Here is a 72,089-nt window from a genome sequence, read left to right as displayed (position 1 = left end):
TAAGGTAGGTTCTTATCAAACCTTCAATACGACGATATGGTTATTGTGACGCATCCCCCCCCCCCTGGGTGTTTGATTGTTTTTTGCTGTGGTAGCTGTGGTTGTTTGTGGTTTGTTTGTGGTTGGCTGTGGTTGTTTGTGGTTGGGTGTGGTTGTTTGTGGTTTGTTTGTGTATGGCTGTGGTTGTTTGTGGTTGGCTGTGGTTGTTTGTGGTTGGGTGTGGTTGTTTGTGGTTTGTTTGTGTATGGCTGTGATTGTTTGTGGTTTGTTTGTGGTTGGGTGTGGTTGAGTGTATTTGGCTGACGGTCTAGGACTTCAGATGCATAACGTTTGAAATAACATCGATCTGCTATACAACTAGATCAGTGGTTCTCAACTAAGATTCGATCAAACCCCAAGGACAGCAGCAATTACAGTTCAAATACGACAGCGCGACAGCTCGACATGGTAATAAAGTGTTTCAGAACGAGATAACACGTAACTATAACGGGATATTTCTATATGGTGGAACTGATGGCGTCACAACACACATACCTCACGAATTGTGTCAACGTCACCTATCCTTCCCCGTTGATGATGTACGTAGTGCTGTGACGAACATACTCTTTATTTCTTTATCGTCAGAGGCGTAGCGACCCCTTCCAGCGCCCGGGGACAAACTTTCAATTTGCCCCCCCCATAAAGGTTTAATATTTATAATTCAAAATAGCAGCTAAAATGAGCTTATTTGGCGCCCCCAGGGTCGGCGCCCGAGGACATATGTACCCCCCGTCGCTACGCCTCTGTTTATCGTGGCCTAGTAATCGACTTGTGGCTGTCCTTGTCCTATTTACAGGCAACAGCAGAAGTCTCACTGATTTGAAGTAAATATTAATGTTTCAGTTTTAGTGTGAAAATTGTATTTTAATCGTTTTGAATGAACAACACAATGAAGTATATTATGCACGTTTAATTTTGTGCGTCAGTTAAATATAAATACTTGTTTTGAATTCTAAGAAAAATCATATTTTATTTTTTCATGTTAAGAAAGGTTCTGTGAATGCGATTCGGTGCCTCCATAAAGCCCAAAGGTTAAGAACCACTGAACTAGACGATTACTTCGCCAAACTAAGGGAAGTAATTACGTGTAATCTTAATTTGTAAGTGCTCTCCCCTACTCTGCCAACAAATTTCTATCAACATTCTCTGAAGGATGGGCGTTCAACGATTTATTCATACAAAACGATATAATGATGTCACCTCTTAAAGACACAAGACTAGCTGTGTCATGATGGTTAATTTTTATCATTATCTTGATGGAATTAACCTTAACCCCACAGGAATTCCGATGGTTCTAGAAGGTCCCTTGATCTTTCACCCCAAGTTCTTGTGACTCTCAAAGTGAATAAGATAATCAATTGAATCCAATTTCGCCCCACTACAAGATGTTCATATTAGCCTACCGCATTGTGATTAGCATACAATCAAATAGTCGTTTACTGCTTCGTGTTTAAATAAAATATTGTGTTATGTCCCTTGTTAATTCGCTGAAGAGTTATCTACTGTTGGGTATTAGCATCTGTTTATACTGAGAATATTGATTTTGTTTATACTTTTTTTTCGCTGTAAATATTTCAAGCAAAAACGGGGTAATAAACAGAGATGGGTATGTGTAGTTTTTAATTTGTAATGGATCATAATTGCTTGTTGCGATGTGGTGATAAAATAGAAGTAAAGTTTTCCTAATTTCCCTTTTCAAGCCTAACAATCAATAGGGCAGACGAAGTAGAGTTATACGCTTCTTGACCTTGGCATACAAAGGGATCTCGCGGCAAACACGATGCCCAGCCGCCTTTACATTTCCCAATGTGAGTCAAGCGCCAGTTTAAGTTAGCACATCTGCTGTTACGACTCCTCACCGAGATACGAACCCAAGACCATCGGGCAAGCAGTCGAGCGCCCTACCACTCGACCACGCCGCCCCACCAGATGTGGGATGATGGTTGTTTGATAACGTGTAGATGTGTAAAAGATGTTTGCGTGGTGATGGTTGTATGGTTATGTGTGATAATGTGAGTGTTAATGTGTGAATGTGTAATAACGATGTTGTGTATGTGTGTATGGTGAGGTGATGTATGTTTGTGCGATGTTGTATATCATATTCATCGAAAATCTAACCGCGAGATGTTGTTGGCAGACTACCAAACTGGAAAAGACACAATTTATCATGCTTGTTTTTAAGAAGTTAAATTAAACCTACAAACATAAGCACATATAACATTAGCACTACAACTAACATACATTTTTTTATTTAAAGATTAAGTTTACAAATGTATTGAATTAATAATAAAAAAAACGTTCAAGAACGACCATCGAAGTATTTCCATTAAAGCCTCCGGGAGTCAACGCCCCTGTTTCTGACGTCTCGTTTCATTTGAACGTGTCTGGACTAAAGACACACCAATAGCTGTGTACACACTGTGGGAGACTCCTTAACAGCTCACTCCCAAAATAGTCATCGTTGGTTAGTCTCTTAATCAGGCCGTGGGAGAAACTCCCGAACAGAAGCGAAGTTATATATCTTAGGTGGTGGGGGGGGGGGGGAATCTTAAAGGGTCGCTACGCCTCTGCTTTAGCCTATAAATAAAAAAGTACGATCTGGGAAAACGAAAGTAGAATAGGTCCTACAGGCAAAGAGGTATCTATAAAAACGATTGTTGTCACAAAATAACAAAAATAAAAAATACTTTGTTAATTTTTGTATCTCTTTTCAGTACAGCTTCTTAAAACAAGATGCTAAAATGTATATTTTTTCGAACAGGATAAATAATACCATTTACGGGAAATTTACTGCACAAAAATGTTTTCTTATTTACGAGCCAATTAAGATTTTAATTTTAAATAATTTTTTTTTATCATGCGGGTACATCAAATATTAATATTTAAACATTTCTTTTATTCAAATTCTTAGAATATTAAGATTCTAATATCAGTATAGCCATGAAATGTAATAATTTTTTTTTAAAGTGAATGTCTGCTTAAACGACAAAATTAACCAAAACAGATTTTTATTTTCTTTTACATCTTCGATGCTGAAGATTCAACCACGAAAGTGTCATTCGTCTAAAGTAATTTGTACTCTGACACTCATAACCAGCTCTCTATTACCAAGCTGTTGTATCATTCCTTGTTACCCAAACTTTTATATCTATAAAGATTCCAACCTATTTTAGCACAGCTAAAATTATCAATACTAGCACGAGTAGCTAAGGGGAAAAATCAATACATGCGCCATACTAAATTAGATGCAAACTTTAATTGACAACAAACTTTATAAAAGTTGAAATAGGTTTTTAAAGTCTATTTTAATTTTTGACGTTATAATGTAGGTGTTGCTGATCTACATCAATGGCATTTTTTTTGTTAATAGGCTGGTACTTTTATCGACGGGTGGTGTGTGGCGGGGTGGGGGTGGGAATAATCATGATTGGTGGATGAACTGCAATCAAATGTACCACTTACAAAAGTACGTGACGAGAGTTGGTATGGCTTCTGTTTTGACCGAATCTTGGGGCGAGTGTTGAGTGGGCAGGGGGATGGGTGATATGGGGAGATGGGGAGATGGTGGTAGGTGATACTGGGGATGAGTGATATGGGGGGGGGGTGCGGGGTGACGTAAGGTTGGGGGTGGGGGTGAGATGACTGTAATTAGTGTTATATGGCGAAAGGGCTGAGTCATGTAAAGTTGGGGTGGGTAATATGGGGGGATGGTGGCAGGTGATACAGGGGGAGGGGAGGTTTCGTGAGAGTGTGTGTGGGGGTGGGGTGTTTTAAGGTGATATGGGTAACGTACGGATGGAAGTTGGTCGTGATGAGACTGTTATACAGAGAAAGAATTGCATGGCGCAGTGGTGGGTGTGGTATTATGATTGATTCAGGCTGAAATCTTAGTCTTATCTAGCAATAAATTGTTCTCAATATTACCTTAGTGGTAACAGGGTTAGGTGTTTGTAGAGTGGCCCAGTCTATTAGCTTAGATGATGTTTTGTGTTTAATTTCTTTAACTAATAATCAACGTCTTAGATTAACTAATTGTCAATGGCATGTTTTGAACGCTAATCTACCCCCACCCCTGGGTCACAACCTTAATCTTGTCGGTCAGAGATCTTTCACTTGTCTCAAAAAGTTTTTCATCGCTACAGAAAAGTTCTTCATGTTAGAAATTTTGTGAAGCTTTTCAATACAAGCAAAATACTTTTGCTTCCCGTCAATATAGTTTTGAATTTATTTTCTTTTTAGATGAAAATATTTCAGCGGCATAGATTTTTATGACACGTTTGACGCACAAAATAATTCACAACTTAGCTTTTTTCTAGAATTAAAATATGTTTTTTTTTTAAACACAAAAAAAAAAACAACAACTAAACCTCGTTTTGAAATCCCTTATTAAAACGATGCTTAGACAACTCTATGGCTCAAGTCTGTTGGCTTTAAGGCTGGGAAAATTGGACAGACACCAAGGGGCTTGTTATGCTAATGACCTTATTATTGTTCTTTAGCTAATGACCTTATTACTTTTCTCTAGTTAATGACCTTATTATTGTTATCTGGCTAATGACCTTATTATTCTCCTCTGGCTAATGACCTTATTATTCTCCTCTGGTTAATGAACTTATTATTCTCCTCTGGCTAATGACCTTATTATTCTCCTCTGGCTAATGACCTTATTATTCTCCTCTAGCTAATGACCTTATTATTGTTATCTGGCTAATGACCTTATTATTCTCCTCTGGTTAATGACCGTATTATTCTCCTCTAGCTAATGACCTTATTATTCTCCTCTGGCTAATGACCTTATTATTCTCCTCTGGCTAATGACCTTATTATTCTCCTCTAGCTAATGACCTTATTATTGTTATCTGGCTAATGACCTTATTATTCTCCTCTGGTTAATGACCTTATTATTCTCCTCTGGCTAATGACCTTATTATTCTCCTCTACCTAATGACCTTATTAAATTCCTCTGGCTACTATTTTCCTCTGGCTAAAGACATTATTTTCCTTTGGCTAAAGACCTTATTATTTTCCTCCGGCTAATGACCTTATTATTGTCGTCATGCTAATGACCTGCTCAACGTTAAATTAATTTGTATTAAATCATGCACCAACAAATACACACACGATTGGTGTTTTCAAGTTTGGACTAATTGTTTAGTGTCTGTGGGTAGATGAACGTATAACCGTGTGATGGAGAGTGTGATGCGCTTATAAATGTGTGCATAAGTGATGCTGTGTTTATGTGCAATAATGCGTATGTAATGTGTGCTTGCTTGTGTTAGCGTATGTGCTTATGTATGTTTGAAAACACATCGAAGTCACGTTAAAGAGGCAAAAAATGTCTTACATTTCCTCTACTTCCATATGTGAGCGCCCAGTCTTTTATTTTTCGAAGTGACTACTCGGAAGATTTTTTAGGGATAGGGTTAGGGATAGGGTTAGGATTAGGGTTGGTGTTAGGGTTCTGCAGTTGTAAACACACGCATGCGCAGTACCATCGAAAACATCCATTGCGCATGCGTATCTTATTCCGGCTAGCATCGGCCTTTATTTTTAGCTATACTAGCATATATGGTTAGTAAGGTTACACCAAATTCATTTTTTTAAATATTTAATGCATTTTACATTTGTGATTTATTTTCATTTTTTTTTTTTACTTTTTTTGTGATTTGTGAATATGATTAAAGCTTTTTTCCCTAAAAAATAATTTGTATGTAAGCCTTATTTTACATTTTTTTTAGTCATTCATTTGTAATGAAGTGGACACGACCAGTAGATTTGTAAGCACTAAAATTGCGTTTCTACCCAAGCCCTAATTGACGGCCCTCTGATCAAGCGATCGATGGTATTTTTTTTAATCGTGTTATCTCCCCTTTTATTATTGACAGTAGTAATTTTAAAATGACTAATTATCCGTCTAATTAAATTGAAAACTCGATATTCTGGCTTTGTCAGATTTCAGCTCAATCGGACGACCGGGGTTGAATTAAGATTCCAAGATTTGGGGATCTACACACATACTGCGCGAGCTAAATAAAAGCCTTTAAAAACGAAATACAGGGGTGAGAGGTCATTCTCTCTAAAAATATTTTTACACCAAGTAATTTTTTTTTTTACAAAACGGAATTCTTTTTATTTGCGGATTGGATGCGGTTACAGAGATATTGTTCATAAAGTATTATATGATTCGTGGCGCGATATCTTCATTGGAATGCTTTACAACTCGATATTATGGGAAACAACTTACAATTTTTTTCACGAAAGTAGATAACATGAATAATAACATTCAGTAGTAATGAGATTAAGATAAATGATAATTTTGAATTTTATATTTCATATTTAATTAACATTTCTCTATGATAATTTGTTTAAAATTTAAACTTTATGAATATTGGAATATATAAAATGACTCTAATTTTTTTTTCAAAACCCATAGCTGTAATAGATAATGTATTTTTAAAGTAAGGTTATTTCTAAATTGTGCAATTATTGACGTTTGATAAATATTGTTCCAGCTCTTGTTGTATATCAAGACCTTATTAACTCACTCCTCCAAAAAAAAAAAAAGATTTGCCTCTATTATTCAGTTATTTTTAGTACCCTTAAGTCTTAACAGAACATTATAGACGCTATTTAATTACACATTTGCATTTTCAGGTTTAAAATAAAATTGAAATTAAACGTTTTGTATCAAGTATAAGTAAACCATCTTAGGTATATGTCAGAAAAAAAAGAATTACTATTCTAAATCTGTATCAGCCCTCAATAGCCGATGATGAAAACTGTAATACTAAAGCGAACATGGCAAGGTAAACTGTCGCTGTAAATTACATGTCTGAGGCACACAAACAAGAGAATACAAAATAAATTTCCACTTAAATTTAAAAAAAAAAAAACTTTAATTATCGTTATTCTAACATAATCGAGCAACTCGACAAAGCCCATGCGTTTGACAACACAAAGCTCAAAATAGCAAAAATAAAACTCAAATGTAAAGTTCCCTATCAAACCTGACGTGAGTTAGGTTACCCATCAGAGCTGGGTGGACTCAACTTGAATCCGGATTCGAACTCGTGATTCACGTTTTAGTAGTCCAGCTCTCTACCGCTAGGCCACCCCGTCTCATTAAACTCCATTGTATTTGTGATAATGAACAGCTACATGTGGGGACACGTTAAGGTTCAACCCAATTAACTTATCACAAACTGAAATCGTGAAAACGCAGCGTGACCTAAAGTAGAGGACCAGCCAACAATTGAAAAACTAGGAAATGTTGATTAGTGTGCCGTGCTTTACCTCCCTGCTCTGGACACTCTACCCTACTACCTAGATGTTGGTATCGGCGGACGAACCCACTCCTTCAGGTGTAGGAATATTGTGTATTGTTGTGTGGCAGAGTTAATTAAACACGACCCTGTGGTTTGTCTGAGTGGGAAACTACATCACAGAACGAGGAGGGACAGATTGGTTATAGCAACAGATCAATTTATGTTGAGTGAGTTTTTTTTTTCATTTCTGTTTACATTGTCAATAGGGGTTGTTAAAAAATGTGGAAAGTGTTATGAAGTCATAAATATAGTTGGTGCTATGGTTTGATGTCGTTGATGACTGCAGTGAGAGAATAAACAGTTTTGTGGTGAATTAGACACATCAACAGTAGATTGCTTGATTGTTAAAGAAGACACCAGCACAATCCCAACTCAGCAACTTTAATTTAATGGATGGTGAAACTAAACACTATATGATGGTCTTAGTATGGTCTAAAGAAGAGGAGAAACTTGTTCATCAATAGCGGCCAGCTTTAGGGGCCAGCCTTAGGGGTCAGGGTTGGGGCCAGCCTTGCCACACTTTACGAAAACAAAACACGTCTACATCCTCCCAAAACTAACGTTCAGATGTCTTAATTCATTCTCCCGGCCCCAGCTTCACCCTAAGGTAACCAAACCCCTGCCTGACCCCAGCTTCACCCTAAGGTAACCCAACCCCTGCCTGACCCCAGCTTCACCCTAAGGTAACCCACCCCTGGCTGACCCCAGCTTCACCCTAAGGTAATCCACCCCTGCCTGACCCCAGCTTCACCCTAAGGTAACCCAACCCCTGCCTGACCCCAGCTTCCCCCTAAGGTAACCCAACCCCTGCCCGGCATCAGCTTCACCCTAAGGTAACCCAAACCCTGGCTGACCCCAGCTTCACCCTAAGGTAACCCAACCCCTGCCTGACCCCAGCTTCACCCTAAGGTAACCCAATCCCTGCCCGGCCCCAACTTCACCCTAAGGTAACCCAACCCCTGCCTGACCCCAGCTTCACCCTAAGGTAACCCCTGCCTGACCCCAGCTTCACCCTAAGGTAACCCCTGCCTGACCCCAGCTTCACCCTAAGGTAATCCAACCCCTGCCTGACCCCAGCCTCACCCTAAGGTAATCCAACCCCTGCCTGACCCCACCTCACCCTAAGGTAATCCAACCCCTGCCTGACCCCACCTCACCCTAAGGTAATCCAACCCCTGCCTGACCCCAGCTTCACCCTAAGGTAACCAAACCTCTGGCTGACCCCAGCTTCACCCTAAGGTAACCTAACCCCTGCCTGACCCCAGCTTCACCCTAAGGTAACCCAACCCCTGCCTGACCCCAGCTTCCCCTAAGGTAACCCAACCCTGCCTGACCCCAGCTTCCCCTAAGGTAACCCAACCCCTGCCTGACCCCAGCTTCACCCTAAGGTAATCCAACCCCTGCCTGACCCCAGCTTCACCCTAAGGTAACCCAACCCCTGCCTGACCCCAGCTTCACCCTAAGGTAACCCAACCCCTGCCTGACCCCAGCTTCACACTAAGGTAACCCAACCCCTGCCTGACCCCAGCATCACCCTAAGGTAGCCCAACCCTTGCCTGACCCCAGCTTCACCCTAAGGTAACCCAACCCCTGCCTGACCCCAGCTTCACCCTAAGGTAACCCCTGCCTGACCCCAGCTTCACCCTAAGGTAACCCAACCCCTGCCTGACCCCAGCTTCACCCTAAGGTAACCCAAACCCTGGCTGACCCTAGCTTCCCCCTAAGGTAACCCAACCCCTGCCTGACCCCAGCTTCACCCTAAGGTAACCAAACCCCTGCCCGGCCCCAGCTTCACCCTAAGGTAACCCAACCCCTGCCTGACCCCAGCTTCACCCTAAGGTAACCAAACCCCTACCTGACCCCAGCTTCCCCCTAAGGTAACCCAACCCCTGCCTGACCCCAGCTTCACCCTAAGGTAACCAAACCCCTGCCCGGCCCCAGCTTCACCCTAAGGTAACCCAACCCCTGCCTGACCACAGATTCACCCTAAGGTAACCCAACCCCTGCCCGGCTCCAGCTTCACCCTAAGGTAACCCAAACCTTGGCTGACCCCAGCTTCACCCTAAGGTAACCCAACCCCTGCCTGACCACAGATTCACCATAAGGTAACCCAACCCCTGCCTGACCCCAGCTTCACCCTAAGGTAACCCAACCCCTGCCTGAACACAGCTTCACCCTAAGGTAACCAAACCCCTACCTGACCCCAGCTTCACCCTAAGGTAACCCAACCCCTGCCTGACCCCAGCTTCACCCTAAGGTAACCCAAACCCTGGCTGACCCCAGCTTCACCCTAAGGTAACCCAACCCCTGCCTGACCCCAGCTTCACCCTAAGGTAACCCAACCCCTGCCTGACCCCAGCTTCACCCTAAGGTAACCCCTGCCTGACCCCAGCTTCACCCTAAGGTAACCCAACCCCTGCCTGACCCCAGCTTCACCCTAAGGTAACCCAACCCCTGCCTGACCCCAGCTTCACCCTAAGGTAACCCAACCCCTGCCTGACCCCAGCTTCACCCTAAGGTAACCCAACCCCTGCCTGACCCCAGCTTCACCCTAAGGTAACCCCTGCCTGACCCCAGCTTCACCCTAAGGTAACCCAACCCCTGCCTGACCCCAGCTTCACCCTAAGGTAACCCAACCCCTGCCTGACCCCAGCTTCACCCTAAGGTAACCCAACCCCTGCCTGACCCCAGCTTCACCCTAAGGTAATCCAACCCCTGCCTGACCCCAGCTTCACCCTAAGGTAACCCAACCCCTTCCTGACCCCAGCTTCACCCTAAGGTAACCCCTGCCTGACCCCAGCTTCACCCTAAGGTAACCCAAACCCTGGCTGACCCCAGCTTCACCCTAAGGTAACCCAACCCCTGCCTGACCCCAGCTTCACCCTAAGGTAACCCAACCCCTTCCTGACCCCAGCTTCACCCTAAGGTAACCCCTGCCTGACCCCAGCTTCACCCTAAGGTAACCCAAACCCTGGCTGACCCCAGCTTCACCCTAAGGTAACCCAACCCCTGCCTGACCCCAGCTTCACCCTAAGGTAACCCAAACCCTGGCTGACCCCAGCTTCACCCTAAGGTAACCCAACCCCTGCCTGACCCCAGCTTCACCCTAAGGTAACCAAACCCCTGCCCGGCCCCAGCTTCACCCTAAGGTAACCCAACCCCTGCCTGACCCCAGCTTCACCCTAAGGTAACCAAACCCCTACCTGACCCCAGCTTCCCCCTAAGGTAACCCAACCCCTGCCTGACCCCAGCTTCACCCTAAGGAAACCAAACCCCTGCCCGGCCCCAGCTTCACCCTAAGGTAACCCAACCCCTGCCTGACCACAGATTCACCCTAAGGTAACCCAACCCCTGCCCGGCCCCAGCTTCACCCTAAGGTAACCCAAATCCTGGCTGACCCCAGCTTCACCCTAAGGTAACCCAACCCCTGCCTGACCACAGATTCACCCTAAGGTAACCCAACCCCTGCCTGACCCCAGCTTCACCCTAAGGTAACCCAACCCCTGCCTGAACACAGCTTCACCCTAAGGTAACCAAACCCCTACCTGACCCCAGCTTCACCCTAAGGTAACCCAACCCCTGCCTGACCCCAGCTTCACCCTAAGGTAACCCAAACCCTGGCTGACCCCAGCTTCACCCTAAGGTAACCCAACCCCTGCCTGACCCCAGCTTCACCCTAAGGTAACCCAACCCCTGCCTGACCCCAGCTTCACCCTAAGGTAACCCCTGCCTGACCCCAGCTTCACCCTAAGGTAACCCAACCCCTGCCTGACCCCAGCTTCACCCTAAGGTAACCCAACCCCTGCCTGACTCCAGCTTCACCCTAAGGTAACCCAACCCCTGCCTGACCCCAGCTTCACCCTAAGGTAACCCAACCCCTGCCTGACCCCAGCTTCACCCTAAGGTAACCCCTGCCTGACCCCAGCTTCACCCTAAGGTAACCCAACCCCTGCCTGACCCCAGCTTCACCCTAAGGTAACCCAACCCCTGCCTGACCCCAGCTTCACCCTAAGGTAACCCAACCCCTTCCTGACCCCAGCTTCACCCTAAGGTAACCCCTGCCTGACCCCAGCTTCACCCTAAGGTAACCCAAACCCTGGCTGACCCCAGCTTCACCCTAAGGTAACCCAACCCCTGCCTGACCCCAGCTTCACCCTAAGGTAACCAAACCCCTGCCCGGCCCCAGCTTCACCCTAAGGTAACCCAACCCCTGCCTGACCCCAGCTTCACCCTAAGGTAACCAAACCCCTACCTGACCCCAGCTTCCCCCTAAGGTAACCCAACCCCTGCCTGACCCCAGCTTCACCCTAAGGAAACCAAACCCCTGCCCGGCCCCAGCTTCACCCTAAGGTAACCCAACCCCTGCCTGACCACAGATTCACCCTAAGGTAACCCAACCCCTGCCCGGCCCCAGCTTCACCCTAAGGTAACCCAAATCCTGGCTGACCCCAGCTTCACCCTAAGGTAACCCAACCCCTGCCTGACCACAGATTCACCCTAAGGTAACCCAACCCCTGCCTGACCCCAGCTTCACCCTAAGGTAACCCAACCCCTGCCTGAACACAGCTTCACCCTAAGGTAACCAAACCCCTACCTGACCCCAGCTTCACCCTAAGGTAACCCAACCCCTGCCTGACCCCAGCTTCACCCTAAGGTAACCCAAACCCTGGCTGACCCCAGCTTCACCCTAAGGTAACCCAACCCCTGCCTGACCCCAGCTTCACCCTAAGGTAACCCAACCCCTGCCTGACCCCAGCTTCACCCTAAGGTAACCCCTGCCTGACCCCAGCTTCACCCTAAGGTAACCCAACCCCTGCCTGACCCCAGCTTCACCCTAAGGTAACCCAACCCCTGCCTGACCCCAGCTTCACCCTAAGGTAACCCAACCCCTGCCTGACCCCAGCTTCACCCTAAGGTAACCCAACCCCTGCCTGACCCCAGCTTCACCCTAAGGTAACCCCTGCCTGACCCCAGCTTCACCCTAAGGTAACCCAACCCCTGCCTGACCCCAGCTTCACCCTAAGGTAACCCAACCCCTGCCTGACCCCAGCTTCACCCTAAGGTAACCCAACCCCTTCCTGACCCCAGCTTCACCCTAAGGTAACCCCTGCCTGACCCCAGCTTCACCCTAAGGTAACCCAAACCCTGGCTGACCCCAGCTTCACCCTAAGGTAACCCAACCCCTGCCTGACCCCAGCTTCACCCTAAGGTAACCCAACCCCTGCCTGACCCCAGCTTCACCCTAAGGTAACCCAAACCCTGCCTGACCCCAGCAGTCCCGCAAGGGGCGGGGTGCCTAATATGTGCATGCATTAATTAACTCGAACTATTTACGACTGGGACAACTGCAAGCTATTTAGTTTGTACCTAGTGGGGGGACGTACAGTCAAACACACTAAGGACTATTCCTATTGCAGCTATTATGATCTATCTAACCTATACACACTATAACAGCATTCACATACCATTTAATTAAAATTAAAACTATATTTTACCCCAGTTCCGTATCCTATGCTAATCCCAATTATAACAGAAGCAGAATAGTTTTATTACCTGTTAAGCTAGTTCTGTTTTAGTTTATGCTGATAATTTTCCAATCGTATTCCAGCCTCATAATGAAATTTCGAGGAGCTTTAAAGATAATTCGATTTTGATATTTGTTTTGGATATAATCACCTAAACCTTAAGTCGGTTTTTGCAATAAGAAGACTGGTGAGTTGGTTCGTAGCTTTGAGTTTACTAAGAAAGGAAAGGTAATTACATACCTTTGTAAATATTTTTTTATCATTGTTCTTTCCCTTTGAGACATATCTTAGAAGCAGATATTTAGTTTTTTATCAAATTATTTTACTCATCATAGACAGCCTAAAACACACACTTTAGTTGACCTAGCATTAATTTTTAAAAAAAAATGAAATAAGGATATTTTAATTAAATAATGTTAATTAGCTTGATCTACAAGAGTGAAATGTGTTTTTCACGGCTGAGTGATTTTTAGCCCGGCCCCGAATGTCGACCAACTAAAAAGAAAGGGCCCATAATTGTCTTATAGAGATTAGAGAGTACTAATCGTATTTTATCGCAAGTAGTTTTTAGTCGTAGCCTTTTTGGTGTCAGCTTTATTAAAACAAATTACTAAAAAGTAAAAAATACAACAAAAATTAATATTGAAAATATTTCTAATAATAAGCTTTTAAATGCACTGAAAATATAAAAATAAAAATAAAAACTTGCTTTCTTTAATAAATCGTTGGTCATTAGATATATTACTTAATACATAGCAACCAATACTTTTATACAAATATACATTTAACAGGAATCAAAATTTAATTGAAAACGGGACTTAATCCGAAATCAACACTTTTACTGGATCTGAAAATTTAGCCGGAATCAAAATTTAACTGAAACGGAACTTTATTCGGAACCGGCACTTTAACTTAATCTGGACGTGTAACCTAAAATTTAGTTGGAAACGACATGTAACTTGAAACGAAAAAACAAACAAAACGGAAACGTAAATTTATCCTGAAACGGACAATTGAAACAGTAACGAAACCTAGCTTATAACGGGAGGCTGACATTGGTTAAAGTATATTATTCTACATAAATTGAACGGTAGACGTTCTTCGGCGATTTAATTTGGATTAGTAGAGTCAGGGTGTTGTGCTGATAGGGGATGTTGTATTATTAAATATAAATTGACTACTACACTGACCGCTATTGTGTATTTTATCATGGAAAACAATTGTTGTGACTTTCATTCATTGTTTTACTCTCCCTGGCTGGCTTATCGTGAATACAAATAAACCGGGAGTGATCTCCCCTAAACTTTCTCGAATATTCTTATATAAAATAACAGGGGATGGGAACTCGGGCTATAGACATGATTTTTAATCCATTTTAAATACTTAAAGTTTTAAAAATAGAATAAAATCTCGTAGACAAATTAATTGCACACCAAGTGAACGCCAAATAAAAAAGCGCATAATAGTGCGCAATATTATTAGTACTTTTAAAATTTACATTAGTTTTTTGAGAAATCGGAAGTAGCGCAAAGTACTACTTCCAGTCAACGGAAATTACTCAAAATTTAACAGAAGGTAGAGAATTAGATCTTTTACTTACATGTGAAATTTCATTTATCTATCTGAAATAGTACTCAAGATATAGGCTTTTGAAAAATTCAAAGTAGGAAAAGTACCACTTCCGGTTATCGGAAATCGCTCAAAAGTTGATACGGATCTACGATTTTGATAAAATACTTATATATGAAATTTCATCAACCTAGCTGTAACGGTACTCAAGTAATCGTGTTTACACACGGACAGACAGACAGACAGACACACAGACAGACACACAGACATACGGACAAGATTGCAAAATTATGTTTTTCCGTATCAGTGAGGTGTAAAACGTCGAGATTTGTAAAAATCTCGATTTTTTTTTTGCACGATTACAAGACTTTCTCTATACTTCGTATATACGAGAAAGTAAAAATATGAAAATGGGTGTAATTGATACTTCCTTAACGGCTTTAATTTTTAAAAAAATGTAACTATAATTGTATCTCTTGACATACTTTTTTAAAGATAAAAAAAAAATTATTATGATTACATAGACTTTTGAAGCCTACTATCGAGTATTGGTGAGATCATTATTTTGTGGCATTTTGTTTCGTTCTGAAAATGTCATATTTGTTCCATGTACATCACGATCGTGGGAAGTTTTGTTTTTCGTTTGACTGTTAAAGTTTTTACTTTCCTTGTGTTCCGAATTACAGAATAGCTAAACCATTAATTATTAAAAAGATATTAAAACAATTAAGGGAAATAACTATAACTATATTCCTAAAACTGGTTAACAAGCAAAACTAATAAAGTTTAGTTAAAAAGACTGTTTTTATTGTTTTTATGACAGGCTTATTTTTGCTTACAAAAATAGTGTCTAATATAAATATTGTCTAAATTTATACTTAAAATGATCACTATAAAAATGTTTTAAAATAATTAAAATGGAAAAACCGTTACGTATAATAGACAGCTATTTTTAGACAACTGAAATATATCTCCTGTTTGCGTTTTTTTAACTCTATTCTGTGTTCCAGCATTACTTCGATTCTCTTATCTACGGGTGTGCCACATTGGCTCTTTAGTTTGCTTAGTCATGAATGGAAATATTTTAAGTTTCTTAGGGCCTGCAACATTTATATATTTAAAAGACCTAGGCCTAATTACAGATATTTAGAATAAGAATATGTACTAATCTACTATTAATAATCCAAAATCATAAAGACCTAGAATTTTTAGCTGTATCATTATCAATGTCATTATCAAGCCTCATGGAAGGCCAAGAGCATATTATTTATTAGTAATATTAGTCTAGACTCGACAACTCTAGATCTAATTAATAATTAATTAGATCTATACTATCGCTAGATCAAGTATGTGTAGGCTAACTTATTATATTTAATTATTATTAATTCAGCCTTCCACTAGCATAAAATGGCATAAATCATACATAGAATGATAGACAATGTCTGTTTACACTTGGGGACTTGGTAAAAATGGCCAGCTTGGTACTGGAAAAGCTGAGACTTCACATACACCACAGCTCTTAACAAAAGCATTTGCTGAACATCCTCTTCATTTAGTTCATCAAATCAGCTGTGGTGCTCTGTTTACAGCTATTGTAACAAAAAATGGAAATTTATATACTTGTGGATGTGGAAAATTTGGTCGCCTTGGACTTGAAAGTAAAGAAGAGGACACGCTAATGTTTACTGCTGTAAACCTGGCCGGAAAGTTAGGAAAAGTTAATCAGGTAAGCATTGGAAGGTATAGGCTACATAGCATTAGCATGTAGTAGTAATGGAATATACATCACTGTTTGAATTCATATGGAGTAGTCCTATTATTTCATAATTCAGATTCATTTACTTTTAATAGGCAGTAAGGTTTTTATAGCACAAAACTATAAATAGATTTTTTCAGGTGTCCTGTGGATCTTGGCATGCATCAGCTGTGACAGAATCTGGTCAGATTTTCATCTGAGGCCATAAGAAAGCTGCTGGGAATGCTATTGGTACCAGTACATCTGATGGTTCCTTGTCAGGGCTGCCACGCCTCGTGTCATTTACAGCTGAACTTATAATTGCTGGTGTGCCTTGTGGACATAACTATACCTATGCCTGGACTGTGGATGGTCAAGTGTTTTCTTGGGGAAGTGGACATTGTGGAGTGCTAGGTCATGGGTGATAAAGACTTTCTACAACCTACAAAAGTGAATAAGCTGTCAGAAGTGACAGTGAAAAGTGTTGGGGCTGGTCACAGCTGATGGTTTATTGTTTACTGTTGGTAAAGGACGCGACGGTGCTCTAGGTCTTGGGAAATCTCTGCTGAATGATGTTTTCTATCCAACTAAATGTTCAACTGATGAAGATATTATTGGTGTCAGTTGCAGCAAGGGAGATCACCATGGCCACACTTTAGCTCTAACTAAAGAGGGGAAAGTCCTGTCTTGGGGAGATGGATATAAAGGGAAACTAGGACTTGGCCATCATAATGTACTGTACAGCCCGTCAGCCATACCTCAAGAATATTTCAGTGGTGAGAAGGTGGTGTCCATAGCTGCAGGGGGCATCCACTCCTGTGCTGCAAAACTGACTGGTAAAGTGTACACTTGGGGATGTGGAAGCGATGGTCGCCTAGGCCATAAAGATGGAGAAAAGCACAGATATTTATTCCGCTCAGACATTCCAAGATTAGTAGATTTGCCCAAAAATACCAATTATGTTGCAGTAAGCTCATCATATTATCATACAGCTGCACTCATTGATTAGCTACACCAAAGTAAAACTAATGACATTTTTATTGAAAAAAAGTAGATACTCATACAATTATGTTATTGTAACATTATCTACGACTAGGAACAACACAAGGAGTCAGACTAAATCTTCTACAAAGAATTAATATAAAGGGATAACTGCTACCTACCTTTAATTATAAAATACAAGTTTCATATTTCTTTTGTCATTCGTATCAGCACTGTTCAATAAAGATCTAAATATTTTATTGTTTACATATATTAATTTTTTATTTAAATTTAAACATGTTCGATTGATCTCAGTTTTATCTTTTTTGCAGTACATTTTTCACAATTTACTACTTCAACAAGACTATTATTTTCTTTCATGTATGCATATTGCAGCTTTTGACAATAAATTTTATTAAAATCTTAGAAAAAAAAATTAAAAAAAAAAGGTTCGCTTATTTAAATTTGAAAAGGAAGAATGTTTGATTTTATGTGTCTCAATGTACTCAACACATTAATCAGGCTGTTTATAATATGTATAATATTATTTTTCTTTAATCCCAAATTTATCTCAGCTCTAGTTATAAGTTTATACCCCCTCAACCCAATCCACTAAAAAAACTATTTTGTCGTTTTTACTTTCTCGTATATACGAAGTATAGAGAAAGTCTTGTAATCGTGCAAAAAAAAAATCGAGATTTTTGCAAATCTTGACGTTTTAGGGCTCCCTGAGTCGGAAAAACATAGTTTTGCAATCTTGTCCGTATGTCTGTGTGTGTGTTTCTGTGTGTGTGTGTCTGTAAACACGATAACTTGAGTACCGTTACAGCTAGGTTGATGAAATTTCATATAACAGTATTATATCAAAATTGTAGATCTGTATCAACTTTTGAGCGATTTCCGATAACCGGAAGTGGAACTTTTTCTACTTTCAATTTTTCAAAAGCCATAACTTGAGTACTTTTTCAGATAGATAAATGAAATTTCACATATAAGTAAAAAATATAATTCTCTGCCTTCTATCAAATTTTGAGTAATTTCCGTTGACCGGAAGTAGTAATTTACGCTATTTCCGATTTCTCAAAACCCGCATGTGAATTTATAAAGTACTAGTAATATCGCACACTATTATGCACATTTAGTTTGACGTTCACTTGGTGTGCAATTCTTTTTTCTACGAGATTCTATTCTATTATAAAAAGTTTAAGTAATTAAAAATGGATTTAAAATATTGTCTATATCCAGAGTTGCCATCCCCCGTAGTGTTATATAAGAATATTCGAGAAAGTTTAGGGGAAATCACTCCCGGTTTACCGGTTTATTAGGTTTAAAAATCAAATCGAAATTTGACGTTTCATTATGTCTAAGTAAACCATCTTAAATGAATATATATATATATATATATATATATATATATATATATATATATATATATATATATATATATATATATATATATATATATATATATATATATATATATATATATATATATATACACTTTAACCAATGTCTCCCCCTCCTCGGAAGCATTAAGGGCTCCCTCCCCCTTCCCCCCCCCCCCCATGAAATAAATGTTTGAAAGATATCTTGCCTGACATTCTACCATAGATCTGACCCACCCCTAATCCTAACCCTAAAACACAATGCTGTAATTGTAAAACTGTAATTGTAAAAAAGAAAATCTCAACACGAGCGAGCATTGTCTGGTCGACTTTCTATCAAAACTTTAAAGTATATAAGAGTTAAATAATAAAGTTTATAAAGAGAGTTCAATCCCATGTGTCGATGAAATCAGCTCAATTATTGAAAACGAAACGCCGGGACTGATTCTGTTCCCTATTATGTTTTTACCTATTCGACCAGCGGGGCGGGCACGTCGCCAAGGCCTGTGTTCAGTCATGCGTGGAGCCATTAGTCCACCTGTTTTGTACCTGGCCCTTGTGTTGGCGTGAGAAATCCTCCTCGGTGGTCCAGCACCGTCACGCCCGGGTGGACGCCGGCCCCCATGTGCTGGACGTGTCGTAATGTTTGTCGCTACCCGTGGGGTGACGGCTACAGAATGGTTACACACCTCCATTGTCCGATGCTGACCGCTGACCCGTAGATTTCACAAACTGTCCACGCGGTGACAGTGCTTTGGTGGTGGTGGTGGTGGTGTGTGTGTGTGTGTGTGTGTGTGTGTGTGTGTGTGTGTGTGTGTCACCAAAATAAACAGCACCGCGGCAAAGATGTTAATTTATTCAAATGCAGGGAGCAAATGTTATCGATAACTTAACCTTAAACTCACCATACTGAACTTTCACTATTTTAAGTTATTTTAGCTTCAAATATATGTTTAATTACGTAGGCCTATATGTGTTTTGATAAATAATACGAAAATATGTCATTATTGGCTAGCTTCTTATTTGACTCGTTGATGTAGCGGGCAACTTCTCTGTGTTAATAAAAAACATTAGTCAAACTCGCCAGTGGCGTCACTAGGACGGGAGACTACCAATGCGATAACTCAGGAATCAACCCCCTTCCCCTCCGCCATCTGTATGATATATTAAAACTCTAGATCTAGGCCATTTGGTGTCACCCTTTGCTGGAGAATATCATTTTGTAGATAACGATGTATGTAACTTTTAAAAAAAAAAATCTATTAAACAAACTTGGAAAATCTGATTTCTCATAAAAAAAATTATCCATATTTTGTTTTGGTGTCACCCCTTTCGATTATGCGACCAGGTGCGGCCCGCACCTCCATCCCCCCCCCCCCAATTAGTGACGTTATTGATACTCGCTACATAAATAGATTACAATTATAAAAATAAGAAATACATTTCGATCTGCTTCGGTTATCCATACAATATTCCAGTTATGGTTTATCGTCTGTAACGACGCTCAAATCGTCAGGTTAGCTCAGCTGAAACGCTGCAATTAAGTCGTGTTACACCCCCCCCCCCCCTCCCCATCACAAATGTATTAAAAGGTTAATTTAATCTCCACTATATTTGTTTACCAGCCGGTTAAATCCAACCAAAATCTTCGCGGCAAACACACTTTACCAAACTCCACCCCGCGCCTGCCTATGTTTGCATTCCGCCCGTCACTTCACAACAAACGCCGCAGGCGATTGGGCCCGCGGGGGAACTCGTACACGGGCGACCAATCAAATCTCGCGGCACAAAATAAATCTAGGCTAGTCAATGTCATCCTAGCTACACACGTGTGGGAATTGTTGACTGTGTTCGATTTATTTTCGCAAAAAAAATTTCCACGCTGTATTTCCATTGTGATTTTTCTATGACAAATTGTTGTGTATTGATCTAGATACTAGTATAAATCTGTGTGTTTGGGAGGTTAGGTAGAAGAATCTAGAACACGCCGAGCGAGGAAGGCGGTAGTAAAACAAACAGCGCGTCAAGATTGGTAGTGACCTCTCGCTTTGCGGCCTCGACTGACCAAAACAGTGGATCGGATGTGTACGACTACTACTAGTCTTACCTTCGCCGTGTGCTGTTCGCCGACCCGTACGCGGTGGTTAAAACTTAGTCTTGCGGTTGATTCTTAACATCGCATTGAACAGGTGATTGGTAACATCAGATTTAGATATAGTCTAGTGTCCAGTCTAGTCATTGCTTGTTAACTTCAAGGTTAACCGTAACAGTTTATTCATTGGAATATTGTTAACACTGGCCGTGGTAAATCTATTACTATTGTAGATTTGTTTGTTAACATCGTGTGCAGCTGTGGCCGTTGATTAAAAATTTTTACTCCCACCCGGCCTAGCAATTGTTTGTGTCAACACCGGGTCAAACTGTTGTTTTGATTGTCTCTCGTAATGTCTCGAATTACTTGATGGAATCAAATGACTTGATGAGAAAATAAAATCTCCTGTCATGTAGCGGCTCATATGATGATGGATTACTTGCGACTTTTCTGGTGAGTATTTAAGTCTGATCAAAATAAATAAACTATTAAAACTAGACAGCCTATAGAATCTAATTACTAATTAATTTACTAATTATTAACTAATAATTTAATATTTAATATGTACATCGAAGAGTACTACATCTAGATTTATCTAGATCTAGATTCTATTACTAGATCTATATAGATCTATTATATCATAAAACGAGTAGATCTAGTCAAGATTAAAGTTACTGATGTGTATTCATTTTTTACTGTTATTAGATATATTTATTATTTTATCAGTAGTCTAGCTTCTTATTTGTATAGATCTAGTATACAATTAAGAAGCTACACTACTGATATTTTGTTACATTTGACCAATGTATTAGGCTGAGATCTATATTAAATAATTAAAACTATATTTATGACAATATAAAATTTAAAATCTGTAGGGCCTATATTAACAAGCTTTTAATGCGTTGTATATTGGAAAATATAACCGATTTGCTCTATTTAGTAAAAGCTTTGGTCGCTAAAATAATTAGATCTATGTAAAATATCTCAAGAGCGACCTAAAGCTTTTGGTAGAGAGAGAAAATGAGTTCTATGTTCTAAACTTTCAATGCATTTAAAAGCTTGTTATTATGAAGGTCCTAAACTCGACCCTTACTTCAACACCGACAGAAAAATAATCACTGCGATATATTATTTGTCGAATTTCATTATAGGTGCCCTCGGCTTTTTTTTTAAATAAAGCCCTCGATGTTATTTTTATTGTTGGAGGGTTGGCCAACTTGTATAATCGCCGAGTGTTTTCTTCTGGTAGGGCTGTCCTAACCCGGGGCCCATTAGCTCTCAAAGAAATCGGCAGAAAAACAACCGTTTACGTTTATGTATTAATGAATTTACAATTTACGGTTGCATCTAACCTAGTGGTTCGATGGGTTAGTGCGAGATAGTAAGTGTATTAAAATGAAATATGCTAGGTTTAAATGTAATATATTGATATATAGTTAATTGTTTATTGGTGATTAGGATGATTAACTTTCACTTTCAACCAGAAAATTGTTATGAAATTCTAAAATTTTAATAAAAAATGGTGTGTGTTGGGGAGGACGGGGTGGTTATTGGTGGTACACTGATAGCGACCTGTTTCAATTGTCATCAGCTTATTCTTTAAGCTGTCTAATTAGTCGATTTGGTAGATTTTACCTGTTTTTAAAAGGAAAATAGCCTGTTTTTCAAAAGTAGATTGTCTGTTTCTAAAAAGATAAATTGCCTGTTTCTCAGAAGTAGATTGTCTTATCTAAGACTCAAATTGCCCTGCTTAAAGACGTAGATTACATGCTCACAAGAGGTAGATTTCACTGTTTTTAACACCACGTTTACACTTGCGACATGTATACCATACATATCTAAAAAGAAACAAAAACTTGGAACAAGTAAGTACACATGTTTCGCGGGAAATTTTTTTTTTATCATCTTACATCAACTTTGTTGCGATTTTTTTTTCTAGACTTGTATAGTATACATGTCGCAAGTGTAAACACGGTGTAAGATTTAAATAGCTAGTTTATCAGACGTAAATTACCTGTTTGTAAGAGCTAGGTATTACCTGTTTCTAACTGGTCTAATACTGCTAATGTCTGCTTTTCAACAAGAGCATATTTAACTAAATATGTTCTCAATTTAAACCCAACATCCCCTCTTCACAAACTTAACAAAAAAAAGTTACGTTTTTTTCCCCAGCCTATTAATCATATTCTTAATGAAACCCAAAGTAAATTTAAATGCCGGATTACCATCTGATCCTATAATCATAATGGCTAGACCCATATCGTTACAACACATGTTAAAAGAAAGCTGAAGTTTGTTTTAAATTTTAAAATACTTTTTCGATTTCCTGTACATACGCGCAGTTGTCGCATTTTTTCTCTTTTAATTACCACTTCTGCGGGGGTGCTTTACATTTTCTTAATGGAGATATATCGATTCGTAATACCATACTCGATACATCCCAGTAATACTGTAGTCGATACATCCCCCGCGTTAATGCGATTACATCAAACAATAACACCTAAACTCGCCGGGGTGTATCTTGTTTTACTTTTCTTTTAATTAAACTATTAATCAGGTTTAGATATCAAGTTGCCGTTATGGCTTGGTGTAGGGTTTAGATATCAAGTTGTCGTAGAGGCGTAGCGACCCTTCCCGGCGCCCTGGGAAAAAACTTTTCGATTTGCACCCCACCCCCCATATGTCGTCGTCTCCCCCCCCCCCCCCCCCCCTACGCTACTGAATTGCCGTTAAGGCTTGGTTTAGGATAAGGGTTTACTTTACACCGCGTAACGTTGGTGTTTGAAACAGCTGAACCGGGAGGGTCACATACCAAGTTGACTGGAGTATGTGATTGAGTGGTGCATGCAGGGACATTGACCGATCGGCCGGGGGACATTTGTGGTTTTCTGCTTGATTAAAGTACACATTTTTTAAAGGTGGACCCTAACGCCCTTTAGATCTTCCATGTACATCGTTGCTTAAAAGTACTACACTACACGATCTACTCACACACACACATCCACAAACCCACACACACTATACTCATCAGGATTAGAGGTGCAGAAATCTTGTAACTCGGTCGGATTTGTATTATTTTGATCTCATTGCTAGTTTACTTCATTATGTAGGCCTACTTTCGTTATGTGTGTGTTTTTAAATTTTTCATTTTATGGTACATGTAAATTTGGATTGTAAGCTGTTCCTTACCTTATACCGAAAGTTTAGATCAAATATCTTTTCATAACAAGTTACCTTTCAAAATCTCAGTCTCATTGTCATTTGATTTTTTAAAATTTATATGTCTCAAGTTTTGTTTTTGTTTTTATGAGTTGAATTATAACCACCCCGTTTATTAACTTGGGATGTTGTTGGAGAAAATTTTAAAGCACCCAAAACTGTAACGCCACCATTCCATTGGTAGGGGGGGGGTATTGGCATTATAATTGAGTTGTACGTACTGAATATAGGATTTAGGAAATTACTCATTGTTTTGTGAAATTATTTGGCATTTCGTGAAATGATCAAATGTTTTGTTGAATGACTCACTTAAAACCACATTGACTTGATGAATGATTTAGTTTTACGTGAAATGACCAAACTTTCATTAAAGGATGAACACATACCGACATTGACCAAATGTTTTATAAGTTATTGTGTTGCGTAAAGTACTCACTGGTTTATATTGTGACTTAAATTATTAACGAAATGACATGTTTTACACTCGTGTGTCATTTCAACTTTACAACATACACTTGGTTAAATGTCATGTCATACTCGCGCTATATGACATGTCATTATATTTTGCAAGCTGTAAATGACATCTCATTATGCGCAGTAGATGTATACAATAACCCACACACCAGCTACCTACAGGTATCACCTAAGTTACTGCAGGTGTTTACTCCCCCCCCCCGCCACCCCCGTGGATGACGAGATAGACCAATGTTTATCTGACAGCCCACGACTGCCCCAACTCCCCCTCCTCCCCGCCTGATTTATTAAACATATGTCGCCATAATCCCAACACATCGATTCTCGATCTCGCTCCACCGCTTTGTTTTGCAAGCACATCAAGGGCTCTTCACGCCTCACATTGGTATCAAAGGTGCATGTGAAGAGGGCTTTATTGTTTCTTTAAATTAAAACAGAAACGTGCCACTTCATCCGTTTTCTTATTTCTAATAGAACCGCGGAATTTTTTTTTTAAAGCTAGCTTTTACTTCCCTTATCGCGCGATTCATGTTGTTGTTGTTTAAATCGATTATGCGAATGAATAACTATTTGGTACATCCTGCCGTGAAATGTTTTTAAAACGCCTACAGTAAGCAACAGCTGTGTGAAGTAGAAAAAAAAATCAGGTTATATGGTTTTTGTTGTTGAATATTTTTGACGTTGTGATATCCTGGTATGTTTAGGGTCTCATTCATAATTGTCAAAGGACCATGACACGTAATGCTAAAGGGTACGGGTAAATTATGTTGAAATGACCACGATAAGTTATGATAAGGAATCTGTAGGCTTACATATAATGTTACAGGCTTCCACTATAAGTTATGAAGCAGCGGGTTCGAGATTCAGGTGGGTTGGTATTTACACAACAAATAACTTGGTATAGTCCGGAGATTTCCGATGCTAGTGTTTACTGAATAATTTTTAGTCTCCCAGTCTATTTTATTTAAGAGGTCTATGGGATTTAAAAAATGACTGATTGATAACTTCAAATATGACTGATCTTACATACTGAAAAATGTGATTGCACGTGACAGCTGAATATGACTGCCTTATTTGGTTCTTGAAAATCACCGTCTTGCATATTACTGCAGAATACATTTTAACAATATGACAAATATCAATCACATCGTCGGATTTATGTTAGCTGATACAAGTACAATTTATTGACATGGACTGGATGTTGTCGGTATTATTACACATCTGGAATCGGTATGGCTTTGTGTCTAAAAACGTGGCTGATTATCTCTAACACAATGGCTAACTTAGGTACAGAGGGCCACAGTCAGTCATCATCATCTGTTCATACCCAACACACATTGGGCAGATGTATTAGAGTTTATCTGTTTCATTGACCTCTGCTTACTATGGGATAGTGTGGTCAGCACAATGCCCAGCCGCCTGTATTTCACTAACGTGAGCCAGGTACCCATCAGATCTGGTTACCTACAGACTCGACCCTTGTATCTGAACTAGTCTATCGCTCTACCGCTAGGCCACACCAGTCGTTATATTGTTTCATAATGTTGGGTTAAGCCTGGACCGACCTTTTACAATCACTCCCTGCACACTAAACAACATTGGTTTAGCCGTACCGTAAGGTTAGTGTTACCGCTCTCTAGATGCCAAAGATACATGACGTGGTACGGCTAACCGATCATTACCCAAAACAAAGCCAGGTGACCTGATGTCAGATCTGTGGCACCTTGACATATCAACCTGTAAATATTTGATCCAAACATCTCTCCCGATGTATCCGTTAATTTGAGGATTATAATACATTACCGCCCCCACAGCCATGGCCCTAGTGATACAATCTTATCATTTGTTGCCACCCACACACCCCACTCCCACGCAATAATCTAATCATTTGTTGCTACCCGCACACCCCACTCCCACACAATAATCGTATCATTTGTTACCACTCCCACTCCCACGCAATAATCTAATCCTGTGTATCAACAACTCCGTCAACTTTTCCTCTGGTCTCCATCCACAGGTCGATATTATCAGCTATCACGTGGATATTTACCATGATGCAACACTCCGGCGGTAAGTAACTATTCAAAATTAGTACTCTAATTTCTAATTCTAATTTCAGTTATATTTTTCCGCTTCTATCTTAGAATTATGCAAAAGCTATTTCTTTAAAATGCAATTTTTAAGTTGTTTTTTTTCTCCTGAAACTACTATGGAGCTGTAGTTTATAGATCCATTTCTCCTTCCATTCAATAAGTGGTGGGCTAGGCTAAGTGGAGTCTAGAGACCAGATTTGTAATCTGGTGTGGCTAGTTTGTAAGTCTAGAACACGCGCCTAGTGGTAGCAGAAACTACTATTGACATGCTACATATATGCGTTTTTAATGTATTGATTAATGTATTGATTATTGTACTAGTCACACTCTAGCTTTTGACTAGCACTACCTCGACTAGCCTCTGACTATCCCACAAACTCTAGTCTCTGACTAGCACTAGCCACACACTCAAGTCTCTGACTAGCACTAGTCGTTGACTAGTAAGCCTACATCCAGCTGCAATGGCTAAGGTTCCCCCTGTGTGCCCGGCAGCCCTTACAACAAAGAGCTTCACTGTGTGAGCGCCTCAGTAGCGCGTGAATCGTCCCTCATTAACAATCACTTACCCCCGCGAGTGACTAAACTTAAGGTGATTAACTTGATGAGCTAGAATGTAGGTCAGCCCACCCGCAACGAACCCTGGGATACCTACTGTACCATTTTTTATATAATTAAAATAGTTAGAGAGGCCACGAGTTGTCTTTATATCTGAGATTTTGTTCTGAAAAAAAAATTATGAAATTACTATAAAACTTAAAACAAACGAGTAATCACCCTGTAATGTAATCCAGCCCCCCACCCACCGGTCGCCATTTTCTGACCACCCCTCCCCTCATCAAGAAACTATTGTTGTTTACGCTTTGACCCCTTGATAAATATTTCTTTAAACTCAGCCTCACCTGTTTCTCCACCTCTTTCCCCTGTCTTTTGTCTGAACCTTCAGGTATCCCATACACCTTTTGCCACACCTCTCACCCCTCGCAAGCTGCTCTCTATTTTTCACACCTCCCCAGGTAAATAAAACATTGGTTTCTCACATTACAACCCCTCGCTACATTTCTTACATCTCCCAACACAATATTCTTATGACAAGACTTGTCTCTCTTTCAATAGCTTTTACTTGGCATGTCCGTATGACACGCATTTTGTAGCCTGATCAATTTCGCTACACACACAATTTCTCTTGTTAGTACATGCTAAACCCTCCCACCCCCCTCACCCACTCCACACTTCCCCACCACGCCCGTCCCTTAAACCAAATGAAAGCTGATCAAGTTCTCGACTGGCTTAAAATATTCCTAGGGATTATCACGGCCTAGCTTGTCACGCAAGAGGCCCTTATCCTAATCCAGGCACTAAGACCCCCCTCGTTCGGTCACTAACTTTTGATAAGGGCCCTCTATCTACCTTGTGCAGTGGACACTGGTCATGGGTGTACGTTCGTGGTTAACAATACTGGATCCTTTGAAGTGAGTTTTATGAAAGGTCCGTAACGCTAGTGCTCCACTGTGTCCTATGTATTGTGAGAGGGGGGAGGAGGGGGGAGGCTTTGATGTGAAGATTTCACGACCGCCTGTTTATGACCACTTGTACTAGCTAGAAGCCCGGCGTTTTATGGCGACCCTTGCTTACCGTGGCGGTGGTGAGCCTTTGTGCTCGGGTCTTGACGTTCGCCTGACGACTAGATTAAATTTGGCCGTCCGATAAAACAAATGGGCTCCTTGTGCTGTAATGGGCTCCGTCAATGGCAACTTTTCATTCAGAACGTCAAAACCAAAGGTTGTTCAAGTTAGGTACCGGCTCTTACAGACCATTCATACACCAGTAACTAATTATATACCTTATCAATACCATGGGTATTTTGACATTATATTGTTAAACGCCATTTTACTCAAACAGTTGCTATTACTATGTATATATATTCCAGCATAAACCATCCTTTGTTGCCATTGAAATTTGTCATGGGGGGGGGGTCAAATAGTAATATTAAATACATTGTAAAACAAATAATAAACATTAAGCAACACGAGCGCATGATCACCAATAGCTGTAGTTAAAGTTAGAAACATTTCATTGTGTGTGTCCATAGGGTGTTCTAACACCACCCCCACCCCTTCTGCTTACGCCACCAAAAGTTTGAATTATTCCATTGTATGTGTATTAGTGATGCTTTCTCAATACCTCCACATGTTAGCTAAACATTAGAAATGTTACGAGCCAATATATAGGTGAGTTGTACTGACGATTTTTTGAGTCGCACATTATAGAATTGTACCGTGCTGCCACTATATATTAATTCTTTCATGTCGTTATTTTAGCAAGCAGCATTAGTAATATACCAATACCATCATGTACTGGTTCTATACCATCATATACTATTAGGTCTACTCAAATGCCTATATCATATTATTTTGTACTAGTACTGCCGCCATATATGTGTACTATACAATAATGTATTCAAAATTGCGCGTGACACACAACCCCACACTGACATTATTAGACGCCACATACCTGTGATTGTATGACACACCTGTGATTGTATATGACACACAATCCCCACACTACAGGTATTAGACGCCACACACCTGTGATTGTATATGACACACAACCCCCACACTGACATTATTAGGCTCCACACACCTGTGATTGTATATGACACACAACCCCCACACTGACAGTATTAGGCTCCACACACCTGTGATTGTACGACACACAACCCCCACACTGACAGGTACTCGAAGCTACACACCTGCATGCTCGAGTACACACAATGTCACGTGTCTTGGTACGCTGTCCTGCGTCATTGTTTGTGGACGTTGGTCAGTGGTTCGGCCTTGATTTGCGGGCCCCAGGTAGGTCATAAACCTTAGTTGACAGCCCCCCCCCCCAACATGGGCTCGTTACCTGTGTGCCCCTTACACCTGTCAAAAACCTCCACGGTCACTATGACCTGGACGTTACCTAGGCAACAAGTAGCTTCCACATTTGGTTCAGCAAAGTTCGTCATACATTTCAAAGCTCCACATTTTAACCTATAACTACGTTAATATTAAGCCAGTTTGTTCTTGGTTGGACAAAGCAAATCCAAAAAGAAAAGCAGGCTGAAATCGGAGTCAATGGCCTCAATGGCGCATAACCAGTTGACACGTAACGCTTAATTGTGTTGGAAGCGTGGTCGAGTCGGCAAAAAGCTCATGGTTGATAAATTCGAACAAAGTCTCGAGTTCAAACCCACTGGCAGATAAATCTCGATCCCCTTCAACACTAAAAATTAAGAACGAAGAAGAAGAAGAAGAAAGAAGCCTCTTGCTGATAATAAATCGCGTTAATTAGCAAAAAATAAAGGTCCTATATATAAACAGTCAAATGTATAAGGGAGCTGACTCTTTAACCTCAGTATTGTTTAAATATTAAAGTTTGACAAAAATAAAAATTAATAAAAATATTTCGTTTGTTACCCTTATTTCCATAAGAGTTATCCGGTCTGTTTCCACGATTTCCAGCCCAAGAACAGTCACTCCGCCAATGTTTATGCTGACATTAACTCCCCTGCCCGTGCAACCTTATCCACTTGATAAATGGTTAGAGACCATTAGCTAATCCCCAACAAGACATTTAAAGAGCGTACCCACCTGGCTCGTCGGAAACTGGCGCTTGATTGGGGCTCTGATGCACGCCGTCAAAGGTTTGGGCCGTACCGGACCATCAAAGTGGTGATGTACTGGGGACATCAGGTGGTGATATACCAGGGCCATCAAGGTGATGCCATACCAGGGCCATCAAGGTAGTGATCTACTGGGGTCATTTGAGTGCTAATATACCAGATCCATCAAAGTGGTAATCTATCGGGTCTATCAATATGGTGATCTACCTGGGCTCTGAGATGGGACGTTTGCCAGAGCAATCTCTTACTAGTCCGTCCACATCTGGTTTTACAGTCAGTCCTCCACCAGTAGGTCCTACCCCCCGTCCCCCCTCACCTGTCTTAAAGTCCTCCACCTGAAGGTCCTACCCCCCTCCCCCACACCTGTCTTAAAGTCCTCCACTTGTAGGTCCTACCCCCCTCCCCCACCTGTCTTAAAGTCCTCCACCTGTAGGTCCTACCCCCCCCCCCCCCTCCCCCACTTGTCTTAAAGTCCTCCACCCACGAACCCTCAGGCTATCTCTCTCAGGCTATGTCCAGCGTCCAGCTCTGTATATATGGCGATGTTGTCCAGCGCCGCGAATGATTAGATAGCATCACTGACCACACACAGTTTTTCCTCCCTTTACGTCCGCCCCCTCCCTCATCCCTGAAAAATACCCTTCTTTCAGTGGCGACCCGAAATCAACCTCAGCATCAATAGCAAAGGGAAACAACTGTCTTTATGTACAGCACAAAACTGTCATGACATACTGCATATTTTAACGTGTATTACAATTAATAAATTGGATTACAAGTTAAAAAAAACGTAGAAAATATTGATAATTTCTAACTTAGGCAGTATCGTTGTGTGTCATGCATTTGTTTTAATTTGACCACCATTTAGGCTTGATACATAAACTATAGGGATTATATTTAAGGTAATGTTTTATTACAACACATGAATAAGAAAGAATCAATCGCTTAAGCTTTAAGAGTGTCTTCCAGGCATCTCTTACTTTTAACATTGCCCGCCCCCCTCCTGGAAATATTCCCCCCTCTCCCCCCCTCCATCGAAAATTTCAAGTGTACCCCTCCTCCCCCCCCCCCCCCCCCCATCCGGAGATTAAGTCTGGATAACACACTGAGCACCGATAGGTATATTTCAACTGAGACAATAAATTTACTTTAATGCCTTAATCCCCGGCGAAATGCAGTATATTGGGTTTAGTAGTAATACATTAATGCCAATAGGCTAAAAGTTATCAAATAAAAACAAAATCAGGTAATTTAGCGTAGGCAGTTCGATTTTTTTTCCCGGTGTAGATTATCTGATGTTTTGTGGGGGAGGAGATTCCGACAGTGCAATCAAATGTGACTCTATTTTTAGAACTCGGTACATCTCCCATAAAACGGTCTGTCTAATCGCCATTAATCGCCCCCTCATCCCGCGAGCAGCCTTGTGATAGGGGCAGCTAACTGGCTCGCCGTGTCGGGTTTATCGGCATGGGGAAATATCGGGGTTCGAGATTAGCCGAGGGTCGTTAGATGAGTGGTTCTAGAGTTTTTCGCGGAAGGTCTTAAGTAGTTGAGTAGTTCTATAGTTTTTCACAGAATGTCCTAAGTAGTTGAGTAGTTCTATAGTTTTTCACTAAAGGTCTTTGATAGTTGAGTGGTTCTATAGTTTTTCACTGAAGGTTCTAAGTAGTTGAGTAGTTCTAGAATAGTTCACTGAAGGTCATAAGTAGTTGAGTGGTTCTATAGTTTTTCACTGAAGGTCATAAGTAGTTGAGTGGTTCTAGAGTTTTTCACAGAAGGTCCTAAGTAGTTGAGTAGTTCTATAGTTTTTCACTGAAGGTCCTAAGTAGTTGAGTGGTTGTATAGTTTTTCACTGAAGGTCCTAAGTAGTTGAGTGGTTCTAGAGTTTTTCGCTGAAGGTCCTAAGTAGTTGAGTGGTTCTAGAGTTTTTTGCTGAAGGTCCTAAGTAGTTGAGTAGTTCTAGAGTTTTTCGCTGAAGGTCCTAAGTAGTTGAGTGGTTCTATAGTTTTTCACTGAAGGTCCTAAGTAGTTGAGTGGTTCTATAGTTTTTCACTATATGTCTTTGATAGTTCAGGGGTTCTAGAATATTTTTTTGCCGTAGGTCCTAAGTAGAGTGGTTGTACAGTGGGGTTTTTTTTACTGGTATGGCACCACGTTGATAGTTGAGTGGTTCTAGAGTTTTTCGCTGTAGGTTCTTCTGGTTGAGTGGTTCTAGAGTTTTTCACTTTAGATCTTTTTGTTGATAGAGTTTATAGTTTTCACTTAAGCCCATCGGAGTAGTCCTTAATTATATGATCTTATAGCTACTGTGAAAATGTAAAATTATACGCTTCAACTCTTTAGTTGATCGATATTTATATACGAGTTAAAACCCAAAACCTCTTATATAAGAGAATCCCACCCCCCCAAACCCCCTCGATCGGTCCTGAAAGTTTATCCTCTAGACTCTAGACCCTGAGGTGTAAAGATGTAAATGTCAGTTCCCTCCCCCATCAAGTGTTAGTGTGTGTAAACACCTGCCTTGAATCTGCACTTAACTCTTGAAGATGAAGAGCTGACCTGACGATAGCACCGCGGTCAGCTGTGCTTTCTGGCCAGCTGGACGTGTCTGTTCTGTTAACTTCACGGTACCCCCCAGCACTCGAACAATGGACGGTCATCACGTGACCTGCAAACACAAACCGCCCGCGACGTTTGGGGCAATGCAGTCGTGAGCCTGTGGAAGAATAAAAACGTCCGGAGCGACGTTAAAGTAAGGACTTGATTAGGGCGCCGGGGGTGAATTAATTATTCCCGCGCATGCGTGCACTATCTGGGCATCGGGAATTCCTTGGCTGCACGGGCTATCTCCCTTTATTTGCTGCTTGAACCCGATGACCCCTGACCGCTGACCCTAGAAGTTCGTGGGACTTGTTGGCATGAAGGTTTTATTACCTGGTCAGTGTAAGGCCTTAGGTTTGTTAACCTTGAGTGTGGGCGGGGTAGGGTCGTATTTTGTTAAACTTGAATGTGGGAGGTTGTGTTGTTGTATTCTGTAAATCTTAACTGTGGTCAGTGCATGGTCAATGTAGGGTCGTAATCTGTAATACTTTAATGTGGTCAGTGTAGGGCCGTAATATGTAAAATTAAGGGAAGCGTAAAACCAGGGAAGATCTGTTTTTTTTTTTGTAGCCATGTGGTCAGTGTAAAGCTATGGTGTCTGTGTAATATGTAGCATGATTTACCATTTACCTCTTTAAAGGCTCTCATAAAAAAAATCGAAATAATTTAATGTGTTGATTCGTATCGCCACATCCTACCCAACCAAAAATTACAAAATCTGAACTTCATTGACAGATAAACAAAAACACACACTCGCCGGATACCCAATTAACTAATCTCTTTAATTACTCATAAAACTGATGAATGCTCACGCTGGACACTGTCCACTTGTTCCAGCATCTTTCACCCGTCAAGATTTATGGGCCCTTGCACGTGATTATTGGTCAGTTGTGTCCCTTGGTTCTAATCACGTTATCTCGGGCTCGTCACGTGACCTCCAATATCTCCGTGAGCCGTCTGTTTACACGTGTCGTCTTAAAGTCGCTTTATATCTTCATCAGCTGGCACACACCCACACACACACGCACACACACGCACACACACGCACACACACACACTCACGCACACACACACACACATGCACTGTCATACACACACATCCTCGCGCACTCTCACACACAATCTTCAAAATTCAAGCCAATGTTGATTCACAGTGTAACCCATGACTGATATTCAATGAGATTCATGTAACAATTATATGATACCTTGAATGTTAATTCCATTAAATTTACATTATTTTTAGTCTTAAAAGGATTAAAACAAAAACATTCGCGTAATGTCTCAGGCAATAATGCGATGTCATATCTTTATATTACACTCTTTTACCATTTGTATGTTGATGGTTATGTAATTGGATGTGTCATATTGTGGTCACATTATAGTAAAAACGTTCTTCAAATTTGTCAGAGAAATGTATCTCCAATGACTTTTCTAGTCGTAGAGGTAACTTCACTTTTTCCTGTCCCTAATAACTTTGAAAATATAAATTATGGACCCTTTAGTTTAGAGTTTAGATGCCACACGATTAATGTGTATCGTGTGCATAAAGTTACCACTTATCAATGCTAATGACATGCTACACTGAATGACAAGCGTTCACCTCACTTTCCAGCCATGTTTCACTCTAGGTAGCTACAGCTGATGTGCTACATACATTTGTATTTGCGGATCACTTACAACAATACTTATACAAGATTATTACGTTAGAAAATGAAAATGGCAGGTTTCAATTTTTGCGCACCGCGCATCTTAACAATGAAACATCCTATACAGCAAGTTAACCCCACAAACTTGATAATCATCGAGCCACCTATTCAATAATTATATGAAACGACATTGTGTCTTGGCATTAGAAAAGGTGCGCAATTTTAACTCATCGCGCGTAATTTATGTGTCTGCGATTGCCTAGGCGCTGTGGACATTTCGACCTGACCAGTTGCCGTTTTCATTCAATCCTGACACTCTCTAAAACACGAGTCTCGGTTTAGAGAACACTCGAGGGTCGCTTATCCGAAGGTCACGCTGACATCTGGGAGAAACCAACGGTGGACAGGACGTGACTGTGGGCGATCCCAAACCCCCCAAGAGGGACCCCTAAACCCCTGAGGGTATTTAGTCTGGGCTCGTAAATCCTGAGTGTGCAGTCTATTCAAGTTATTAAAATCGTTGTGGGAGGTGAGGTGGAGGGAGGGGGTTGGGGGCATGTTGCCACAGCAACAAGATATGAACAGGTGATAAAGTCGCACGGTAAATCATTCAATACATTAAATACTGCAATTGGTACACCAAACAAAAAACTGCAATTGGCGGGAACACATGTAGAGAGAACACCAGCACATGTGGTGTCCTGGGGAACTGTGGGTGTGGAGGGTCACCACTCCAGAGTGCTCGCACTCTAGGTCAGAGGTCAACGAGTACGAGGGTCATGTTCCACGGACATGGGCCAGACCTACACCGACGTGTTTACCTTTTCACCTCCCCCAGCGTTTGATCTACCTGTCAGACAGGTCCACAGCCCCCCACAGACCAACAGGGTTTTTCTTCGTTTCAATTATTCGCCCCAAGCGCTGTAAGTAACATGGACGCTTGTTTCCCTTTTTTAAACGCTTAAAAAATAGAGGGCTTTTTACTTGTTGGTGCCTACCTAACCTCTTGGTCCAGCGGTTGAGCGCTAGACTGGTAAGTTAATCCGAAAGTTTCTAGTCCAACCAGCTATGTTGGGTACCTAACTCACGTTAGGAAAACTAAAGACTTGTGCTGACCACAATATCCCTTCATATGCCGAGGTCATTGAAAAAAGTGAACTCTACTTCATTTTCCCCATGACCCGTCAGGTTCCAAAAGGAAAGTTCATTTTTATTTAGCTTTGCGTCATTAGCCTTAACAGGGCATTGTGTAATGCTTAATTAAGTGTAGTAAAAAAAAAACACACCTGGTTTCGTATTGGATGTTTACTTAGATCAAGCTGAAGATTTTGACTTTTAGAGTATTGTTAAATTTAGCACCCCGTGCATCTATCATGTGCCTTAAAAAGTTATGTGTACTCCCACTTCCGGTTTAAATCTTTCATCAATAGACAAAGCGACATTTGCCTTAGTTTCACGCCTACCCACGAAGCGATAAAGCTGCCTCCCCCCCCTCCGTGTTTGCTATCACAAGCCACCCCAGCGCGCGCCCCCCATCAAAAACATCCGCGCCCGGCCAGGGGAAACCCTAGCGGCCACTCGCGATGTTTAAAGGTAATAAATTTGACCGTTACTTAGTGTAGCACCGCACAAATGCGTTGAATTAGCCCGGCCATCGTGTTTTAGGGAGGGGGGGGGGGCCACGGGCAATGCAACCTACCCATCCCCCACCCCTCCACCCTGAAAAATCTGGCATCGTGTGGGAATGTGGGCAGGGGGAGATAATGTGATAAATTTTTGTGTTAGTGCCCATGCAGCATCCATTGAGGGTAGGACTACGGGCGGTAGGGCAGGACTACGGGCGGTAGGGCAGGACTACGGGCGGTAGGGCAGATAAGAAAAACGGGAATTCCCACACGCCGACAAAAATCACAGCGTAGAGACTCTTGACCGCTAGTTTATTTTTGTGTTTTTGGGGGGGGGGGGGGGGGTAGGGGCTCATGACTCACCCCCCCCCCCCCTCTATTCTTACCTATGACGTTTAGCAATCAGCTGTTGTTAGGAGAAGTGTAAAAGTGTAAAAAAAAAAAACAACATGTATGTTAATTTTTATGTTGGAACGTTTTTGGTACTAGATTATACTGAACGCCTTATCGACCAGATAAGCATTCTATTAAATCTATCGGGGGTGGGGGGGGGAGGGGGGAAAGAGAAGATAATAGGGGTTAATCCTTTCAATTAAAACCTGGATTAGAGACAATCTGTTGCACTTGTACCGTAATCTGACGGATAGTTTAGTCGTGTCTGGACCTTTAGAGCCCATGAACACATAGGAGATATGGTCAGGAATGAATTCAAACCCGTACCTGATTACTTCCTTGATGATCCTGATAATCGAAGAATGACGAAATCACATTGTGGCTAAAGTACAGGAGTGAGTAGAAAACGTGACACGGGCATTAATCGGACGTGTACAGCAACATTATTCGTGAACTAATAATTTGGTTTGCTAAATTGGATGATACGATTTGATAAAAGAATCATCCATACGATCCAGAGCTCCACAATACACAACACCCGCACCCAATAAAAATTTAACACAGGACAGCCTTACTCTCAAACAACCGCAAGACAACACACCTTTTAAAAATAACAACAAAAAACCTAAGATTCTAAGCCCCCTATTTAAAACAAAGTAACAAGCGAAAATACAAAACTCAGAATACCCAACTAACTGCAGCATGCTGCATAAATACATTACACGCAGTGATTAATTAATCCATTCATCTAAAATAATCTGTTTAATTTTTAGCAGGGCAACTCATCATTTCTGTAAAATAGTAGACCTTCTTTAAGATGTAAAAATCTGAAAACGATTTTCTGGAGAGCAGTACCTAGATTTAGCATTATCCAAAAGTGGATGTATTCGTTTTTTATCAGACTGATCTCTGACTAAAATATCTACCGGAGTTGTATAGTCTTTCAGTACACTCATACTCGTTGTGAAACATTACGCTGTGGTCAATTATCTTGTCCAAAACATGTGAACCCGTATCACGTGACCTGGCGCCATCATGCCACGCCCAGCTGGCTGCTTGTCCAGACAACACCAAACAGAATGTTGACATTAACTGCGATGTCAAATATGTCGTCAAAGTACGATACGATTCCTTACATGTTTACATAACTCACCAAGTATGGTGTATCGATACTTTTTGTGTAAAGCGAGTACTCACTGATTACTTTTGAGTAACCATTTATGTTATTTTTAAAAAATCCCACCTGTACATTGTTATTTATGTATATAGATTTCTATAGCCGACTAAGTTGGTTTAAAGGGAAACAATTCTATGTTGATTAAAGTGGAACGGTGTGACCAGCAATGCGTGAGGGTAGTATCGAGTATCTCCGCCCCAGTCGAGTCCAATAAACCACAGCGAGTATCTCGTGGCGCTAGGCGGTTGCCCAGAGAATAGAAAGTGGCACGAGCTATGCTAGCAACACCAGAATGTGAAGGGAGAGAACCGCTTTGATCTATCAGGGGGGAGAGCAACGAGTCACTTTTTCCTACACCAACACCTGGTACATTGTGAGGTGGGTTTTTTTTTTGGGTGTGTGTGTGGGGATGGGGGGGGGGGGGTTAAGTACCGTCTTTTAGGTAGAAGCAAAAGCTAGTGCAATAAAATTAGCATCCGCACATGTTTACTAACGTTAACCATAAGTGGGGTTATCTCCCCTTATAAACAACCATCTACTACGGCACTTGACTAAAGTTCATTTGAAAAGAAAACATGATTTACCGAGTTATCTCCACACACTGATGACGATACTCCTTGTTTACATTGTAAAAAGTTGAAATGCGTTTTTTCACTCATTGCCAGTATCTTTTATCAGCTTATCTTTATCTTAATTTTTATGCTGACGTAATTTGGTTTCTTTAGATCTTTGGACTATTTAAACTCAGCACATTTTTGTTTGTTAGGATTCAAAACTTTGATTACCCTTCTTATAACATAAATTAATTAATGTGATTTGCGTAAAGTCTTAGTTTAAAGACTTGGGTTGTTGTTTCTTGATTAGGCTTTGTCGTCGTTGTCATCCCACTCCCCAGGCATACATAGGGGGGGGGGGGCAATGCTGTGTGGTAACCTGAAAGTTACGAATTTCTCGAGCTACGCCCCAACTGGTGGTCAATGAGTCGACTCAGCTCTAACTGGTACTAGGCAGCGTCGCACGACATAGTGCGTGCAATTGTTTTCATTTTGACCGTCACGAATGACAATTTTAAGTTATTTTATGTAATTATTTATACAGTATGTGCAAAAATAGACAGTTTGTGTGCGAGCGTGTGTGTGTATTTTGGTGCTCTCCATAACTTAATCTTCTTAATTTTGAATTATAATGTTGGATGGGATTCCAGTCTAACACAATGGAGTATACGTGTCAACCTATTATGCGCCTTATAGGCCGTTGACTCTGATTTCAGCCTGCCTTTTTTTTTTGAGGGGGGGGGGGGTTGCTTCTAACCAAGAACAAATTACAAGGCAGCAGTTGTTTGATTTTGGAATTATCTAGATGGGTGGCTGTAATTTGCCCGAAGGGTTCTAACTCAGGCTTTTTCGGTTTAGAAACCATGAGCTATACCACCCCCCCCCCCCCCATAACAACTTCTTGCACACGCCACCAGATCTGATCAAGCACTCCCTTCGTACTACCTAGCTGTAATTTGACATACACTGTTTTACCTGCCTGGTAGATCATCTGTTTTAAAGGCGTGGTTATTTCACACCCCCGCCAACCGTACTATCTTTCATGTAAATTATAACGTATTAAATAATGACAGTGTCTGGTATCTAGTTATTCTACCCACACATCCACACATAGTGTACAGGAGAGGTTACTATTTGTTCTGTCTTTTGTATTAGATGTCATTAATCATCTTGTCTGTTAGTGACTTGTAGACCACCCGCAGTCTTCAAGTCAACCCTGTACCTTGTGTAGTTCCAACCATATTCTTTTAGCTATAACGTGTCGGCACGTATCACCTACAAGTCAAATCTCGCCGTCGTGGCCGCCATCTTCCGTCTGCTGCTACATCCGGGCTTTGTTCCCGGTCGACCAGCCATCGCTTGGACTACGTACCCTTCCTCCATTGTGGCCAGACTTTTACGACCGGGTCTTCCATATCAGGCGCCAACAGCGGCCAGATTGTGTTTGTCCGACGGAAGATCTTGCCCAGTGGAGAGAGATGGCGCCTTGACGACAGCTCCAAGTGCAATCAATGCTCCTGCCATGGCGCGACATGTTTGGCCAGAGCTACTTAGATGTCGGGCTGGTCAGGACTTTGATTTTGTATGTCGGGTTTACTATAAAGGCTTCTGATAATGTCTGATGTTAAATGTTTTTGCGCCCTAACCAAACAGAAATCGCACCCCACATGCCCACGTAGGAATCGATTATACAATAAACCTTCTAGTAAGGCGATGGTATAGTGCTTGTTTATTAATATCCAGTCTACACACCTAATTGGAGGGTAGGGGGAAACATAAACAAACACTAGTAACACGTTTATGTTCGTAGGTTTTATATTGCTTACTGTTCTAAAGAACAGCGAAATAGATTTTAAAAAATAGTTAGAAGATATATTCTTTCACCCCGGAGAAACAGTGGCTGGAAAAAAAATACCTGTAAGCCAGCATTTAACTTCAAATAAACGAATCCTCCACTTCACAAGACAGACATTGAACCCCAAATTAACAAACCGTCCACTCCACAGGTCAGCGTATACCGCACAAGATGGAGAACGCGACAACACCATCTCTGCTCCTGTCATCCTTGGTACCCGCACGCCAGGGCAGGCTCACGGGCCCAGACACCACCCAACACCGTGGAGACACCCGACCTAAACACCACAGCAAGTCGGAATGTTGCGAGAACGGTGGCATTTGTGTGATGGGTGTCTTTTGCTACTGCCCTGAGTAAGTCAATCATTAAACGTATGTGTGATGGGTGTCTTTTGCTACTGCCCTGAGTAAGTCAATCATTAAACGTATGTGTGATGGGTGTCTTTTGCTACTGCCCTGAGTAAGTCAATCATTAAACGTATGTGTGATGGGTGTCTTTTGCTACTGCCCTGAGTAAGTCAATTATAAAGTGTATGTTTTGCAGATTGTACTTGTAAAACATTTATTTCTTTAATAACCTTTAATTGTTTGGATAATCACTTTTTGTGAGTCAGAAATAAATGGAAATAATCACATACGTAAATATTATACCTTTATCAATTTTTTCATGCAAATTTTTAAAAATATGCCCAAATTTTGAAATGAAAACTGGTTTTTGTTTCAGCAAATTTCAAGGCTTTAGGTGTGAACTAGAGGTCAAGTCATGTGGACCTGTGGAGCATGGCCAGTGGGTCAAGCTAGGCTGTAACCTGTGCCGCTGTTTTTATGGGAAGATTCTCTGTCTGGACAGGGTGTATGGAGGATGTGGTAGGTGCACTGGTTTTTTAAATGGCTGTAACCTGTGCCGATGTTTTTATGGGAAGATTCTCTGTCTGGACAGGGTGTATGGTGGATGTGGTAGGTGCACTGGTTTTTTTAATGGCCCTCCAAAAGGTGTTTCACATAAAAGCTCCCTATTTGTATAATCTAGCACAGATTTCTTTAGCCAGGTACAAGCTGAGCTATGCCAGATTTTCTCTGCAATTTTTACAAGGAAACATTGGCCAGATTGTAAAGAAAATTAAGTTTTAAATTAAATTAAATTTTAAAAAATCAATAAAATATTAATTTTGTAAAGTATCAAAAGAATTTTTTTTCATTTAGCATTTAGGGTAGTAAAATATAGAAAATAAAGGGAACTAGAAATCAATAGAGTGCTTCTGGTCATGTTAGAAAATCATCATCATCCCTTAACCCTTATTGAAGTTGTTGAGACACCACAGTAAACTATCTATCTGCCACTCTGATTAGAATGGGCAGCCTCGTCCAATCCTTGATGTCATTCATCCAGTGACGTCTTTCCCTTCTGATCTATTCCCTCCTGGTACAGGGCCTTGCAATATTTTCTGGGATAGGCTATTCGTTACAAAATGCCTTGATTAAAAAACAATTTCTTCTTTCAGAAAACAAGCCTGTTAAGGAAGAAATCAAGATTGAGGACTACCAAGATGACATGACCATCTTCCCCAATGACGAGACCACCCCAACAGCCGCAGATGGGGAGTACTACGACGACTACTACAGAGGTGATGAGGATCCTGATTATAATAGTAAAGCTAGCACCAATGGGGTTAATAATTCCAGACTTTCATGCAACTCATTGAGGACTTTCTTACATGCGCCAGTTTGGCTTGTTGTGCTGTGGATAAGTTTTATACTGCTGGATCTGTTGTTGTGAGATTTCTTTTCAAGGATATTTTCCATATTTATGGAATCTGTGCTGTTTTGCTGTTGTGAGGATAAAAGTTGTTTTGCTGTGAGCTGTTGGGCTGTTTGGTAAAGTGTTTGGACATGAAAACTAGACCAGTGTGCAGGATCTTAAGGAAAGAGTACAATTGTTTTGGAGTGTGAGAAATGTGTTGAAACTTAATAAGTGCATAGGAATTTGTGGAAATTGTGACAGTTTCATTGAAATGTAAGAATGGTGTTGAAATTGACAATTGCATAGGACCTTCCAAAATTGTCACAATTGCATTGAAACTTAAGAATGTGTGTTGAAATTAACAAGTGTAAAGGACCTTGTAAAATTGTGGCAATAGTATTGTAACTAAAGAAATTGACTTGAAAAGCGTAAAGGACCTTGTAAAATTGTGCTGTGGTGTTGAAACTATTCAGGCTAACCATCTGGAGGCAATAAATAATCTAGTCCTGTAGCTGTTTATATAGGAGCAGAGTTGGAATCAGTTGGATGGTAATTGTTGAACTTTTCTCAAATTATTTTAGCTGATGTTGTATTATATTGTTTCCTATAGGACATTATTCCTGATTGTATTATTTGACAATGAAAGCTCAAATGCTTTATATTGTAAAATAAGTCCTGAGTTTGGATCTGATATATTTAATTATTTGCTGTATGTAGCTGCATAATTTTATGTCATTCAAAGTTATACTATTTTATTCTTTTGAAACTGGAACCAAAATATTTGGTTGTATAAAAAATTGGAGCCAAAATATCAGCCACTTTCTGCTTTGTGTGATACTCGATATGCTGCTTTCATACTGTTTATAAACCTGACACTAATACACAACTAGAGTTTGTGCAGTCAATTTTTATTAAACCACTTTTTTAAAAACTTTTTCTTTGGCGTTTGGACAATGCATAATAATTTTTTTTTTATATTTCTATATTTAATATGATGTTGATTTTACTGATACTAATATTTATTGTTATTCATGCTGCATTATAATATAACTGACTTGAAGCAGAGTATGCACAACAGGCATTATACATATATATTTAGCCAGCATCTGTGCTATAGAATTACTAGTCACTAAATATTATTCACATTCCCTCATGAGTTGTTTGTTTGTTTGAAATCTACTTGTGTTATATTTCATATGGAATAGACTTTTTCATTATAATCAATTTTTTTTTAACTGATTTCCCCCTCTTATTTTGTTTCCATTATTTGACTTAAGGTTGAATCATTTTTAAATGATTGTTTATTTATGTCAGTGTTGGATATAGTTAGTGTTCCATTTCTTTCTTCTTGTTTTTTTTTAATGCTATAATTGCTTTTATTTTTTTTATTTTTTTTAAAATATCAATAAAAAAATTTAAAAGGCTGATAAATAATTGCACTCCAAAACTTAAAAATCGTTTTGCTAATTACCTGCTGAATAAAAAATACTCATAAAATTACATTAGAAGTCTTTATCGCAAAATAACTCAATTTTATTACTTGTAGTTTTTAAATACTGCATAATTTCATTTACTTTTTTTACCTGCTATAAATAATTATAATAAATAATTATGTTATTTTGATGATAGATGTGTGTTAACCTTTAAATAAAAGGTGTATCCTAAAGTTGAAACCAGCCATATAATTTGACATCCTACCTAACATTCAGCATTTCAAACCAAAAAAAGATAGGCCACTGTGTTTGTCAACAGGTCTTTAAGCTCTTTCTTGGCATAATAAGTTCATTTTTGTTTTGTATAGTTTTTTAAAGAGAAAAATATGCAATTTTTACATTTCTTATGTATTAACAATTTTATCAGCTAAAATACAAAGTGCCTTATTGTTTGCAACATGTTAAAGTGTGTTTTAATCATGTGCTAAAGCAGAAAAGACCTTTATTTTTAATGACAATTATGTGAAATTATACTGACAAGGAAATTTCATCTTTGCTAAAGTGGCAAAAGTTGAAATGGGTACATCTTGGACAGTAGTGACAAAATACATGTTTTCTTAGTGACATAGATCTTGGATCATAGTTAGTTATCATCTGACTACCATTTTACTGACCAGCATCACAAGATGAGACAATATAAATTTACATGTCATCGCCTATCTGTCCTTGTAAAATTACTATTTCTGTAAATAAATATGAAATGAATGTCAAAGTATGACATTAAAACTCTGCCTTACATTTGAAATACATAGTCATTTTTTAAATTAAGTATGAATGGCTTATGACAGATTTCTACATGTTACAATTGTAGATAATGCAAAACACTTAGATGCAAGGGCTTGAGATCATTAGAAATAAACATGTAACATCTGTAGATAGGACACTGCACATTGCTGATCAGAGGAAGTTCAGAAATGTAGCCATGTATGTAGCATCAAATCTAAATCTACAAACAGAACTAAAAAAAACAAGACATGAAGAACTTGTGCTATTATTTTATTCCAATCATCCTCAGCTGTTACATTCAAACTCATACATCAGAATAGCATTTGTGAAACTTAAAATATACATTCAAAAAACATTGCCTAAATATTTTTCCCATGTCAGCTTTCAACACAGCATAGGACTAGGATATTCTGCCTAGCTGTGAACACATTTTTTTAAAAATCTTTCAATACAGAAGAGCTTGTTGAAATCATGTGAGACAACTGGTACAAATATAAATACAGGCAGCACAAGTCTTCAGACTTGATGAAATGTGACATTTTGACACTTTAAAAATATAAAAATTTCAAGATAATTTTATAGTTGGCAGGGCTTGTTGGTTGCTATGGTAACAATGACCAGAACTATAAGGTATAAAAGCCAGACTTTTGTGGAGGAGAGCAAACTAGCATCCTTATCATTGTTTAGACAATCACCGCTATAATGGTTTAGTTTATTCACATTGTGTCAATTTTCATCAGCTACAGTTAAGAAATAAGTTCTGGATCCTTCCATAATGCAGATTTAACCCTAGCTACATGCAAACACTACAGACAAGGTTTTTACCAAGCATGTATACATGTTCACACTTTTTTTAAATTTATGAAAAAAAAAAGTTTACATGTAAAAAAAAATCAATGTTATAATCGTGCATAAAAAATTTAAAAAAAAAAACCACATTCAAGATCATTAACAATTATATTGAAAACATGTCAGCCAACACACTTTACACATAACAAATCAATGTGTAATTTATAATTCAAAAAGCTCTCTGGATAAAAATAAATACACAACTTTCTTAATTGGAGTGTTTTTCAACAGAATTGTTTACCTTTAGTAGGAACAATCACACAGATTATATAAATGCATTAATAATCTCCCTTACATATGAGCTGGATACACTGCCACTCCCATTATAGTACTTATATAGTGTAGAATTATGAAATGTGTAATTTATAATTCAAAAAGCTCTCTGGATAAAAATAAATACACAACTTTCTTAATTGGAGTGTTTTTCAACAGAATTGTTTACCTTTAGTAGGAACAATCACACAGATTATATAAATGCATTAATAATCTCCCTTACATATGAGCTGGATACACTGCCACTCCCATTATAGTACTTATATAGTGTAGAATTATGAAATATTTTTAGGCTTAAGCATGCAAGAATACACATTTGTTATTGAAGACAATTATCACAATCCATTGCAACTTTTAAAATTATATTAATTTAAAGAAATATTATGATTTATATATTGCATTACATTTTTATAAACAGTCAATTTCAATAAAATTAAGCTTTAAAAAATTAAATTGTTTTGCTCTACAACAAGTATATAGAACTCAATCAGGCCTCACAAACAAAGAAACAGACATAAGTGACAAGCTCCATGGAATTCAATTTAAAACCCTAAAATTTCAGGACCTAGAAGCAAATTTAACTCTTCTGAATTTTAAAATTCACCATTAATTAACGATCTTCATAAATCTACAAAATAAACAACTTTCAAATTCCCCGAAAGCAAATTTCAAAATGCTATTGTATTCTATTTTAAAACACCATGAAAGTAATAGTAAAAGTCCCCATTTCTAAATATAAATCCTTGAGATTTAAGCAAACAGAAAGCGTTAGATAGCTACACTCAAAATTCATAAAAACTAGTTTAAAACATAACATATATGGCAAGGGATAAATGCTGTTTCTCTAACCAGTTCATTTTTATTTACATTTATTATTCCATTGCACTGCAGCACACAGAATAAATACATTTGAGTAATACTTATAGAAGAAAAAAATGTTTTATGCATATATTAAAATGATACATGAAAAATAATTCTGATAACAAAGTACTTCAGAAAGTAAAAACTTAAAAGGAATATAGTGTATTTAAAAAGCTAAGTACTGAAAACTCCACTTGTGAAAAATGATCCACTTTCTGGGTTAGTGTAATTGGTGAAGGAAAAAAAATTGTATATACAGAATCACATTGTACATTGTAATCTAAAGAGGTGGTAGACACGAAGGCTTTCTGTAGAGGAGGACACCCCTGAGGTAATGGTGCTCATACAACATAGAGGGAAGGGGGGAGGTGTGCCAACACAATGATGTGAAGTGGGGGGGATGGATGTTTTATATGTGCTCATTGTACAGGAGTTAACAACTAACCTCCAGGCATGGGTCCACAAAGATAGCACATTTTAATCTGGTATTATGACAAAAAAATGTCACATTTGTCTGTATGTCACAACAATGGGAAACCAGGGGAATAAGACTTCAATGCAGAAACTAGATATAAATACATTCTCTAAGTCTATATAAATATTATAATCTCAACCTTTTAATTGTTTTTTTTTTTTGCAAATGGAGCAACCCAAATCCACTAGCTACATTAAGTCCATGCTGCTAAAAATTGGAATAAACTAGATAAATATGGTAGGCTTATTCCCTGTTCAAACTGGCATCTTCAGCGTTTCATGCTTTACCAAAGTTGCCAGTTGTTTGAAAAAAGATAACTCATTTTTTTTTTAGAAATAGCATTTCTAATAACGTTACTATACAAAACTGCAATCTTTATAACTGTAGACATGTCTTATCAAAACAGAATGCATGCTGAAAAAATGTTTCATATTTCTAATTTCAATATTGTTTTTAAACTGAAATTTTTTTAAAAATTTGATCCAAAAAGAAAGTCTAAAAATCCAACAAGTGCTGTACAGCTCAAGGCTAGTGTATTCAAAAGCATGCAAAGTGTGTTTCACATTACACTTCATAGTGTTAAGACTTAACAGCAGGTTAAGACGATTGATGCAGAAATCTTATGCAAACATCATTTCATATTCCTGCTATACATTTCTGAACCCATACTTAATTATTCTTCTAAAAAGCAATTAAATGTGATATAGAAAGATTAACATTTTGTATCAAGGGAATGTTACATCTAAACTATAAAAATTATTTAATAAACATTCTTACAATTCTTCAATTCTTTAAATTATGTTTGAAAATGTATCTCAATTTTACTAAGTAATAATGATAGTTGAGGTTATTGTTTTCAATTAGTCACCTTACATTTATTTCTTAAGTTTCCTATGGCTGAAACTGAAAACATGGATTTAAAATAATATCAAACAAATGTGCTCTGTTTAAGCTTAACAGTTCCAAGAAAAAATTAGCTGCAAGTGCTGAATTGTGATCGTAAACATGCATTAACATCAACATTCTTAAGTGAGTTCTTTGTTTAAGAAAAATACAATCATGCAATTCGTTGTAAACTAAAAAAAAAAAATTTTGATCGCTTTGTGCAATCCTTGTTAAAAGAGTATTAATGAATTTAAACTTATCTTTAAAAATCCTATTGGTATGATTAGAAATGTTAAGGTTTGCTCCTGCTACCCCCATTGAAATGATTTGGACTAATCTGTGGGAAAATTTCTTCCTCCACCTGCGGGACTGTAGGCTGCACGGAAACTGACATGGATGGTTTTCTCAACAGCAATGGTGAAGGAGCTGATGGCGACTTGTTCTTTCGGAAGGAAAATCTACGTTTTGTATTAGGTGTGTTAATTGTTTGTGAACCTTCTACTTCATCGCTGTGAATTAATCAATGGGGATATTGCTATGTTATCAAACAGGTAAGGTCATGAATTAAATCAATGGGGATATTGCTATGTTATCAAACAGGTAAGGTCATGAATTAATCAATGCTGATATAACTATGTATGGTAAGGTAGTGAATTAATCAATGGGGATATAACTGTCTGGTAAGGTAGTGAATTATTGCGGATATAAGTAGGTATGATAAGGTTAAAGGTACTAACATGATGGTAATATAGATTGGGTACTGATATTCTGCAAAAATACAGAGTTTATCTTAATTTACCAATTAACTTTTTGACATTAAAGCTTGATTAATTACATGTCTGTTTAAAATTTTAATTTACAGAAAGATGTTTCATTGAATTGAGTAAAAACAAATTGAAAACGTTGGAAACTACTAAAACAAACGCTGACTGCAATTTAATGATGAAATGAGGTGTAGCTTATATGGTGAACAAAATCACTTATTCCTATCATCAGCTACAAGTTAGATTCATTCTTTGTTAAAAACTAATGTGGGATTAGTGTTACGTGAGGCTAAGGAAAACCCAAGCAAGGGTAAACCAAATAGTGCCAAGTACACTATCAAAACATGCAGAGTGAGACATATGTGCACACGTGAACATAAAATAAGAAAAAAAAAATTCATGCAAGTGTTATATAGAATTAAATTTTATAAATCTACTGAGCCAAGCAATATTATTAAAGTGTTATGATGATCTTAGAGGTGAAGGGACATTGTGGGGCTCAAATGTTTTAGGAAAAAAATTTTTTAAACACTTTAATTAAGTTTAGAGATTTTCATATTACTTTACAGTAACTTATACCTGCATTAAGATACTGATAATTCAACTGCATCAACTTCATGTGAGATTAGTGGAGGAATTTACAATGAATATATAATAGTAATGATGGTAAGGGGTGGATTACAATGTGTAGCAAGAAAATGGCAATGCAATGGAAGATTAATGGAACTAAAGTGCTTGGTATGACAGAAACAACAATAAAACATCCCAGTTATTCATTTCCAAAAACCTTTCAATACATCAGGTTAGCACTGATTTGCAGACACAACAAACTCATTCACACAACGTAGAATAGCCGTTACAAAAATATCACTTAAAATCTCTTCATCGTTTTCAAGTGAATTAACAGACACGGTCTGTACTGTCCAAAGGCACACTTTTATAGTATTGGGATTTAGTGTACATTTTAAAACCAGTAAAACAAAAACACAAAGGCATGAAATGAAACAAAAGAAAACTACACTGCAAATGAGATTCCCAAATATATAAATTAAAAAAATTCTTGTTAAAACCATTCCCAATTAGATTTTTAAAAATGTATCTCCATGTTTACTAGTTTAAAATATTTGAGACTGAATACAATTGGAGTGGAAACCAAAAGCAAGATTTAGGACGTAAATTATGAAAGGGGAGGTAACTACATTTGTCTATAATTCTTGAAGCTGCTGGAAAACGCTAGAAAAGCAAAAGTTTTGAATCTGTTCACCTTGGGGTAGCACTACTCTGTAGAGAACTAATTGTATTGGACCTGCGTGTGTGTACCTGACGCTGTCTGGCCAGGAAGGATTGACCCATGGAACTGTTGGCCAGGCGCTCTTCAGCAGCTTGCCGATGTAGCTGCATGCCCTGCAGAGAACAACAATCTTTATAACAATGCTCAACTTGTGTTTGTTTTTAAATAACATATATTCTACCTACACATATTAAATCATGAATTTTTATATTTAGATTATCATAAAAAAAAATATCATTTTATTTTAAAAAATTATCAGAACATGAACTCATAATAACTTCTAATGGATTTTACCACTTAGTAAAATCTACGCTTCCAGTTTATTTGTTTAGCTTTGATGTAATATATAAGCTAGTTTAGTAAACAAAACCATAGTTACCAAGTTGTACCAGGCAGTCACTATAAGCCTCTCTTCCTGTTCCCTCACAGACTTCATCTTCTCCTGATCTTTCTGAGGAAAGAAAACATTTTTTTATATGACCAAAAACCAATGGGCACTGATGTGGTATTAAAGCACTATCATTCTACTAAAATACCTCAAGGAAATTGATGTAGTTGTCCTTCTCATGAAGCTGGTTCTTCAAGGAATAAACTTCAGTAGACGAGTCAGCCGCGTGTCTTGGGTCTAGGCTTTTTATCACCTGCTCAAACAATTTTTGCGTTAAGTAATTATACAATTTAAGCAATACTTGTTTGAAAATAATACTGTAATTATTTTAAATGCTATTACTAATTGTCTTAAGGATTAAATATTTTTGTGACTTTTTCATCAGGCTAATTTCAGATGTGATTAGCAAGGGCAGTCCTATATCACTTTCAAAGTTTTAAGAAGGTTATCCATAAATGACAACACACATTTTGAGCTACCCTTCACCTTTAACATTATATGACATCAGAAAAAGCCACAGTAACCTTTTTTGAAATTATGTCAAAAAATAAATCATGCTAATGAAAAACTGACTTCTATTAAATAATTTTTTAGTTCTTGAGAAATACCAAATATATGTTTCTTTTAGAACCTATATCTTCCTCCATATAGCATAATGTTCGCTTTGGGTGTGAAACATTATTTATAGAGGACACCAACCAGCCTACTGAGCCAAAACCACTGAACAAGCACAATGAACCACAAACAGGCCAGCTTAACTACACCTAAAATAGTTCACAAAATAAGCCTTCTCCAGATATAACCACTACCAGTAAAGATAAACAACACCTAAAAATAGCTCACATTTTTAGCCTTCTCCAGGTACTTGGTGTACTTCTGCTCCATGACCCGATTCTCCTCTTCCTTCTTCCCCAGCTGATCACTGAGGTCAACGACCCTGAGATTGGCATCAGCCAGCCGGGTGCTCAGGTCATCAATGTGCTGCTGCTTCTGGTGCAGCTGCAGGTCCCTCTCCTCCATCCTGTGCTTGAACTCAGACAGCTGGGTCCTCATGGAGACAAACTCTGAGTTGCTGGCGGCGTGAGCGGACTTCTCGTTCTCCTGCAGGTCCTCAAGCTCCGCCTGGACCTTCATCAGCTGCTGGTTCAACAACCTGAGGCAAAAAATTAAACTTTCACGTCTTTAGACAAGAGAAATTATGCTACTCTTTTTCAGGTCGCAAAGTTCTGACAAAAATATCAGACTTTTTTGCCAGAACTTATTAAATACCTATCATCATTTTATAATTAACATAGACAATCAGTGAAAGAGTAGCTGACAATTGTTTTAATAGACCTGATTTTATTTTAGCATAACAGAATTGCCAATTTTTTTCTAAAACAACGTAGTTATAAACATAGGAAAAATATTGAGCTTTATATATTTTGATGACTTGGTATCAACAGCAAAATTTGTTTTTATTTCATACAGATCTACCTTCTTCATACAGATATTTAAATTTTATTTTCAACAACTTTAGCTAGAAATAGGCACAAAAACATATATACACATTATTTTTATAAGAGGGAATACTTTACAAACAAGAATTATTTTGGCAAACTGCAGTAATGTTTTTTTTTTAAACATGCCAGACTGTAAATAATTCCTTTGATTACCTGACTTCTGTTTCCAGCTCATTCTTCTTGGCATTGGCTTCATCAAGCAGTTCTGTGGAGACCAGAGCCTCCTCTGTTCCAGCCGACGTTTTCATCCTCAACATTTTGTTTTCATGTTCCAGCCTCAGTAGGCGCTCTCTGGCAGAAAACAATTAGTTACTGAACCAGTGCACCATCACATGGAAACAAGGGACACAAGTTTGATTGGGTGAGGGGTACAGCAATACATAAATACAGTGGGGAGGGTTGCTTGAGCTACTGTTTACAACTGTTGCCTTTGTTATGATGGCCACCAAAGAAGAACAAACCTCCTTTTTGTTTATTTAGAAGGTTAAGTGGTCATTTAAAAGATACGAGCCGACCCGCTGCGTATCATACGCCGCTATTTAGTTGTTTTTTTCTACTTTTCAGTAATTTATAATTTGTGAATTTGACAGTACCAATGATGCCATTGAAAATATTTGCTTAAAAACACTACCCCCCCCCCCCCCCCCCCCGTGAAAGCAGCCTCCTCTTAGTTACCTCCTCTAAGTTTAAAATCGTTTAAAACTAAATTATCTGCCCCTAATAGCCGTCACCAAACCCGTCTCTGTGATTGTAAAATGTAAACAGAGTGAACACCGCTCACCAGATCATGTGGGGGAGGGGTGGGGGGTGGTAGTGATAGTGATAGAGAGGAAGAGAGGGGACTGCAAAGGCGCGCTTGCAGCTTGTTTTCTAACTGATCCCAGAAGAGAATTATATATATAGATATCTGATGCTAAGTTTTATCTAGTACATTCTTCAGCAATACTGATCTGATTATAATGTTGAATGTTTAGTGTTTGTCATACAGTTCACATCTGAAGTGTATCTGTTTAATTTGTTGAATAAAAGGGAGTGGAAAGTAAAGAACTAATGTCTCTCAGTGTAAATAAAATTGTTTGTATGAGATACTAAAACTATGGTAAAAAAAAGAACAATAAATTCCATGTTGTATTAAGCTAATTTTACTCACTAAAGATATTCCGAATCAGAAAAAAAATTCACTAAAATAGTAGCTTGATGAAGACAAAAGCCAACTAAGCCCCCCCCCCCCCCCCCTGCTATATGCTTGAATGAAAAGAACTCTAGCAAACAACACAAATAGTGTATGCCCCACCCACGACACATAGAGTGTATGCCCCAACCCTGACACAAATGGTGTATGCCCAACCCCTGACACAAATAGTGTATGCCCCACCCCTGACACAGAGTGTATGCCCCACCCCCAGCTTACTTGATTTCTGTGGGTAAGGACAACATCTCCATGTTACTGCTGTGGTCCTCCAGCTCACTGGCCAAGCCTAGACCTGAGCTCTGGAGCTGAGTACACTTGAGCTCATCATTCAGCTCACGCAGGGAGTCACGCTCTGACTGGACACGCTGTCCAATGGAGATGGACATGGTAGAGGTTACAGGCATTTAATATCATTTTTTTTTCAAATTTACATGATAGAAAATTGAAATTTTTAACTTTATGCATCCTTATCAACTGACGGTGTGGCCTAGCGGTAGAGCACTTGACTGCTAATCCGAATATCTTGACTTTATATCCGGGTTCAGGTTAGTAGAACATCCCTGAGTCCACCCGGTTAACTCAAGTAAGGGAAAGTAAAGGCAGCTAGGTATAGTGCTGACCACACTATCACTTCATATGCCGAGGTCACAGTAACAGATGAACTCTACTTCATTTGCCCCATTGACTGGCAGGTTCGAAAAGGGAATTTTACTATCCTTATCAATTAAAACTGCTTGTATTGTGATGAATGGTTGAAACCCAAATAAACTATGTCAAACCTCTTTTTCTCTCTGCAGGGTGCCAAGTTTATCCTGAATCCTTTTTAACTCAAACTCTGCCTTGTCTGCTCGTTTGGTCTCTTCAGTGATTTTGTTCTGGAGTTCTAGGGTCTGGCGCTTGTAAGTCTCTAGTTGCTGCTTCAGCAAGGTGACACGCTTCAGTTCCTGGCACAAGTACAGAAAAAACAACATTGTATTGTCCACCATCACAGTCAAAACAACATTGTATTGTCCACCATCACAGTCAAAACAACATTGTATTGTCCACCATCACAGTCATAACAACATTGTATTGTCCACCATCACAGTCATAACAACATTGTATTGTCCACCATCACAGTCATAACAACATTGTATTGTCCACCATCACAGTCATAACAACATTGTATTGTCCACCATCACAGTCATAACAACATTGTATTGTCCACCATCACAGTCATAACAACATTGTATTGTCCACCATCACAGTCATAACAACATTGTATTGTCCACCATCACAGTCATAACAACATTGTATTGTCCACCATCACAGTCATAACAACATTGTATTGTCCACCATCACAGTCAAAACAACATTGTATTGTCCACCATCACAGTCATAACAACATTGTATTGTCCACCATCACAGTCATAACAACATTGTATTGTCCACCATCACAGTCATAACAACATTGTATTGTCCACCATCACAGTCAAAACAACATTGTATTGTCCACCATCACAGTCATAACAACATTGTATTGTCCACTATCACAGTCAAAACAACATTGTATTGTCCACTATCACAGTCAAAACAACATTGTATTGTCCACCATCACAGTCATAACAACATTGTATTGTCCACCATCACAGTCATAACAACATTGTATTGTCCACTATCACAGTCAAAACAACATTGTATTGTCCACTATCACAGTCAAAACAACATTGTATTGTCCACCATCACAGTCATAACAACATTGTATTGTCCACCATCACAGTCATAACAACATTGTATTGTCCACTATCACAGTCAAAACAACATTGTATTGTCCACTATCACAGTCAAAACAACATTGTATTGTCCACCATCACAGTCATAACAACATTGTATTGTCCACCATCACAGTCATAACAACATTGTATTGTCCACCATCACAGTCATAACAACATTGTATTGTCCACTATCACAGTCAAAACAACATTGTATTGTCCACCATCACAGTCATAACAACATTGTATTGTCCACCATCACAGTCATAACAACATTGTATTGTCCACTATCACAGTCAAAACAACATTGTATTGTCCACTATCACAGTCAAAACAACATTGTATTGTACACCATCACAGTCAAAACAACATTGTATTGTCCACCATCACAGTCATAACAACATTGTATTGTCCACCATCACAGTCAAAACAACATTGTATTGTCCACCATCACAGTCATAACAACATTGTATTGTCCACCATCACAGTCAAAACAACATTGTATTGTCCAGCATCACAGTCAAAACAACATTGTATTGTCCCCATCACAGTCATAACAAAATCAATCTATACTCTTGTTTACAAAACAATATGCTTCACTGAGGTTTGAAAGAATTAACTTAAATGTACAACATACATGAATTATTAAATACTATATTTAATTTAATTTAAAATAAAATGAATCATAATTTCGCATTAATTTTTTTCCTGAAAGAGACACCGATAGATAATTCGAATAATTCAAGCAAGCATGAAGTTACTAATGTATTACAACAGAGTTAGGTAACTCACCTCTTCCATTTCTATTTGCTGCTGCATGTACTTTGTATTTTTCTCCTCCAACAGTTTCATTTGCCCCTTGAGATCACTCAAATCCTCTGCAACAACATTATTTCATTCACATGTAGGCATCCATTTTATTTAGTTAACCATACATAAAACAGTAATTCATGACTAACTTATATAATAACTTGGCATACAAACTAATCTGCACCTACCTAATTTCTTTTTGTAGGACTCTACTAGTGCCTCTGACTTAGTCTAGGATAAATAACGGTTGTTTATATTAAATAATGTAAAAAATTGTATAAGTATTCTGGATTTTAATAGCCTCTTTACATTGAGCTTGTTTATATTACAATTAAGAGAAAATAAACAATCAAAACTGAAAGTAGGAAGAAAAGTTCTTACCAGTAAGTCCGACGTGTGACGCAGTATATCTAGTTCATCTTTCATAGCTCTTGATTCTGATGCTAGTTTGTTTAACTCGGCATTCTAAGGATAGAAGAAAACTCAATAGAAAACAATGAACTAACAGAAATGATCATTTTATAACAAAAAGGTTATGGTTATTACATTTTTAAATCTCCCTATTAAAATCACCTGAGCCACTTACCTTTTCTTTTAACTCTGTGTAATCTTTGTTTAGTACTTCAAATTTTATTCTATAGTCATCTTTACCTAAACAATAGAAACACAAAGTTAAGTATAAACAAATGTGTACTAACATAGCCATCTTTACCTTAATAATAGAAACACATAGTTAAGTATTAACAAAAGTATACTAACATAGTCATCTTTACTAAAAACAATAGAAACACATAGTTTAGTATTAAAACAAATTTGTACTAACAAAGTAGGGCCCTAAGAAACCTATAGTATTTATAACTTCAATTAGTTTAAATTATTCTTGCATTGAAACCAATCTCCCTATAGAATGTATTTATAACTTCTATTGATTTAAATTATCCTTGAACTGAAACTAATCTCCCTATAAAGGAACCCACCAGATTCTAGCTTGTAGATCTCCTCCTGTAGACCCTCTATTTGATGCTGGAGCTGGACCAACTTTTTACCTGCTGGAGTACTGGAAAATTAAAAGGTAAAAATATACAAGCCATTTCATTTGTGTGGCATTAAAATGGTAAAAATGTATAAGCCATTTAATTTGTGTGTAATTATAAAGGTACAAATTGTACAGGTTATTTAATTTGTGTGAAACAGAATTGTACAAATGCATAAACCCATAAACTATTTAATTTGTGGGTAATTGCCACATTTTAATGCCAATTAGTGCATCAGAAATACCAGAAAGTCAATGTGCAGTAAAGTGACAGTTAATATGGTATCTTACAAGTAAAGAGCAAACAAGTAGCCATGACATATATCACATGCATTAGAGAATGAGAAAAAACACAAAGGGCTACTTCTGCAATATTAAAAAAAAATGACCAATTATAAAATTGACTTGTAAAAGAAAATTCATCTCCAGTCAAGCTTAAAAGGTAATGAAAATGTCACAACCTAGTAGACTTAAACCTGGTACTGTACTCACACCAAGCCAATGTTATCTCACCTGAGGTCCTCTAGACTTTCAGCCTGTAGCAACCTTTCCTCCAGCTTCTCCTTATCTGCTAAAAGACTCAATCTTTCCTCTTGTAGACTGGCAACCTTCATTATTTTAGAAAATAAATTATGAATTTTTTAAACTTATTTAATAAGACAAATATTAGCTACAGCAAGCAACTAATTGAACACGGTCTGGAATTGCTATACATAAAAACTATGCTAAAGTCTGTTTTAATTAAATACTTTTCAAATCTGAGTAGAAGAAACCAATGCTTTATACCTGTGCATCCAACTCATGGCACCTTTGTAAAAGTTCTTCTTTTGCTTCTAAAGAACTGTTAAGTTCATCAACAGCTCTCTTTAGCTGTCAAACAAAAAAAGAAAACAACTTTTAATTGACATCAATTTAATAAAGTTGAGCTTTTATTTTTGCTACACTATTTTTTTTAACAATTATTTTTCGTTTTAAAGTTAACAAAAAGTAGACATTAGCTATAAGTTAACAAAATTAATCCAATGTTTTTTGAAGACAAATAAAGATTAAAAGGAATATATTAAATAAAAATATGTAAGAAAAATGTTTTCAATCCATTGAATTAATGAAATAGAGAAAAAAAATTACTTGTTCTTGGATCTCCGCCTCTAAGTCATCAGCTGGTAAAGATTCTTTAGTCATCAGCTGTTTACATTATGGATAAAAAAACTTTTATAAAGATCATGTATCATGTGTGGGACTCAATTAAATTTGACAGGTACTAATGGCTTGAGAGCAAATGATGAGGGCTGAGAATATCAGTAATTAACACAGAAAGTAATGGGAAAATTTTTTTACATTTAGCTATTTAAAATGGAAAGGAGAATTAGTTTTTTTTTTTAAATTGTTTTGGTAATAACAAAAATGAACTTGATTTTGAATGTATGCTTTCTATAACTGACCTCTTGAATAGCGTTTTTGATAATCTGCTGGACATCTTCTTCCATGCTCATGATAGTCTGAATGTATTCTTGCTTTTTATCACAGTTGATGGCTATATTTAACACAAGCTGTAAGAGACGACCCAGTTCGTGAGAGTCGCAGTGCTCACCTACAAGGAAACAAAAACAGCTGGTGATGGTGATAACACGGGGGCTTTGATTGAACTAAAGTGCACCACTAAAAATTTGTAATTTATGATTTCATCAAGTGTTGGCAATAGAAAAAATATCTTTCTTCTTCTTTGTTCTTAATTTTAGTGTTGGAAGGGACCCCCTCCAACACAATTAAGTATACGTGTCAACTGGTTATGCACTACTGAGGCCATTGACTCCGATTTCAGCCTGCTTTTCTTTTTGGATTTGCTTCAAGACAGCAGTTGTTTGATTTTGGAGTTGTCTCTTCTAGAAGAGTGGCTGTCCCCAGCTAACGAGCCTCATCTGCCCAAGGGTTCAAACTCAAGACTTTTCGGCTTAGCTACCATGAGCTTTACCGACTTAACTACGCCGACCCCTGAAAAAATATCAACTTGGGCCAAAACTTAAAAGAAATATGTAGTAATCATATTTTGACAGACAACATACCTATAGCATTAACATCAGGCATTTGAAAACCTTGCATTGTTACACCAAGGCACTAAAAGTGTGAAAAATGAAAGAAAGATGATATAGTTGTAATGGTAATGTGGAAGAAAAGGATACATAAAAAAATAATAGTTTTTTTTATTTTAAATCTTAATTGTGAATGCTAAACTGACAAGTGAAAACATTGCCAGCTAAACTGAATACCTTACCTCTAAATTAAACTCTAGAATCCCTTTTAAAATCTTTTTCAAATTTGTCACCTGAAAAGAAAATACAATTTTAAGAAAACATTTCATCAGATAGAACTTACACCTAAGTGGTAGCAGCACTCTCTTTAACAAAAAAAAAGCATATTAACCTTTAACCTCCAGTTGCTTAGGTCTTCTGATTTGATCTTGGAAAGCCATGGCTGGGTAAAGAAATTGGGAGCTCTGTAGGAAAAAAGAACAAATGTGTCAACACCTGATGATACAAAGATTATGTTTCAATGTCCAATAATCAGCTAAATAATTTTTAATTAGGTAAGAAAATATCGAGGGTATAGAGGAAAAATGCAGTATGTCCACTTTTAAGGTCAAATCGATGTACATTTATACGGATACTGTAAATAATACAAGCTACAAGAACACTTATGAACAATGTCAGAAAAGTAGAATACAAATATTTTATGAAAGTTTAAACATAATATTTTGCACTATTTTAATACTGGAATGAGATTTATAAACTCATTTTTCTCAAGTTTATGTTTTTTTTGGACATACTGCGTTTGTCTTCTATACCCTCGATATATTATTCTTTTAAGGTGAATGAATTTAAAAAAAAAAAAAAAAAATCAGTTTCTAAATATTATAGCTGTGGTGTTTTATATTAGAGATCAGCAAATCAATGTGTTTTCACCTGATGAAGCTAACTTTCTCAATACCTTTAATTTAAGATGAGCGGACTGATTTTATAACATAAACAAGATACTTTGACAGCAAAAGTGAAAATGCAGGCATTTAAAAAAAACTGTGTGTCATAACTAAGCATTAAACATGCCTTACACTTACATAATGCTCAAAACTTGTGCTATGGCTACCCCATCACTGAGATCAGCTGGTGTGTTATGAGGAACTTCCAGGTGAAATGTTTCCAGCTGAAGAAATGAATATTAAGTTGGGTTAATATTTGTTATAGGAATTATACAAATTAATGAAGACATGTATATGTAGCAAATGACATAATCAACAAGTCAAAGCAAATTAGTGATAATTAAACAATATTAAAATGTATAATTTTAAGAACAATTAGATGAACCCAGTTTCAAACTCGAGACTTTTGGGTATGCAGTCTTGCATTTTGTGGCCAGGCCACACCATCCCTTAACTACGTTATTTATGTTTAAAAATTGTAAGTAAATTTACAATTACCCATGTAATGAGGCTGTAACATATCTGTTCTCTCTCATCCATTTTAGTTTTTTTTGCTTAAAGTAAAATCATACCAACACCATAGATCTAGGCCTGATTGTTATAATAATGGTGCGAGGTTCTCTTACGATACACATAAAACAACCTGAGATAAATAAATAGATATAATAAATATGAATAGGACTAAAGCAGGGGTCTCCAAACTACGGCCCGCGGGCTGGATGCGGCCCCCGAGGTCCTCTCGTCCGGCCCGCGGAGATCTTTTTGTCCACGGAAAAAAACATTTGTTGGTGATGGCAGAGGAACTTTGCTCAGAAAAATCACGACATGCCTGGAAGAAACTGGCCCCTAAACTGAAATTTGATAGTTAATGCGGCCCTCAGACTGAAAAGTTTGGAGACCCCTAAACTAAAGGATAGGGCCTAATATTTATTAAATATAATTCATACACTAGTGAAAGAAAGTTTTGTTGAGTGTTGTTGATAGTGTTTAGTGTGAGATGTGCATACATTTAGTTTAGGACTTGCGATTTCGGACTTTAGGTAATTGTACTGATTTTGAAGGATCTGTTGTTGGTGAATGCATCAAAACAACAGACCTTAGAAATTAGATAATCACATGACATGATTAGAATATCTAATATCTGTGATTTAAAAAATTAGGGTTGTCGGCATCCGCCGAGTTCGCGGTAAAAACATGACCCGAAATCGCCCATTACTTTCTGATACCGGACCCACGAGATTTGGTTTTGCATACTAATAAGTTTTTAATTTATGGTAATTAATTAAGTTTAAAAGGTCATTTCCTAAGGTTAATTAAAAAGTAGAGTGGTTGTCCCTTAGTTTTAATGGCTTTGCGACCTGATTGCATGCTGTCTCTGCTTTGGTCTTCCCTCTGTATCAAGGTTAGTTTCAAATACGTTGGAATCTCGATTTTTTAAAAGATTCCTCTAGATGAGAGTAGATTACTGATCAGACATATCTTAAGTAATTGGAAATGAAATTTGTTTTTGGATATTTTGACTCCGACATTAGTTATACCCCTCCGAACGTAGTCACTGTATGTAGGTCACGCTGCCACCATTGTTATATTTTTTCATCCCGATCTTCCTGCCTTTAAGTTTGATCAACTAATAACAGCATTCTTCATGTGCAAACAAATCTAATTTTTTATTTCAAAATATATTTACATACCCATCTTTAATTTTTTCAGCTCTAGTTCTAGTTTTGCATAATATGTTTTTCCTAAAATTCCAATTTTGTCAGACTAGACTCTAGACTGACAAGAGTCAGACCTAGATCTAGGTTACCTGTCTGTTGCTATATACTAGCATTGTGCTAACTGTAATTTTAAGTATTCAAGTTCTACTTACCCTTAGATATAGTTATATGCTGAAAATCAGAATCCATACACAATTCACACATAAAAACATTGATCTGATAACTTCATTTCACTTATTACAAAATGGCTTTTATATGGACTCTACTTCACCTGCCCAAAATAACAAGGCAGTTATAGACACATTACAGTGTTCAAGTCATTTACTTTAGATTTCTGACTATGGAGTTCTTTCATTCACTGTATTTATATAAAATATTGCTTTAGAAACATTTTCATATTTGCGCAGCAGTTTTATAACAAAATGGCTTAAAGATGGACTCTACTTCACCTGCTCAAAATAATGAGGCAATTATATGCACATAACAGTGTTCAAGTCATTTACTTTAGATTTCTAACTTTGTAGTTCTTTCATTTGCTGTATTTGTATAAAATATGGCTTTAGAAACATTTTCATATTTGCGCAGCACACAGTTTTTTGGGGTTATGGGAGGAAGCCAACACAAAAATATAAGTTCTGTATTATTTTTATTAATTTCAACAGCATTTACAAGTTCTATATATCATTCTAGTTAAACTCTGCAAATATGAACAAAATACAACTGCAAGTAAAATAACTATGCTCAATTTATTCAGGTATACCATGACTTGTCACAACTGGCCAATGCAAAAGCAAGGGGATTCCACCCCTCACAAAAAAATTCGCCAAAAAAAAACTATTTGAGCTAGACAGAAAATCTTTTTTGTTTTGTTTTCATATAGTTGAGCTCTACAAGAATATGTAATTTTTATTTTTATATGATGATTAGTGTTTTTTTACCTAAATCCCTAAAAAAATTATCATTTTAGGCCAGTAGTGCCCTGTAAGTAGGACTGCTTAGTCACACTAAGAAAGTGACTTGTTTTTTTTTTTGTTTTTTTTTTTTTGTGTTTACTGAGTCTGAGACTAGTAGACTACTACTACTAGATCTAGTAGTAGTAGTACTACGTAACTACTGTGTTTAGTTAACTAACTGGTCAACTGCAGTACTGATGTTTTTATAATAAGAGTTAAATAAGAGCCTTATTTCTTGGCTTTCACTGACTTAATTATTAGGCCTAGAATTCTAGAATCTAAATCTAGATCTAGATCTAGACTAGATTTTATAATATAATCTGTTTGATGGGACTGACTCTTGACTGGAGATGGCTCAGTCAGATTCTGAGATTGGTTGGAGTTGGATTCGATTTGATTTTTAGTTCGAAGAATAGAAAAAATGCTAATGCCAAGTGTAATTTTAATTGCCCGTAAACATTTCCTCACAGTTTGAAATAAAATGCACTAAAAATTTATCTCAGTGCCAATTTAGATTCAGTAAACTGGAAATCGCTTGGAAATATTAAAACAATTGTCAACATTTATTATGTCCCTATCGTTTACTTTTTTAAGCCACCATTTTGCTTTTCTCACTACAAAGGGATACTACTCCAAACTTATTCCGGATGTCGAATAATAAAATTATATCCAATCGTGACAATACAATAAACAAATCAATATTTTTAAAGTAAACAGTGAAAAATCGATTCAGAAAAACAACTAATGTATAGATTATAGCTTTAATAGTAATCTAATTACTTATTAAATTTTAATATGACTAAAATGCTACTAAGACCCATTTTTAGGATTAATACCTATAACTCCAGTGTTTCTTCCAGACTTTTTTCTCCGGGGGGGGGGGGGGGGGCACTAAAATTTCCGTGGGGGTGGACGCTGTTAAAAAAATTTTTTTCTATATAAATTCCATTTCGTTCGGGAGGGGGGGGGGGCAGTAGACTGAAAGAAACACTGACTCTAATTTATCATCTCTAATCATCAATCGGATATGAAGGCTAAATTATTTTGTTTAGCACACACACACAAAAAATCTATCCAAATATATCTAGAACTAGAATCTAGTAATTTAAATGTTTTTAAACAATTACACTCCTTATTTATTTCGGGGAGTGAATCCATCCAATAGCACTTATTTCTTTTAAAATGTGTTACCCCCCTTGTGTTGATTCATCTTCATTTTCTTGGAAAATTGAAAATAAAATCTATATATTTATTATATATATAATTTAAAAATATTAAAATCTATATATTTATTATATATATAATTTAAAATGAAAATATATACTTTAACCAGCGTCTGCCACAGTGAGCAATATATATATATATATATATATATATATATATATATATATATATATATATATATATATATATATATATATTATAATAATATATATGAGTGTGTGTGTGTGGTGGAAGGAAGGAAGAGAACTTAGAAAAACATGCTAAGCTGTTGAAGATTTGAAGACTGATAAGAATTTCGTGTAGAGATGTGCAGGTATACAGACTAGTCTCACACCTTCGGCAGGTGGTAAAACGCTATTTTATGAAAATTCCAAAGCTTAATAGAAGTATTTATGTTTGATACACTACAGGTATTAACCTTATTTTTTTTAGCGCTGCGCCGAGATAGTGAGATAGAACGAGATGGGGAGAATAGACATTCGTCTCTTGTGAAATTAGTTTAAACTTTTCCAAAATAAAAACATAAATTCATTAAAATTTGTACTTCTAACATATGAAAAAGAAGGAAAATCTGTATACCACAGGTAAAAAAAATATAATGACTGGATCGAGAGATAAAGAATTTAAACATTTCGTACCTTTTGGTTGAATATTGATGCGGTATACACAATTAAAGATTGGATTCAATTCTTGACGTAGATCACAGTTCTGTTGAGGCTGTTGTGCTTCTTAAGGCACTATTGTTTTTATTAATAAGTATTGGGCGGCGAAGCTTTGGGTGGGATATAAAGTGGAAACTACATAAAAGCAAACTACGAAAAGAAGGAAAATTTCAGACGGTGTAGCAGCTGAAAATGTTGATATAATGACGAGAGAGCATGGGGAGCACCCTCAAAGTTTGAAGTCGTTATGTTCTAATGATTTGGGGAAAAGACTGGCAATCCCTTTACACAGCTCAGTCAACAGATCGCCCCCAACAAAAACATACGCACACACCCTGACCAGTGAAAACAGATCAGCTCTACTTTACCAGCATCCATCATTACAAGTTTTATCACCAATTGAAAGGTGAACATAACCATTGACAACCTTAACAACCATCTATACTCTTTATTCTCCTAAATGCTCTGTCGCCTTATACACTCACACGTATGCCAAGGGCTAGAAGAAAACATAATAATATATGATCTACGTAAGCTTACATTCTAAAAAAAAACACGCAAACATTCTGCCTATTGACCTGACATCCTAATTTAGTTTAACATCCATTGCCTTGACCAATCTGTTTCGAATAACTCAACCCTTTATCGCGCGTTATGCAAAAAATAAGATGTGCCAAATCTATGTCAAACGATCACATTCACAATCCCCCCCCCCCTCCTCCCACGTTCTATAAGTACAAAAACATAGACAACTTAAATATATCGTGATGAAATATATTTGAAGCATTTGACAACTACATATTCAACCCATTTGTCTAAATGTAATTAAAAAACAGCATATCAAACATTATTGTTACTATCCCCCAGCGCCCCCCCCCCCCACCCCCACCCCCACACCCTGATATAATTTTATAGCTTTTGCCATCAAAAATTATTTATAGAAATAATTTGCCACTTTTTATTTCGTACCTGTAAACCCACCTTATAAATATAGTTTAAACTTTGTTTATTCTCGAAAGGTGCGAACAGATTCATGTAATCAAACATGTGAAGTATGTCGTAAAAAAAATTTTTATCAGTGCCCGGAGAAGGAGACATCACTTTTTGAAAAACATGGTTTTCATTTTAACTTTTAAAACATAAATAGAAATCGGTAAATCCCGAAATTCGAAGTTTAAAAAAAATTACCTTCATGGTATAAAAAACATTATTTACATAAGATATTAAGAATGTCAGGTCGTGTTATGAAGGCACGTGTGTTTGCTTAATGGAGTAGGGGTGATGATAAAGTATGGGGTTCGATTAGGGTCAGAAGTTTAGCGTTTTGCGAATGCAGATCAGGTAAAATACGGGTGGACGGTATTGTCAAGTACCTGCCTTTTTGTTTAGTTTTAATATAAGGACGGTGATAGTAAGGGCTACGCCCTTGTTCACCGAAATATGAAGCTACGCCCCTGGGGGTGATCTTATTTTACCCGAGGCAGGCGTCGTTAATTGCAAGAAATAAAAGTGTAGAGAGCCACTTTAGCTGTGATTACACCCCGTGTGATGATCCCGACTCAAGGGCTTGCTCGTGATTAACTGGTGAAATGTTTTTGATGCTGTTGAAGTTCACCCTGTCCTCGCCACGTTTTAAAAGCCGGCTGGGTGTTTTGAAATATGTGATGTGGATCAGTTTAAAGCGCGCAGGTTCCAGAGCGGGTTTTATTTATTTTTTTTCGCATTTAAACCACGCGAAAAATGCGAGTTGATAATTAACGAAGTCGTGGAGTGCACATGGGGAGTCATATTGTATATGGCAGGTAGATAATGTGTTGGGAAAACAGAAGACGAGTGATATTCGGGATGGATTAAGGGCTGTAGATGCACCTGTGGCGAAGCTATGGGGGGAAGAGAGGGGGTTAAGCCCTAGGCGTTTTAAGTGGAGGGGGGCAGGGGCGTAACAAGCTTAATTAGTTTCAATTTTTTTAAAAGCATAACTAAGTTATTAATAGTGCACTTAAATATTTTTTAATTAAGCAAAATATGTATTAAAATATCGAATTGTAGTTTCGACATAATTAAATATGTTCTTAAAATTAAAAAAAATTAAAACATTCTGTATATGCGTTGCTTTTATCCTTGACGATATGACGGTGGTAGTCAAATACAATTAATTCTTTGTATATCTTTGATAGGTTACTAGATTCTAGGTGGCCTTTTGTACATTTTATCCCAGGTGAATCTTGGTACATTTTATCCCCGGTGGCCCACGGTACTTCAGCTCCCTTGGATGGCCCCCTCACCAAACCCCGCAGATTGATATTTCATTTCCAGGTGGCCCAGGACTAATCCATCAACCCTAACGAGAGTAACATGTTCGAATCCCCTTTTATCTACTCCGTGTTAGACAAAATAAAACCCCCAACAACGAAGAACTCTCCTGTGTCGAGAAACTAAAAAACGTATTAGTTCTTTAAGTCATTCACACTGCATCCATTAGTCTCCTATGCTCGCGATGCAAGGGAAGTAAAAACTTTCTTTACGGAGTGACGCGTTTAGTGCGGGATTTCCCTTCATGTTTAAATTAAAGAAACTACATTAACATTACACAGTTTATGAAGGCAATTTTCTCCAGTCAGTGGCTCGAAACTGCTTTACTTGCATGGAACGCGTGCCTACAATGATACATTTACAGTTAAAGTTTGTAAACTTGCATGCATTCCTTGGCATGATAAGATTTACACACATTTCGTTCATGTACACATATTGTTAAATTTACTAAACATTCCTAGATTTACGAATTCCAAAGCGCCTACTTGCTATCCTGGTTTTAAAAAAGTAAGATAAAAATTCTTCACACGTTTTCGGCATTACGTAATAAATTATCAAAGCGTATCAAAGTTTCGTTTCTCATGAAAACGTTATTCGTTTATTTACAGACTAGTGCGAGAAGGTCATATATCCCAGCTATTAATTAGCAGAGCTAATTGTGTTGACACGTGATATCTTGACGTCATCCAGTCTACCTACACCGGTTTTTTTATACAACTCGATGTTTGTACACACGTGCAGTGAGTAGGTGTACACGTGTTGTACATTTGTTACATGTGTAGCACATAGTGACACGTATAGGCTAGAACATAGTGACAAGTGTAGCACATAATGACATGTGTAGCACATAGTGACATGTGTAGCACATAGTGACATGTGTAGCACATAATGACACGTGTAGCACATAGTGACACGTGTAGCACATAGTGACATGTGTAGACTAGAACATAGTGACATGTGTAGCACATGGTGACATGTGTAGCACATAGTGACATGTGTAGGCTAGAACATAGCGACATGTGTAGCACATGGTGACATGTGTAGCACATAGTGACATGTGTAGGCTAGCACATAGTGACATGTGTAGCACATAGTGACATGTGTAGCACATAGTGACATGTGTAGCACATAGTGACATGTGTAGGCTAGCACATAGTGACATGTGTAGCACATAATGACACGTGTAGCACATAGTGACATGTGTAGCACATGGTGACATGTGTAGCACATAGTGACATGTGTAGCACATAGTGACATGTGTAGCACATAGCGACACGTGTAGGCTAGCACATAGTGACATGTGTAGCACATAGTGACATGTGTAGCACATAGTGACATGTGTAGCACATAGTGACATGTGTAGGCTAGCACATAGTGACATGTGTAGCACATGGTGACATGTGTAGCACATAGTGACATGTGTAGGCTAGCACATAGTGACATGTGTAGCACATAGTGATATGTGTAGCACATAGCGACACGTGTAGGCTAGCACATAGTGACATGTGTAGCACATAGTGACATGTGTAGCACATAGTGACATGTGTAGCACATAGTGACATGTGTAGGCTAGCACATAGTGACATGTGTAGCACATGGTGACATGTGTAGCACATAGTGACATGTGTAGCACATAGTGATATGTGTAGCACATAGTGACATGTGTAGCACATAATGACATGTGTAGCCCATAGTGACATGTGTAGCACATAGTGATATGTGTAGCACATAGTGACATGTGTAGCACATAGTGACATGTGTAGCACATAGTGACATGTGTAGCACATAGTGACATGTGTAGCACATAGTGACATGTGTAGCACATAGTGACATGTGTAGCACATAGTGACATGTGTAGCACATAGTGACATGTGTAGCACATAGTGACATGTGTAGCACATAGTGACATGTGTATGCTAGCACATAGTGACATGTGTAGCACATAGTGACATGTGTAGCACATAGTGACACGTGTAGGCTAGCACATAGTGACATGTGTAGCACATAGTGACATGTGTAGCACATAGTGACATGTGTAGCACATAGTGACATGTGTAGCACATAGTGACATGTGTAGGCTAGCACAGAGTGACACGTGTAGCACATAGTGACACGTGTAGCACATAGTGACATGTGTAGCACATAGTGACATGTGTAGCACATAGTGACATGTGTAGGCTAGCACAGAGTGACACGTGTAGCACATAGTGACATTTGTAGGCTAGCACATAGTGACATGTGTAGCACAGAGTGACACGTGTAGCACATAGTGACACGTGTAGCACATAGTGACATGTGTAGCACATAGCGACACGTGTAGGCTAGCACATAGTGACATGTGTAGCACATCACATAATGACACGTGTAGCACATAGTGACAATTATAGCACATGGTGACATGTGTAGCACATAATGACACGTGTAGCACATAGTGACAATTATAGCACACAGTGACATGTGTAGCACATAGTGACACGTGTAGCACATAGTGACATGTGTAGCACATTGTTACACATGAACTATAAAGCGATACTTATAGCAGATGGCTACACATAGCTACACAAGTACCGCATATGCTGCGCATGTAGTACATAACTAAACATACTGTATTTAAAACCGATTCAAAAAATATTTTTAATTAACAATTTTACACAATTATGCAAAAAATATATCTATTTTAGATAAACATTACTTTTTTTAGACAGGCAAAATCAAACTAATTAAAAATAACCCCAACAATTAATCTACTTTATAGTTACATCATTAAGTCTAATCTACACAATCTCCATGAAATAGATATGCATGCTACAATTAAACCTGCTGTACAAAGGCAACACAAAAATACTTTGAATAGATCCACCATCTTCAAGCAAAGACACGCTAATACATACACACTTAACCCCTTTAATCCTAACCCCTTTTTAACATAACAGCTTGCAACCATCGAGTATTAACGTCAAAATTAGCATTCAGACAAAGCTTAATCAGTTAAAACTCTAAAAACAATGAAAAACAAAATTAAAATGTAGAATTATCGTATCGGTTGAAATTGTAAACAAACTAAAATTATTTTTAAGCGCAAGATATGTTTGTCTTTTATTGCTCGGTTCGTCTGCTAGAATGTACATCAGCGCATGCCCGGGTTTAAAAAAAAACGACTCATCAGTTGCGATGAGAGTTATCTTTTCTTCGTGACGTGTAGAACTTTTTTTACCTGGGTTGTGTCGATTACAACTCCTGGTATGCTATAGCGATTTTAATTGCCCACCTACAATTGAAGTTAAAATGAATTAAAATTCAGGAATTTGTTTATTAAAACACTAATAATTTGATTTAAAAAATCTTGATCAATGATGCTTTATTGTTATCCCAAAAATATGGAGTGTTGACGTCATATCTATAGTGTAGGTCAATACCTTGCTATTTTCACAAATTCCCTATCGCCGACTTTTTTCATTTAAATTTTCCTAAACTGTCGAAAACCTCTGCTAGAAACTGATCAGAGCTGGATACAAAATTATGCTCAAACAGGAGCTTAGTCCTATTCACTTTAGCACTTACACCATACAATAAAACACACACTGACAAAACACTTCGGTATTCAGGGTGTCATAGGAAAATTAGTAAAAGGGAGAAAAAGAACTTATCGCGAATAATTGTAATCATTAATTTGTATTTCTGTCTTTGAAGATACACGTTAGAATCAATCCAATCCAGTCAAACGCCTTAGCTCCTTCATTATATATATATATATATATATATATATATATATATATATATATATATATATATATATATATATATATATATATTATATATATATATATATATATATATATATATATATATGTATATATATATATATGTATGTATATATATATGTACATATATAGGGGCCTATGTATATATATATATATATATATATATATATATATATATATATAGGCCTATATATTTATATATATATATACATATATATACATATATATATATATATATATATATATATATATATATATATATATATATATATATATATATATATGTATATATATATATATGTATGTATATATATATGTACATATATAGGGGCCTATGTATATATATATATATATATATATATATATATATATATATATATATATATATATATATATATATATATATATATATATATATATATAGGCCTATATATATACATATATATACATATATATACATATATATATATATATATATATATATATATATATATATATATATATATATATATATATATATATATATATATATATATATATATATATATATAAAGCTCATCCCCACTTCACCCCCAACTTAACTCTCAGACCGACTCTAGTTGAAACAACATATTCCCTTAACATGTTCCTCATCGTTTACCTCCAACATACCTTTGTTTAGAATTCAGTCAACCACAACCACATTACGTGAACCCACCCCTTACATCTCCCCCCCCCCCCCACCTCATCTGTGCTCACACTCCATCATCGGGGGGGGGGGGGAAGGAATCGTGCGCGTGCCTGTGTGAGCACCTTCACACTGTAAACAGACTCAACAGGAGAAGGTGTTGCAGTTACCTGATGCGTGACGAGGGCTTTTGATGACAAAAGTTCGACCTGGTATCGACACAAGTTTGACCTGGTATCGACACAAGTTTGACCTGGTATCGACAAAAGTTCGACCTGGTATCGACAAAAGTTAGACCTGGTATCGACAAAAGTTCGACCTGGTATCGACAAAAGTTCGACCTGGTATCGACAAAAAGTTTGACCTGGTATCGAATTTTTAAAACTGGTATCGAAATAAATAGACTGAATATTGGATATATTAAAGAGCACGAGTATCGTCAACATTATATTTTTTTAATGACGTCTTTCATGAGGTTTAGGGAGGGGAAACGGATTTTTTATTTAAGTATTATTAACTACTCCTTTCCTCCCCTTACCAATTATACCATTAATTATAATGCTTTTTTTAAAGAAATAATTAACCTTTTAGATAATTATTTTTAAAGTCCAAATATCTGCCGGCATTGACGGTGCACTTTTGTCATGACGAAGAAAGCTATTTCGGCAACAGAAAACCAATCTTGTTCGAACAAAGAGAGGCAACTTGTAAATACATTGTTGTTTTTTTCTCCATGGGGAAACAGGAGAAGGGATGGGACATAACTCTAGAAGGTTGGTAGGAGTGTTATATAACTTACGTCCCTTATTATCTTTATTTCTGATCTTCTTTAAAAAAAAATTACATGAAGAACTGAGCAACGAAAAAAAATAATTATAAAAACGTTTTAATAACAAGCTTTTAAATACCTAGACGCTAAAAAAAAAAGAAAACAAATGATTTTCTTTAAATATCTATCAATGCACTACTATTTAAATAACTGTAAAGAAAAGCGTGGATCGCTTCTTAAATTTTAGTAGGCCTATAAGTATTCAGTTGATAAAATTGTGACCCACGCTTTTCTTTATAGCTTTTTAAATAATTATGCATTGTAATAAATTTAAAGCAAATCATGTATTTTCTCCTGTTAATTAGATAAAAGAATGTTATTAAATTTTTTTTTTAAATTTCAATACGTAACTATTTTTTTTTAATATTTCAATACTTAATATTTTTTAATACAATAGAGTTGCTGATTGAAACAATTACGCATCAAATGAACACGAATAAAGAGCGTATACTAGCACGATAAATAGTATTTTCTATAGGAAACTTTAATTTAATTCTTCAAAACTTAATTACGCATCAAATTAAGTCAAATTTGATGGTAAGAATGGATTGTAATATGGTCCTTTCCCACGAGCCGAGTTTGAAACAAATCGGTCTATTAGAAGTGGTCGAAATTTAGCTCGCCAGTTTTGACCTATATGACAAAGCACGACAGACTAAAGCTCGTAAAAACTACAATGTCAATGCTGTTTAACCTTCGAGTTAGTTTTATAGTTTTGTCTAGTCAGGCTCTCGTTATAAACAAACAATCGACAGCCAGGAGTAATACTAATATTATTTAGCACAGAAATAAATTAGGCTTTATTTAAGAAAGATAATGAACGTAACGATTAACCGCAGTTTTGCTAACTTTAAAAAAGCAATAAATTTCTGCTGACCGAAGTACATATGTAGGTCAACTGCTGACGTAATTAGAAAATTTCCAGGACTATTTCTTAGAATTTTTCTTTGAACACATTTTCATGTATCGTGCTCGTCTTTTTTTTCAGTTTGCGGAATAATTATGT

The 72,089-nt window shown here is 37.9% G+C and overlaps 3 protein-coding genes across 3 annotated transcripts; 2 read left to right on the top strand and 1 right to left on the bottom strand.

Annotated features, from left to right (window-relative positions):
* Window positions 1–15,810: 15,810 nt before the first annotated feature.
* On the top strand, window positions 15,811–16,607 carry LOC131955540 (RCC1 domain-containing protein DDB_G0279253-like). Its single transcript, XM_059319696.1, has 2 exons — window positions 15,811–16,184; window positions 16,355–16,607. Exons 1-2 carry the CDS (start codon window positions 15,897–15,899, stop codon window positions 16,412–16,414), a joined length of 348 nt encoding a protein of 115 aa, XP_059175679.1. The 5' UTR covers window positions 15,811–15,896; the 3' UTR covers window positions 16,415–16,607.
* Window positions 16,608–20,949: 4,342 nt separating this feature from the next.
* On the top strand, window positions 20,950–42,956 carry LOC131955541 (uncharacterized). The gene is made up of 5 exons (XM_059319698.1): window positions 20,950–21,104; window positions 26,362–26,414; window positions 40,101–40,302; window positions 40,673–40,815; window positions 41,451–42,956. Exons 1-5 carry the CDS (start codon window positions 21,076–21,078, stop codon window positions 41,723–41,725), a joined length of 702 nt encoding a protein of 233 aa, XP_059175681.1. The 5' UTR covers window positions 20,950–21,075; the 3' UTR covers window positions 41,726–42,956.
* A 1,214-nt stretch (window positions 42,957–44,170) lies between these two features.
* On the bottom strand, window positions 44,171–62,239 carry LOC131955539 (protein Hook homolog 3). Its single transcript, XM_059319695.1, has 23 exons — window positions 62,096–62,239; window positions 59,455–59,599; window positions 59,095–59,180; window positions 58,404–58,476; window positions 58,255–58,305; window positions 58,046–58,097; window positions 57,425–57,573; window positions 57,111–57,167; window positions 56,769–56,852; window positions 56,496–56,590; window positions 55,927–56,006; window positions 55,536–55,600; window positions 55,331–55,414; window positions 55,138–55,180; window positions 54,932–55,017; window positions 53,168–53,332; window positions 52,608–52,753; window positions 51,350–51,487; window positions 50,538–50,847; window positions 49,843–49,947; window positions 49,686–49,757; window positions 49,280–49,419; window positions 44,171–47,760 (listed from the first exon to the last, which is right to left on the bottom strand). The coding sequence occupies exons 2-23, from the start codon at window positions 59,494–59,496 to the stop codon at window positions 47,544–47,546; spliced, it is 2,340 nt and encodes a 779-aa protein (XP_059175678.1). The 5' UTR covers window positions 59,497–59,599; window positions 62,096–62,239; the 3' UTR covers window positions 44,171–47,543.
* Window positions 62,240–72,089: the final 9,850 nt, after the last annotated feature.

This window comes from Physella acuta, unplaced genomic scaffold (genome assembly GCF_028476545.2).
Source record: "Physella acuta isolate Inbredline_101_S28 unplaced genomic scaffold, ASM2847654v3 ptg001076l, whole genome shotgun sequence".
NCBI lineage: Eukaryota > Metazoa > Mollusca > Gastropoda > Physidae > Physella > Physella acuta.
The sequence above is the reverse complement of the archived record's forward strand: the minus strand, read 5'-3'. Positions and strand labels throughout refer to the sequence as shown.

Excerpts from the sequence above, each read along its gene's own strand:
- LOC131955539 (XM_059319695.1), bottom strand. The coding sequence starts at position 59,496 with ATGGATGAGAGAGAACAGATATGTTACAGCCTCATTACATGG. Across the intron at positions 51,488-52,607 it reads TCCTTACCCACAGAAATCAA|AGAGCGCCTACTGAGGCTGG; the intron begins GTAAGCTGGGGG and ends GTTTTCTGCCAG. Across the intron at positions 49,420-49,685 it reads TGACTGCCTGGTACAACTTG|GGCATGCAGCTACATCGGCA; the intron begins GTAACTATGGTT and ends TGTTCTCTGCAG.
- LOC131955540 (XM_059319696.1), top strand. The coding sequence starts at position 15,897 with ATGTCTGTTTACACTTGGGGACTTGGTAAAAATGGCCAGCTTGGTACT. Across the intron at positions 16,185-16,354 it reads AGTTAGGAAAAGTTAATCAG|GTGTCCTGTGGATCTTGGCA; the intron begins GTAAGCATTGGA and ends AGATTTTTTCAG.
- LOC131955541 (XM_059319698.1), top strand. The coding sequence starts at position 21,076 with ATGATGATGGATTACTTGCGACTTTTCTG. Across the intron at positions 21,105-26,361 it reads GATTACTTGCGACTTTTCTG|GTCGATATTATCAGCTATCA; the intron begins GTGAGTATTTAA and ends CTCCATCCACAG. Across the intron at positions 26,415-40,100 it reads CATGATGCAACACTCCGGCG|GTCAGCGTATACCGCACAAG; the intron begins GTAAGTAACTAT and ends TCCACTCCACAG.